We start from the raw sequence: 72,089 nt of genomic DNA, 5'->3' as shown, positions 1-72,089 counted from the left end.
CCCTCAATGAGGATGAAATCAGTCTCCTGCTCACCTGATGGTCCTTCCTCCTATAGTGGCCTCTTGACTCAGTCCTAAACCTGTTGTGTTGATGATGGAAGCGAGGCCCCTTCCACCCCAGGTGGAGATAACACTCACTTTGCTGCTGCAAACTATCGTCTAGTGCCCTTCTGATATGTAATGAACACCGACACACTAGTGGTCTGTGTCTCATGGCCCTCATGCTGATAAGAAGGTCCACCTTTCTCATGCCAAGCCTCTGACAGTCCTTGTTGAGCTCTGAAAAACTCACGAGAGATGAAGTCCTCCCAAGTGATGCCCTGTAAGCCAAGCTGATGGATGACCACAATTTTGATGAGAGAAAAATGGTAAATACTGTTGAACTGTTGCTGAGGAGTCTTGTGCTACACAAGGGTGGTCATCTTCTCTATGTTTCCGCATATGAAGTAAGGGATGTTCATCATCCATACCCAGGTAAAATGCATCAGCAGCGTGATGTGATAAGCATACAAATAGGAGAACCGACCCTCACTGTTATAGACATTTTTGTGCCTTACAACATTGAGCATGAAATGTCCGTAATCTAAGGGATCCAAAGTCCCTAAACATGTTGTTCCTACCCCTAGGGGAACAAGGCTAACAAACCACAACAATTCACAGAAGTTCTCCACCAGAAACTGCTCAAGAACAAGTCAATTCAGGATCATGTCAATGGCTCCACTGGCTGTTTGCGATGAATGTCAAATCCAACACTGGCTACCTGCGCTGAATGTCAAAACCAACACTGGCTACCTACACTGAGCGAGAGTGGACATGTGGCAAGCTCATTTCTCAAGGTGTCAAAACCCAGGAAGCTTCCAAAATGACACTTGCCTCAGGGAATTCGACTGGTGATGAGTAAGAGGTTCCAAATCTCCAAGTGGAAGCAAGAGCCTCCAAGTGGAATCAAGAACTGACAGAGGGAGAGGACACTAGTCAGATCTCAAGCTGAATCATCCTCTCTCCAAACATCTATATATGGATCTCTCCTCCATGAGATCTAGAGGCTGGAATTTTGTTATTGCAAAGAATTTTTGTTGGTTTGAGACTGGAATCATTGGGTGCTTAATGCTTTGAAGGGAGGTGAAGATAGGAATTCCATTTTGCCGGGAAGGAGATGCTGGATTGGAGCCCTCTGGGTTGTATCTCTTCCTGAACCTTGTTATTCATCAATAAAGCTATCTTGGTTTTCTCCTATATACTGATGTATCTTTGATGTATGATTGCATTAGTACGTTTAGTTTACTTCTAATCCTGAACTAGTTATGTTTATGAATCTATGTCTTTGTGTAGTGTTCTTCTCTTGTAATCTTGCAGAGACCTGTTGAAGTTGGGCGAGCGAGAAGACAAGTAGCTGTGAACTCCCAAAGAGAAGAGAAACCGGATCGAGGGACAAATGGAAGACACCGGTTAGTCCATCTATCTCTCTTCATTCTTAATTCATAAAGGAAGAATACTAGAATAGCTGTCACTGTTTGTTGCTAAGGCACTGTCACACCTTAGGTGGATAGGATCGTCCTACATAGGCATTTTTACCCACAACAAATTGGCGACTCCACTGAGAAGATTTGTTTTAGTCATTTTATTTGTGTCTCTATCATTTTTTGTTTCATAGAATCAACAGCAACAATCGAACTGCTTCTGCTATTCTCAATTGCAAAGTAGACAGTTGCTGCCTTGATCCAATCACTGGATTTGTCTATGATCTGAACAATGGACTCAAAAATGATTTGATGATCCTTTGTGATAGATCTTAGTACCCCCTCAAAGCATCCCTTTGATTTTACCTTGCTTGTTGCTTTTATTTGGCCTGAAACCGTTGATTAATTAGCAATCTGTGACCCAGAACCTAGTGAGAAACTCTCATTTCTCGTTCAGCGCGAACCCTGTGAAGGGATTCTGCATTTCAACGCAGGTCCCGTGAAGGCCACCTGCACTGAATGTCAAAACCCCAGTGTTGAGGTTGCGCTGATCCAGTTTTGCCTTGTGCAGCTAGGGTTCTCTGCTCTCTGTTGCCCTGTTTTGATCTATGATTTTTGCAGCCTATAACCATCATAGGTACCAGTCTGATAACTCCTTTTCTCTGCTTAAATTCCGCCTCCTTTTGTACAAAAAGACTGTGAGTGTTTTTATGTGTTTGTGGCATCATTTACAGTTTTCCTTTGCATGAGTGAAATAATCATCCTGTAGCCCTTGATTCAGATCTGTTGATTGTGATCTTAGGAGAGAGTTCATTGGCTGTTTACAATTGATTATACATTTGCTTTTGCTTATTGGTTTGAGTTTGTCTCTTTTAAGTGTCGAAACAAGTGTTCATTTCGAAAGTCGCAAAGTGTTGTAATCTCTTCTACCCTTTCTGATTTCGAAAAAGTAAACTTGTTTGTACTTGTCATTTAAAAGCAAATTCAAAGTTGTACAAAAAGCTTTCTTTGTAGGCATCAATACTAAGAAAGCGGAAAACAAACACTTGCATTGTGCATTTGCAATTTGATAGTTTGCATGCTTGATTTAGGAAAAGTGCATTAGAGTGTGCTGAGTGCTCTTTGAGAAAAGATGGTGTCTTTCTTTTCCCTTAGTAGCTAGGATTTTCAAAGTTGAAAAGATATAAAGCTTGCTTATCATCTTAGACTACATTTAGGAATTGTATCATACATCTCGTGGTGATCCAGAAAGGCAAACTTCTAAAAAGATCAACTTAAAATAAACTGAATGAACTTAAAAACGCTTTGCAACATAACGCACAACATAGAGGTCTAGGCTAGAGACGTGTTCCGGCGTCGTAAAGCCTGGTGACTGTCGATCTCGTTGAAGGTGGGTGATTCCTCCTGAGGGACGATAGCGCCAGTACGGATTGTGCTCCCATGTACCGTCGCGTATATATTGGGAGACCCCTATAGGAATATAACCTTTATCCTTAGGAAGCCGTGTCGGCCGCCCTACTGATCGCAATTCACTGAACACAGCATTCAGGAAGATCGACCGCCCGTACCTTAAAAAGTATTCTGCGGTTTTGCGAAAAGTTTGGCACACCCTCTGCCTAGAACTCTAGAGCAGTTCCTTTTGGCCTTTTTCAGACTCTATAACAGAAAAAGTCCATCCGAGCATTTGTCACTTCAGGCTCGTTAAAACATCGAAGGAGACTAGAGTCATCTTTAGCTTTTTCTCGACTCTTTAAAAGTGAAAAAGCAAGTTGTGTCTAAAGCATCGTTAAAAATTTATTTTAAACGGAACAATCACCCTTTATTCCCCCCGTTTATCTTTAGGTTGAAAAGATGGAGTCCACCAACCAAGGAATTACCCTTGGAGGAAATCCTAGTCCCTTCTCCTCTTGGGGAGATGTTGGTGCGCCTCACATGGCCACTTTGTCACTTCCAGGATTGAAAATTGACCTGCCGGTCTGGCTCTTTTCAACCAATGTCGTTCAGAACACCACGATTCCTTAACAGTCGAGTCAACAGTTAGACCAGACAAGAGTTGCCCACCAGCCTTCGACATCGTATAATTCTTCCTCTCCTCCTTCCTCTTCGCTTGAAGGAACTGGTAGAACAAAAAACCGAGTTCCTAAGGAGAAGAAGGAGAAGAAGAAGAAAGAGAAGAAGAAGAAGGAGCCAAAGGCGACTGGGGGCAAACAAGTGTCGTCTGACAAAAATCCACACACAACACTGACCAGGCCTAAATCACCATGTGTCATATGCAAGGGAAACCACTTCCACAGAGATTGTCCTTGCATCCCTTGGATACTAAGGGACTGGTCTCCCCGTTTGCACAATTCGGTGGCGTCGACCTCTGATAACCATGTTGACTGCTCACCGTCAACTAGTGGAAGTGAAGCCATAGGACAGAGAGGGAAAGCTAGATTTCCCTGCAAACTGTGTGAAGGTGATCATGCCATCCACCGTTGTCCCTTCTTAGACGAGGCAAAAAGAGTTTTGGAAGATTGCCCGATTTTACGAGCGCAACTTCCTCCTGGATATCAAAAAATCCTGCCAAGTCCTTCACTAGTTGAGAACCCGGCTGGCCCGCTCAGGTGGTCAGCCGAAGCACCTATCATTGAAGATGAACCGTCTGAATCCATACCTGAAGAAAGTCAAAAGGTTGAGGCGGCAGTTGACCCGGTTTTGCCTTCAGAGGCTCTATCTTCGAATGATACTATCACAGAGGAGAATAAAGACGACACCGTCCAAATTCTCTTCATCAGCACTGACTCCGATGAACAAGGGGGCAATGCCCCCATTCCTTTATCACAGGAAGGAAGTTCATCAGAGCGATATCCGGCCGTCTATTCGGTCCCACCACCAAGCAACCTAGTTGTCTCGTTCCACTGGAACCAACTGGGCAAACCCCGGTTGCCAGCAAGCATACCATTCAGAATTATCGTCCAAATATACAGAATGGTAATGGCTGGCACTATCATTGATGAGGGGGCATCTGTGAGTATCCTTTCCTCTATTGCTTGGAAAGCGCTTAGTTCGCCAGCACTTTTGCCTGAAATGAGAAATCTATCAGGCTTTGATAAAGGAACCAGTCGACCTTTAGGGATCCTCCCCAATGTGCCCGTAACATTGAAAGGGAAGACCATTCAAATGAACGTGATGGTCATTCAAGGACCCTTGGATTATAACCTACTCCTTGGACGAGACTATATATATTGCATGGGAGCCGTCGCCTCCTCACTCTTTAGAGTAATGTGTTTTCCGCATGAAGGAAGAATGGTCAAGCTCGTGGACCAACTTTGATCCCCCGGATCACGCATCGCAAATAGTCATGTACCATCCCTAAATGGTCTATTCACGCAAGAAGTGTCTCAACCCACGGTCCGTCCTCCTGATGAGTGCGAGTAATCCGGGAGGATATGACTGGAACCCAGGGGGCATACGTCCTGCTCTGCTTCGGCATGGAAACTTTGGGTATAGAGTAGGTTTCCGCGGGAGAATATGACTAGTCCGTACCCCGTCCGTAGAGGAAGAGGGGTTGTTCTGGAATAAGATTCTTTTGTCAAAGTTACGTGAGTTGGCGGGCTACATCGCTCACCTTTGGTAGACATCGCCGAAGAAGTGTTTTATTCGTAGCCGCGAACGAGACAATCTTTGGGTAACCTGAAAGAGGTAAGCCTCTCTCGTTAAAACAAATGTTTTGACGGAAATGAAGTAGAGGTAACCTTGAAATCATACTTTATGCCTGGGGGCATGCAAACCTTTTGGAGTGCAAGCAAGGGGTGACTATTTATTTTTTAAATTTTTAGGACCTCTAACCCTTACGTAAGATCTAAGCTCCTTAAAAAATAGCATCTTCAATGAGACACTCTTATCATATGACTGGTATAAACGAGCAGTTTTAGCACACAGTTCATGCTCGTTAAAAAATAAGCGCAAGATCCGAGCAGTTTTAGCGCATAGTTCATGCTCGTTAAAAAATAAACACAAGATTGAGCAGTGTTTTTCCGCGTTCAAGCTCGTTAAAAAATGAACTATCTTCCGGTAAATAACCACTGTGAATGTAACCTTATCAGCCATTAAAGCCTTGGTTGTGTTTGCACCGTCACCTCCACTTTTCATTTGGACGATCGTTCACCTCCATATGATTGTTTACCCATTTTGAGGAACAACTGTGAAGAGTGATTTCACCTAGCCATCCTTGTGACACTGCCGTGATTGGAAAATTCCAACCTGTACCTGGAATCAGCTGCTAACCCTGTTTATCAATCGTTCCTCAAAAGACGATTCTTCTTTAAGCTCTTTTCAACTGACTCGTAAAATATGAAAAGATTGCTGAGTCCTTGGCCTTCCAGCTCTTTAAAGGGACAGGAAGTGCTATCCCTCCTCTAGATTTTAATCTTTTTGGACCTGAGGGATTATTGCACAAAAAGATCGAGCGCTTGTTTTATTCGGCTCGTTAAAACTATCGAAAACTCATCCCTTTTGTATTGTTTTATACTTTTTCATGCTTAAGGGATTAGATGACGAAAAAGGAATTTTGGAGTTAACTTTATGTACCTTTTCAGACTCTCTAAAAATGAAAAAGATCGAGTTATCCTTGTCGTTAGACTCGTTAAAATCACTAAATAGCGACAAACTTGTCTTTAGACGAGAACGAGTTTCACTATCGCTAGGCTCGTTAAAACATAGCGATGGGCTTGCCCGAAGGGCAGGTTATAGAACAAGCATATGTTATCCTCCTCAAGCTTGACAAAAATAAAGAGGTACTGGTCAGCAATGACTGGGGAAAAATTGGGAGAAACTCAAGAAAACTTTGATGGTAGCAAGTTGCTCTTGAACATGACACTTTTCCTCCGTACCACAATCGGGTTGGGTTGTTTCATTCACCGGTCACATCACCATGGTCTCGCCATACCATCCATAATTGGGGTAATGCTACTGATCCATCGCATCAGTGTCGCCATATGTTCAAGAGAAGTCGTTCAGAAAGAGTCAACCGTGTCCCATCCACTGCCATACATTATCCTTCATCCTTTCATGACCGCCACCCTGAATCACATGTCACAGATCGTTTTCACCTCCATCAAAATCATTAGCTCCATTCCGTGTCATTGATGTGGGATTCATTAAGGCCCTCCTTTGACGGATCGCTTCTTGTCGACATCAGCTCATTATCCAAGAAGTTGATCTAGGAACAACCCCTTCAGTACTTTGAAGCTTGCATGCCTCAATGGCAAGTTTCTCACTTCCGGCGACAGGTATACATCAATGACCTTCGACCAAAAGATTTTGCGTGGTGTTCGACGCCAAGTCCTTTATTCACACCACGTGAATTGTATTGCAGTACCTTGAGGGTCATTATCATTATCGGTGATTCCTCTCGCGCTTGTTAACGGTTTACCTCATTGACCGGTAATCAAGCGATGTCTTTCCATGTTCGACTTCAGAACAATTCTCACATGGATCGACTTGTACTTAGAGTGAAGATCGAACGAGTTTGAAGACCCCGGATCTAGTTTCATCCATCCGGGCTGCGATATATATTCAGGAAAGATAAAGACATTTGACATGTACATCATTGCAGCAGATGATCATCCTACTCAAAGGATGATAACTTCATCAAAATTATCAGTCTACGATCAGACGATTATCTATTCTATGTACAGAAAATGAATTTATAAAGCTGAGCATGGGAATGCCCGTCTCAGCTAGATCATGAAAGCAGTATGAAAAATAATGTATTGTATTGTATCTTATTACAGGTCTCCTCCCAACATTGGATGAACTTCGGACCCTCCTGGATAAAGCATTTCACCCGATAAACGGCCTCATACTTTAGGGGGCAACTGTTATAGACATTTTTGTGCCTTACAGCATTGAGCATGAAATGTCCATAATCTAAGGGATCCAAAGTCCCTAAACATGTTGTTCCTACCCCTAGAGGAACAAGGCTAACAAACCACAACAATTCACAGAAGTTCTCCACCAGAAACTGCTCAAAAACAAGTCAATTCAGGATCATGTCAATGGCTCCACTGGCTGTCTGCGCTGAATGTCAAAGCCAACACTGGCTACCTGTGTTGAATGTCAAAGCCAACACTGGCTACCTGCGCTGAGCGAGAGTGGACATGTGGCAAGCTCATTTCTCAAGGTGTCAAAACCCAGGAAGCTTACAAAATGACACTTGCCCCAGGGAATTCGACTGGTGATGAGTAAGAGGTTCCAAATCTCCAAGTGGAAGCAAGAACCTCCAAGTGGAATCAAGAACTGACAGAGGGAGAGGACACTAGTCAGATCTCAAGCTGACTCATCCTCTCTCCAAACATCTATATATGGATCTCTCCTCCATGAGATCTAGAGGCTGGAATTTTGTTATTGCAAAGAATTGTTGTTGGTTTGAGACTGGAATCATTGGGTGCTTAATGCTTTGAAGGGAGGTGAATATAGGAATTCCATTTTGTCGGGAAGGAGATGCTGGATTGGAGCCCTCTGGGTTGTATCTCTTCCTGAACCTTGTTATTCATTAATAAAGCTATCTTGGTTTTCTCCTATATACTGATGTATCTTTAATGTATGATTGCATTAGTATGTTTAGTTTACTTCTAATCCTGAACTAGTTATGTTTATGAATCTATGTCTTTGTGTAGTGTTCTTCTCTTGTAATCTTGCAGAGACCTATTCAAGCTGGGCGAGCGAGAAGACAAGTAGCTGTGAACTCCCAAAGCGAAGAGAAACCGGATCGAGGGACAAACGAAAGACACCGGTTAGTCCATCTATCTCTCTTCATTCTTAATTCATCAAGGAAGAATACTAGAATAGCTGTCTCTGTTTGTTGCTAAGGCACTGTCACACCTTAGGTGGATAGGATCGTCCTGCATAGGCATTTTTCCCCACAACACTCACAACTGAAATACTTCATGATCAGTTTCATTAAAGGATCATATTCATCCTTGAGGTACCGAAAAGGAAACACTCTCTTGAGTTATCTCAAAAAGTCGGGTTTGATGTATGGTTCATAATGCTTCCAGTTAATTTTTTGCCTCTTGTTCCATGGCTCTCCAATGCTAGGTATGCCGGTTGCTAGTGAAATGGATTCTGGTGTTAATGTGAAAGTGACACCAGTTAGAGTGGCTTGATCGCCATGTAAATGCAACACAAATAAGTGGGCCAACTCATGATGAAACTGAATGCTAGCAACCTTCTCACAAAATTCATAACATGACTAATTTTGGAAACAAGAGATGGCAAGTGGGCAGGCCTGTAATTCAGCAAGAGTGGTTGGTTCTTCTCTGATATGTTTGCCACCTCTATGAGGCCTCCTGGGTGCATGTCCCTCTGTTGGTGAGTCACTATGGGTTTCCTCTTCATAACCATATGAAGGATCAGATGCCATGTCCGCTGGTAAGTAAACTATCTTGGAGAAGTAGGTGCTGATATGTCAAACTGTCTTGAACTACCTTTGATGATGTGTTTGACCTCTGCCACCAAGGGAAAATAGTGAAATGAGGGACTGTAAGGGGAGGGAAAAATAGTGGGGGATTTAGGGACTATTGGGATAGATTTTAGTTAGGGAAATATGGGATGTTTTGGGAGTTTTTGTATAGGATTAGGGTTTGGGAATTTACATTTGGGATTTTGGGAAAGGGAACTTGGGATAGGGGATTAGTGAATTTAGGGGGTAGGGGAACTTAGGGAATAAGGGAATCAATGGAAAAATGGGGTAAGGGAGTGAACTTGGTGGCAAAACAGTCAATCAAAACCCTAGGCAACAACTTTCTTTGAGGAATTTCAAATGGTAGGGTTTGATTTCTTTAAACAATTACCATTCATCAACCACCATGACATAAGCACCAAACTTGGATAAAAAACAATGATGGAGGCCCTACCTACTTGTAACAAGACAAATCCGTGTGTTTTGGGCGATTGGAGCAAGTCCTAGCAGTTTTTGTGCTCTCTGGCTTTGTGCACTGTGCATCCAACCCAATGCGCTGCGCTCTATGTATGTGCCACGCCCGTGCAAAATAGAACTAGAGTCTAAGGCCCAGTGTGCCACGCCTCCTGGACAGTGCGCCGCGCCCTGCGACTTGGAGCGATTTTCACCTGAACTTCTTATTTGCTCACCAAAATCACTTTGCTTTGCTTCCTCTTTGCTTTTGGAGTGAAAATGAGCTTTAAACATTTGGAGACATGATTTATACATGGAGCTTTTAGATTTTAATTCTGCCGAACCCGCTTTCATAATGTTTTGAAAAGACTTTATTTTTGAACTCTATTTTTTGGACTTTTTCACTTCTTTTTAACTTTGTGATGAACTAAATGACCTGACATTTGCTTGTTTTGCAGGTGTTGGAACTATTGGGGCTAAGGAAAGAAACCAGGGTGTAGATGGAGTGATATACAATGAGGAAATCAAAATTTCATGATTTTTGTACAATAAAAGCTAAATACTCTGTTTAGGAAAAACACATTTTCGAACACTTGATGATGAATTTTATTGATGTTGGAACCTCCTCATGGCCTGCTGGTAATTATTGGACACTTTGCAACATTTTTTGACAAAAACCTAACAAAACCCTAGACCTAATTGACAATGAAACCCTAAAAACAACCTTTGCAATCTTCTAAGACAGAAAAAAGACTGTATATGCTTTTTTAACATGAGCCAGCAGGTAGATAACAGGAGGGAAACTGTAGGAAAGCCACTACCGTCAAATGATCCATGTGCCTAATGGAATGAAAATGAATGGGAGAGACACCCAATATGCAATGCAACAAGAGGATTTGATCTCTGACGGAGGGATGAAGATACTGACACTAACATATTGAAAAACTGTTGTTTTTTTCTATGTTTTTCTTGGACAGGAAAAAAATGATGCTTGGGGTGTGATGCAGGTTTGGAAATGATGGCAAGGAGGTTTGAAGACTGTAGGAGGGTTTATAGGTTCTTCATGAAGCTTCCCTATCCCTCAAATTTCCTTTTGTATCCATTTCTGGCTCTCTGTAATTCCTATAGGAGCCTCCTGTAGAAAACACAGAGCCTCCTGTAGAAAACACAGTTTTTGAAAAAGAAGCATAGTGGGGTGAAATAAATGCCAAAAATGATGGAGAAAAGTGTGGAGAAGATGAGATGGGTGCTAGTATGAATGTCAGGGTCCCCTTGGCACCTTCTTCTGCTCCCTGTAGTCCTCCTGCAAACCTGCAATGCAACAGAAAATTCTCCTTTTTCTCTTTTTTTTTTTGTTTTTTGTTTTTTTTGAAAACAAATAAGGCACCCCAGAGAGGTTTTCACCCTGATTTCCTACCCTGGGTTCCTCCAAGGGAGGTTTTCACCTAGGGATCTTAGTTTTCTCCCTTTTTTTTTCATCACTGGACCAACTCAAAAGAGGTTTTCAACCCAATGATGGGATTCAAGCACCTCAGGGAGGTTTTCACTTGAGTCATTATTTTTTTTGATTTCCTTTCTTCAGTGAGTGGATGAAGTGGAAGCTGAGACATGCTCCACTACCATCATTGTTTTATTCAAATCTTCAACAAACTCTCACTTGGAGAGGGGTTTCTTATAAACTTTCAACTGATGTCCATTGTCAAGCATGGGGATGGCTTCATCATCAATGGTTCTGATCAGAACTGAACCATTGTCATTGCATTTCTCCATAGTGTAGGGTCCCAGCCATCTTTTCCTCAGCTTGCCTTTGAAATGTTTGTATCTTGAATCATAGAGTAGTGCCCAATCTCCCTCTTGGAATTGCTTCTCCTTGATATTTTTATCATACCATATCTTTCTCTGAAGCTAGACTACCTCTATATGGAGAAGGGCTTGCAATCTGTATTCATCCAATCCATTGAGCTGAAGTAATCTCTCCTTTTGTGCATGGCTGAGGTCTAGGTCTAGCTAAGCTACCATCCTTAGTGTATTGAACTCAAATTATATTGACATCAAAGCCTTTTTCCCATAGACCAATTCATAGGGTGTGAACCCTGTGGTGGTCTTCCATGTTGTGTTGTAGGCCCAAGTGGCCTCAATTAATCTATCCACCCAGTATTTTCTGTTGTTGCTCACTACCTTGGTTTGGATCCCTTCCAATGCTCTATTAGTGACCTCCACTTGCCCATTGGCTTGTGGATGGTAAGTGGTGGACGTCTTGTGCTTGATTTTATGATGTGTGAGCAGGGATTCAATCAAATTGGAAGTGAACTGACTGCCTTGATCTGTGACCAACTCTCTTGGATACCCAAACTTGTAGAATATGTTTTCTCTCAAAAACTTAGCTACTTTTTCCTCTGTTGCTTATTTGATTGTTTTTTTCTCTGCCCACTTTGTCAGTTAATCAGTGCACACAATGATGTATTGTTTCTGCTTTGAAGGAGGGCTGATAGGCCCCACAAAGTCCATGCCCCACTTCTTAAATGGCTCAAAGGTAACTTGAGGTTGCATGGGCATCTCATCCTTTAGAGTAGGTTTTCTCATCCTCTGACACCGATCACACTGGCTAGTATATCTCCTCACATCCTTATGAAAAGTAGGCCAGTAGTAGCCTGCTTGCAGTATTTTGAAGGCAGTTCTTTTTGCTACAAAATGACCTCCACAAGGCCCGTCATGATAGGTCAAGAGGATGTCGAAGACTTCCTCCTCCATGACACATCTTCTCAAAATCTGATCTAGGCCAAGTTTGAAGATATTGCCCCCAATCCAGGTGAAAGTGGCACTTTTCTTTACTATCTTTCTCTTCTCTTTTGAGGACAGGTGTGGTGGGAACTGTGCTGAAACTAAGTAGTTTTCTATATCAGAAAACCATGGAGAGAGTACTGAGATAGCAAACAAATGTTCATTTGGCATTTGTTCATCCACCATTCCTTCTTCACATCTAGGTAAATTTACTCTAGACAAAAGGTCAGCAACAACATTTTCTTTCCCGGGTTATCAATAATGGTCAGATCAAACTGCTGCAATAAAAGCAGCCATCTAATAATGCGAGCATTTACATCTGGTTTGTTCATTAAATATCTAATTGCAGCATGATCAGTGTGCACAAAGGTTTGATAGCCTATGATATAATGTTTGAATTTGTTTAAGGAATGCACGATAGCTAGGAGTTCCTTCTCGATCACCGTATAGTTTAACTCTGCCTTTGACAAGTTTTTTCTTATAAAGTATATGGCATTTTCATCAATTTGTCCCAAGGATGCTCCTATTTCTTTGTTCAGGGCATCTGTGTGAATGTGGAAAGGTAGGGCCTAGTTTGGGCCTCTGAGAATCGGGGTAGTCACTAACTTACTCTTCAAAGTATCTGGGGCTTCTTAACAGTTTTCTGACCATATGAACTCAACATCTTTGCCTAAGAGGCCAAACAAAGGAGAGGCTAGCTTGTTGAAATCTTTAATGAATCTCATGTAATACCTAGCTAAGCTTAGGAAACTTCTGACATCTCTCACCTTTTGAGGAGGTGGGACCCTTTGGATGATGGCAATTTTGTTGGGGTCCACGTGCAGTCCTTGCTGAGATATTACATGACCTAACACTATCCCTTCAGTCATAAGAAAATCACATTTTCCTAGACTAAGGGATAGGTTCATCTCAAGACACTTGTCTAGAACTTTTCCTAGGTTAGATAAAGCTTCTTGAAAGTCAGAACCATAAGGAGTAAAATCATCCATGTATATTTCTACTGCATCATGAACTAATTCAGAAAATATACTCAATATCGCTCTTTGGAAAGTGGCTAGATCATTGCACAAACCAAAAGGAAGGACCCAATATGCAAAAGTACCCCAAGGACAAGTGAAAGTGGTCTTATCTTGGTTTTCCGAGCTGATTTGAATCTGATTGTACCTAGTAAACCCATCTAGGAAGGAGAAAAAAACTTTCCCTGCCAGACCGTCTAACACTTGATCTATGAAACGTAAAGGAAAATGGTCCTTTCTAATGGTTTTGTCCACTTCCCAATAGTCGACATAGATTATCCACTTACCTTTTTTCTTTGGCACTAGCAACAAAGGAGAGACCCATTCACTGTCAGAGATGGGATAGATGAATCCTGCATCAAACAATTTCTGTAGTTTTCCCTTAACAATATCTTTAAGTGTTGGATTCATCCTCCTTTGAGGCTGCCTGACTGGTTTGGAATATTCCTTGATGTATATATGATGAGTACATACTGAAGGGTGCACTCCCTTCATCTCCTTATAACTCCAGGCGAAGGCATCTAGATGTTTTCTCAGTAGGCTGCACAGTTCCTTCTCTTGGGAAGTGGATAGGGATGGATTGATTTTTAAGATTCTTTCTGGGCCGAACTCTATATTCTTAACATGGAGAGAAGTGGAGTCGGCCGCACAGAGATCAGTTGAGGGGTAGTTTTGGGTTTCTCTTACTATGTCCTCTAATGGTGATACACTGGGAGATGGATTCTAAATCAAATTTTCAATCATATCATCCTCATCTTGTTGTTCCCCCCCATGGCGATTTCTAATGCACAAAGCGGTGCATAATAAACTTCATCCTCATATTCCTCCTCCAACCAGAGAGGTAGATCATGTTCTAGCAAGGTTTGGGTAGGAGGATATAGGATTAACTGCTTGGACATGTGCCCATTCTTTATGGTCATGTTCCCAACTCGACAGCTGATGTAGGCATCGACTGTAGCCAACCAGGGTCTTCCCAGAATGAGAGGATACTCAGTGAGCTTTACCTTTGGCTGGAGAACTAAGAAATTAGCAGGGTACTCCCAAGAATCAATGAAAACCATCACATCTTCCACGATCCCCTCAAGGGTCACGATGGAGCGGTCTGCTAGCTGTAGCACTGTCATGGTCTTCCTCAAGGAGCCTTAGAGGTTAAGTTTGAGCATTGTTTCCTTTGTCATCACATTAATGGAAACTTGGAAATCAATCAAGGTATGCGGGATCATGGTGCCATTGATGTGGACATCAACTACTAGGCTTCCAGGGTCCAGATATTTTGGACAGATTACCTACCCTAACATCGGGTCGGAAAATTGTCCTATGACATTGATGGTTGGGGCATCTCTCTTGCACCTTCCTCGATGCCTAAAGCACTTCTCCTTGATCAACCTATTGTAGATAGGCACATCTTTTATGGCTTGGAGAAGTGGTATCTTCACACATAAATGTTTCAATTCTCCTAGGAGTTCAGTTTCTTCTGGGGTAGGTTGGACTGTCATGGATAGTCTCTCAGGAAAGGGTGGATTTGCTTTAGGTTCACTTTCCTCTTTATCTTCCTCAATCTCCCTGGGCTAGCTATCTGGGAGAACTTTTCGAGATCGCAAGTTAATTTCCTGAATCTCCACAGCATAAGTTGGGCATGATGGTTCCCCACTATACACTTGCTGAGCCTGTCTGTTGTTCAGGTTTGGATTTGGCTGGGCCATCATTTAGGGTTTCTTTGGTGGAGCAGAAGGTAACGGTTGTGGTTGGGTAGGTGGGGGAGGCAAAAGAGCGGGAAGAGAGTTGTATTGGGGCCTCCACCCTTGATGAGATGCATTCCATTGAGGTTGTGGCTGATCATAGGATTGAAATGAATGGGTGGCTAGTTAGGCATGATATTGAGATGTGAAGGACCAACGAGGAGGTGTTGACCAAGAAGGATGAGTAGGAGGGCCCCAAGAAGGTATGGAAGTGAGTTTGTTGGGGTTGTAGTATGCCTGAGATGTCCCTTGCATTCCCTGCTAGTATGGTCTAGGTCCATGTGGCCTTCTTTGGTTTATGTAATAGAGCTATTTAGTGACTCCCTCGGCCCCTTGGTATATAGCTTTAAGTCCGGGCAAGGAAGGGCACTTATCTGTAGAATGGTTCTCTTCATAGACTGAAAAAACCTCTATAGAGTTCAATGGGCATTCATTCCTGGGATGCCTCCTCGTGCATCTAGGGGCAAAAATGGCCAAAGACCTCTCTACTTCCTCTTGTTTCTTTTTCATATGTAAGATATCCATTTGCATGGCAAGAGTTTATAGCATCTCACTCTTGAAGTCTTCCAGTATGTTTCCAATTTCTCCTTTAATGGATGAGTTGGAGGAATAGCTACTGGCTATGTGTTGACTCCCCCTACCTTTCTTTCTGGCTGCTCTAGAATGGTTTCTAAAAATAGTCTTTATGTCCTCATAGGATAGTTGGTAGATGTCTCCCCCGACCAGTAGATGGAGGGTGTCTAAAAGATCTTCTCGAATTCCCCTGAGTAAGACCAACTTCAGAGACTCAGGATCAAGTGTACACCTAGCCCTTTTGTAACTAAGCTAGAGCCTCTCTTCATAGTCTTCCAGGGACTCATCACTTCCTATGGTCATTCGGAAAATTTCTTCTTTAGTATCTTTCGACCTGCAATAGTCTTGATACTTGTTGTTAGAGTATTGTTGCATCTGAGCCCAAGTTGTGATGATATTTCTAGGTAATCCCATGAACCAATGCAGTGCTACATCCTTGAGAGTAGAAGGGAACAGTTTCAACTTTTTCTCGTCTTCTACATAGTCATGAGTTCGACAAATGACAACAAACTTGAACAAGAAGGTGTCAGGATCTTCTGTAGTTGGACCATGGAAATGAGGTAGGGTAGAAGGGCTTATATTCTTCATTTTGGTGTCTCCATTGGTCTCCCAAATGGGAAAGGTACCCTCTATTCTCTCTCGATTCCCTCTAACATTTCTGTTTTCAGCCACTGGCTCCAAAAGAATGTTTTCTTCTTCTTCTTCCCCTATAGGTTCTTCAAATATGTCTTGTTATTCACCTAAGGGTTCTTCTTGATGGCAGCCATCGAAGAAGAGAGAAGGATGGTTGTGTGAAGCAGTGGGGGTGCTGGGCAAAAAAATTTCTAAGTTATCTCTATTCCTACGAGGCATGAAAGGAAATCTTTTTTGGTTGGTTTTTGTTTCTTTTCCCCCACACTAACAGTACCTGCAGAAACTGAAATTATGATTGAACAAAGCAAATTGCAACTAACTGAAATGAAGTTGTTGAAATGAAATTTGCAGAATTGAAGAGGAAAGCAAGGAAATGCAGAACTGAAGGAAAAGAAAGGAATGACTAGTCTACTTTTGCTAAAATGAAATTTGCAAAATTGAAGAGGAAAGCAAGAAAATGCAGAAGTGAAGGAAAAGAAAGGAAGGACTAGTCTACTTTTGCTGAAATAAAGTATTAGCAGAATGTTTCAATAGAGAATAGAAGAAAGCAGTAATCACAGAATACTCTGATGCTTCCCCGGAAACGACGCCAAAAAGTGGTGAGCACCAGTATTGCAGCAATAATGCAACAACTCCTAGGCTGCCTACTTTACTTTTATCAACCCGGTAGTTCGTAACAAACTTGGAAGCGTCAGTGCTGTATGCACAAGTACTAGTTCTTACTGCAAGTTGTCACTTGGTTAGCCGACGCAAGGTCACTAGGAGCTCAAGCCAACTTCTATGAATTCTAGAAGAAGCTCTATTTGTGATGAAATGTAAAGCAAACCTAGTAAACCCTAATTAACCAACTAATTCTAATTTTGCAGAATGCACTATGAAAACCATGAAAATAATGCCATTACCTACTCAAGGAAGCAAAAAACATCTAACTATGCTATTTCTAGAAGTAAATAAGCAGAAAACATATTTTTGGATTTTTATGTATTTTTATGTGAATTTGACGTGCATGTAATTTATTGTGTGTGAGTGTGGCAGCGAATAGGTGGCGTTGAAGGGTGGTCTTGGGACTTGAGAAGATGTAGTATGGTGTGGATGGGTCCTAGGAGGTCTCAGGTGGCCTTCTGGAGGCTTTTCCCACACTCGGCCTTCAAAAGAAAGCCTATAGGAAAATCTACAGGAGGACATAAGAAATCTATAGGAGGGAAACAGGGAATCTATAGATCTATAGGAGGGAAACAGGGAATCTATAGGAGGCCTATAGGAGGAGGCCGAGAGCAGTTTTCACTGTTCTTAGGGTGTGAGAGTGGGTGGAAAAGGTGGATGAAGGTTGGAATGAGGTGTTAGGGTGCCTAAGGTCTACCATGAATCACCAGGAGAGAGAAAGATGAATGAGTTTTCTCAAGCAGAGAGGAAGAAGTTCTATGGAAAAATGCAGGAAACTAGGGTAGATTTGAGGTGAGATTTGGGAGACCTATAGGGCATAGATCAGATGGAGAGTATGATTGCTGACAAGTTTTCCTACTGCTGGAAGAGATATGCTGCATAAACACTGACAGTCAACCAAGGAAATTAAACAACAAGCAAAATGAATGCATTTAGGAAAAACAGAGTTTTGCATAAAAATGATCTAAACTATGATCTATGAAAGGAAATGATGAGAAATTCTATAGGAAAGGAAAGCATGAAAGAAGAATATTTCAAATCAAGGAGTGAGAATGATGAAGAAGAGCTAAAGCAAAGTAAAACTGGACTATTAACCTACTAAAAAGCTACAAACACTAGAAGTCCTATGACGGAGGAAAATCTGTGTTTTTGGGGCAGCAAGAGGGTCTTTGCCTCAAATCGTTATCCCAAAGGGAGGAAGAGAGACCAAGGCATTATTTCTAGCCTTTTGAATATTTTTTGATCACTGTTTAACCTACTATAGAAAGCACAAATGGAAGCAAACTACTAAACCATAAAAAACAACCTATTATTAACCATAAATCAAATACTTGTAACAACAAACTAATCTACAACAAAAACAAAGGATACAAATACAAGTAAAGAGGAGCTTGGCTGCTTGGATTGGGCCCTAACCCAAGAGCTTTAGCCCTCTGAGGTAACTCAGTGCTAGCTGAAAAAGGATTCCATCTTTATTTCAAAACAATAGCAAAATTACATGAAACTGTCAGAAAAATAAGCTCGAAGTTTGAGCAGAGTTTACATAAGCAAAAATCCAACAAAAATCCGACAAAAATATAATCCTAGTGAGGCCCTAGGCCCCTATACTTATACAAATGAAGCTACCAACATCTTCCTTAAAATCAGGGAGGCTTGGCTCCCAAAACTCGAGATAATCATCAGTCATCCTCCACTTGCTCGACTACCTTCTAGATTCGGCTGCTTGTAATCTGGGTTGAATGGAGGGGAATTTGAAGTGAGGAGTAATAAATGAGGGGTATTCCCTCCTATAATTTCTCTCCTTTGTCCACATCGAGTTATTGCTGCCATTTGTCCACTGGATCCTTGAATTTGACCTCAAAATCCATCAATTATCAGCATTAAATATATGTTAGACCACATGGCATAATAACTAACTCAACTCACTCTATAAGGATAAATATAATCAAAAAATCATACCGTAAGCTAAGAGAATGGTTGATTTTACTAGGTTAGGAGGTAAAATGAGCCCATATAATTACCCATTTATGATGCTCATCAAGTTCTTTGACACACATCACACGCCTTGCAATACGCTTTTGAGTGCTGATGAAGGGTTGGCCACCACAACCCTGTGTGTAGAATCTTCTACGCAGTTTCTCTCCCTACATAATGGCCTCCCATGACACCCCCATGAGCATCCGCAAGGATGCCACTTCTTTTGAGCTCAATTGGATACCGTCACAATATCTCATCAGTCCCCATCTTGTATAGATGCCCAGCAATAACAGAGAAATCTGTCGCGCGCACCACTAATTCCTTCTTTTGCTGGATAGTGTATCCTTCTGGAGTAGTTCCTGTTGTTAGGAAGTGTATTATATCCTCGAAATGACCATCTGCAATGCGCACTGCAAATAGTTGTGCATCAGGTAATCCTTCTTCCAAGTTGGTAGGTTCCTCCCCTATTTCAATGCACGACAGATGGTCTGGTCCTGCATTCAATCATCTAGGCTTCACAACCACTTCAAAATCATACTCCTAGAACAATAGGAGCCACCTATAGATTCTCCCCCCCAACACAGGCTTATTGACCAGGTACTTTAGCACAGAGTGATCCATATAGATCTTAAAATGGCCTCCTAGCAAGTAGTGCCTATACTTCTAGAGTGCGTACACCATAACTATCCCTTCGCACTCGGTGGTGGAATAGTTCTTCTCCACTTTGGATAATCTTTGACTTGCAAACTGTAGGTTTTAACCCCGTATATAAATTACCTGCGTATGAATTCTTAAACACAGAAAATAAAAAATGTGAGAGCATAACACATAAAACACATATACACAGAGATTTTCCCGGAGCCTAAAACCGGGACTACCAGCTTGATTTTTCAGTATAATCCTTTAATGTTATAATACATATTTATACATGCCAAAGCATCCAATACCATGGACCGAAAACCATTGTGTCCAAAACCATGGATCGAAAAAACATAGGTAGGTTCACCCAACCTAATATAGGGTCCAATTTATTTTTCCCGGGGCACTGCCCCAAACATCGTAGAGGGGGGCTACCCGCCCTCCTCAAAGCCCCCAGACAAGGGGGGCTGTCGGCCCCCTATGACCCCCCTGTTGTGCAATCACTACAGTGAAGGGGGGGCTCCGCCCCCCTCTAATCCCCCGGTTCACTACGTAGGTTAGTCGTGGAAAGAATATAACACAACCCAACATTCTCCCACTTCTTGTTTTATTTCCACTGGGGGCCACAGGAAAGCTTAGTCATTTTTCCAGCCCTGAAATGCCCATTGTTTCTCTACACCAGGAGATATTCTCAGAGTTCATAGGTTTTTTCAATGCATCTGTAGTATTCTTCAAAGTGTCCACCTTTACCAGCAACACCTTTTTGTCTTCTATCATATCCCTCACAAAGTGATACTGCACATCAATGTCCTTTGTCTTTGAATGATAAGCAGGGTTCTTTGCCAAGAAAATTGCACATTGGCTGTCATGGTCTATCCTTATAGCTCCCTGTACTAACCCCATACTTGAACACAATCTATACAACCAAAATACTTGCTTGCATGAGTGGCTGCCATGTATTCTGCCTCTAGAGTTGATAGTGCCACTACAGATTGTTTCTTACTCATCCAACTGACTGCACCTCCAAATAGGTTAAACACATACACACTTGTAGATCTTCTCTGATCTAGATCTCCAGCCCAGTCTGCATCAACAAAGCCACGAATATCCAACACTCTATCCAATCCTAGTCTTCCTTGGTAGCACAAACTATAATCACTAATGCCACGCAAATACCTGAAAACCCGCTTCACTGCTATCCAGTGCTCCTTCCCTGGTTTTGACATAAACCTGCTCAATACTCCCACTACATGTGCAATGTCTGGTCTAGTACATACCATTGCATACATCAGGCTACCGACTACACTTGCATATGGAACATGAGACATATCCTCTTCCTCTTCTTGTGTCTTGGGACACTGTTCAGCAGATAACTTTACACCTACAGGAATAGGAACCTACATCCGTTTACTATCTTGCATATTAAACCTTTGCAGTATTGTCTCGACATACTTCCTCTTGTTTAACCAGAGCTTCCTCTTTGCCCGATCTCTTTTAATTTCCATGCCCAAAATATGGTTTGCAACACCAAGATATTTCATGTCAAATTTGGAGGACAATTGGGTCTTCAAATCCTGGATAATTTCTTTGTCATTTCCAACCAGCAACATATCATCCACATAAAAGACCAGATAAATAACATGGTCACCAATTAATTTAAAATACACACAGTGATCTGCTTTGCTTCTGGTGAAGCCAAATCCTCGTATAAATGTATCAAATTTCTGATACCACATCCTTGGTGACTGTTTTAACCCATACAAAGACTTATTTAACTTGCATACCAATTCTTTCTTACCCTTCACTGCAAAGCCTTTAGGTTGCTTCATGTAGATCTCCTCTTCCAGATTTCCGTGAAGAAATTCTGTCTTCACATCCATCTGTTCTACCTCAAAATAAAAAGCAGCAACAATAGATAAAAGTAACCTAATAGAAGTTACCTTGGCAACGGGAGAAAAAATATCACCAAAATCAATTTCCGGCACCTGGGAATAACCTTTTGCTACCAAATGAGCTTTGTATTTCTCCACTTTTCCTTCTGCATTTTTCTTCTTTTTGAACACCCATTTGCTGCCAGTGGGTTCCCTTCCGGCCAACAACTTCACTAGATCCCAAGCCTCATTTTTTTGCAAATATGCCATTTCATCAACCATGGCCTCTTTCTAGATTTTTCCATCCTCTTAATCCACTGCTTACTTCATAGTTCTAGGATCATCATCAGTAATATACAAAGCAAAATTTGAGCAGAAAGTAGATGGACTATACTTTTCTGGCTACCTTCTTTATTGAACTGACCTTCTCACAGCCAGAGTTTGTGGCTCTTCATCTTTTGATTCCTCCTCTGCTGTAGAGTCTGATTCTTCCTCCTTTAGCTCAAACTCTATCTTCTTAGGTTCCTTTGGTTGGACTTCATGTTTAATAATATCTTTCACCTCTCTGAACACCACATCTTGGCTGTACACAACCTTCCTTGTTACTGAGTTCTAAAGCTTATAACCCTTTAAACCATCCTTATACCCAATAAAGATGCACTTTTCAGATTTACTATCCAACTTGGTTCTTTTCTCCTTTGGAACATGTACATATGCATCACATCGAAATACCCTTAGATGTGAAAGAGAGGGTTTCTTACCAGTGCATACCTCTTGTGGAGTCTTATCCTCCAACGTTGATGAAGGTGACCTATTAACCAGGTAACATGCAGTATCCACCGTCTCTGCCCAGAATTCCTGTCCTAACCCGGCACCACTGAGCATGCTTCTTGCCCTTTCCATTAATGTCTTGTTCATTCTTTCTGCAACTCCATTTTGCTGAGGTGTATATGGAGTAGTCTTCTGCCGTGATATACCACACTTCTTACAAAATTCTTCAAATTCCTTGCTGCAAAACTCTCCACCATTATCTGTCCTCAGCACCTTTATCTTCTTCTCTGTCTGGTTTTCCACCAGAGCCTTAAATTCTTTAAACCTGTCAAAGTCTTCAGATTTCTTCTTAAGGAAATATGTCCATGTATTCCTTGAGAAGTCATTTATAAATGATACATAGTACACATACTTACCCAGTGAAGGAACCTTCACAGGTATAAACACAGCACTGTGCACATGCTCTAATATATGTTTCGCCCTCTTACCACCAGAGGGGAAACTCACCCGATTCACAAAAATCAAAATCCAGAGAGCTATTACTCATACCTTCTACCATACCTTTACCATGAAGTATTTGAAGGCCCTTCTCTCCAATATGTCCAAGCCTTTGATGCCACAGCATGGTCTTCTCTCCAGAGACCACTAGATTTTCTGCTCCACATTCAAGAACCATAGAACTATTGCACCCATCAACAACAATGCTACCTTGCAGCTTGTACAGAGTTCCAGTCCGAACTCCCCACATCAATACTAGTGGTCCCTGAACCATCTTGCAGATATCCTTATTGAACACTAATTTTACACCTGCATCATCCAACTTGCTTACAAAAATCAGATTTCTAGCCAATGCAGGAATATGCAGAACACTTGGAAGTGTTCTAACCCTTCCACCTTGCAACTTCAACTTTACTTTTCTACGACCAATGATTCTAGCCTTCTTGTCATCCCCCAAGAAGACATCACCACCATTGTATTTCTCATACTCGCAGAACCACTCTCTATGGGGTGTGAAGTGAAAGGATGCACCTGAGTCAATCAACCATGCCTCATGATCTACATGTGTACTTGAAGAAGTCAAGTACACATCCCCACCTTCATCTGAGGTGGTTTTCACCTCTACAAAAGGAGCATCATCAGATCCCTTTCCTTTATCAAGAGCTTTAGATTTACAATCCCTTTTGAAGTGCCCTTCCTTTCCACATTTCCAGCACACCACCTTTACAGGTTTTCCTGAAGATTTAGATCTCCCACTCGATGAATTATTTTTGTTTCTATTCTGGGACCATCCTCGTACAGAAAAGGCATCACCATTCTGGCTCTCCATATTTTTTCATCTCATCTCCTCCATTAGCAAGGATGAGACTATTGCATCAAACTGAAAGGTAGTTGCATTGCTACCTATTGCAATAACTAGACTATCCCATGAATCTAGTAGAGAACACAATAAATTGATGCACTTATCTTCATCTGAAATTTTAATATCAACAGATGCTAACTAACTTACCACAGTATTAAATGTGTTTAGATGCTCTGTCACTGAGTCTCCATCTTTCATCCTCAAGTTATACAGCTTTTTCCATGGGAACAGTTTATTCACCAGAGACTTAGATTGGTACAAAGTCCCTAACTTGTCCCAGAAAGCCTTCGCCGTAGCTTCCTAATACATTCAACAATACGGAATCTGAGACACACAACCATATTGTGCTTTTTGCCTTCAGATCCAACTTCTTCCATTCTTCATCAGTCACTCCCGTTGGTTTAGTACCCAGATCTACCACGATCCATTGATCTTTATCCACCAACAGATCCTCCATCTTGAGTTTCCATAACTCAAAACTATGACCATTAAATTTCTCGATCTCTATCTTTCCACTGCTCACCATCTTCTTTCACCACTAGAATCAATCTCGCAGATCTCCCACTTAACAGGGTCTACCACAGGCTTGAGCGAAACCCCTCAGTAATAAAGGCGTCCCCTTGAAGCAAAAATATCTCTGATACCAAATGTAGGTTTTAACCTCGTACAGAAATTACCTGCATATGAATTCTTAAACATAGAAAATAATCAATGCAAGAGCATAACACATTAAACACATATACACAGAGATTTCCCCTGGATCCCAAAACTAGGACTACTGGCCTGATTTTTCATTATATTCCTTTCAATGCTACAATACATATTTATACAGCCGAAGCATCCAATACCATGGACCGAAAAACCATAGGTGGGTTCACCAACCTAATATATGGTCCAATTTTTTTTCCCGGGGCACTGCCCTGGACCCCGTATAGGGGGGCTACCCACCCCCCTCAAACCCCCTAGACAGGGGGGGTTTTCGGCCCCACTATGACCTCCCGGTTGCGCAATCAGCGCGACAAAATGGGGGCTCCCCCCCCAGGTTCACTACATGGCTTAGTCATGGAAATAATATAACACAACCCAACATGAACATGATAGGATGGTCCAAACCTTCTCTGCCAGCCTGTTTCATTACTACTCCCAACGCTATACATGACACGTTGACATGTACATGAAATTCTTTCTTCTAGTCCAAGAAGACTAGAACTGGCACGGTAACCATCTTTTCTTTCAATATATCCAAGCTCTTCTTACAGTCATCATTCCAACAGAGTGTGATGTCCTTCTTCAACAATTTCTCCATAGGCACGGTGATTTGGACGTAGCGTTTGATAAACTTTCTGTAATATCTCATATGTCCCAGAGTAGTGCACAACTGTTTTAAACTCCTTGGTGCTTCTAAGTTCAGTATCACCACAATCTTCGTGGGGTCTACCATTAGTCCCTTTTTGCAAACCACATGCCACAACAGGTTCCCAAAAGGAACATAAAACAGACACTTGTTGAGATTGAGTGCGATCTAGTATCTTCGGTAGGTATCCAACATTAGGTGCAAGCTTGCTACATGGCACTTAAGCAGTACAAACACAGTCCAATCATAAAAATATACTCCAGGAAAATATGAATAAATTCCTTGAACACAACAACAACTACACACAAGAATATCACAGGTGCATTCATCAATCCAAATGGCATTACAGTGTACTGAAAGCAACCCCACTCAGTTGTGAAGGTTGTCTTTCTCCTATCCTCCGGCTCAATTTTGATCTGGTGGTACATAGAGAACCCATCAGTGAAGGAAAATTCCTATTGACCCCCTACATTGTCCAACACTTCATCAGTGAACGAAGTCGGGAAAGGATCATGTACACAAGTGTCATTCAACTTCCTGAGATCCACGCATATCCTTATTTCATCCTTTTTCTTCTTGTCCTGTACCACCATTGGACTTACCCAGTTAGATTCTTCCATAGGCTCAATGATGCCTACCACGAGCATCTTGTCTAGCTCTAAGCGGACCTTCTCCTTATATTTCAGATTGAGACAGTAAGGCCTTTGCTTGACTGGATTCACAACGGTCCTTAACGTGATCTTCATCATTCCTAGGTCCCCGATTATTCCTTTAAGATCCGTAGACTTGGTAGGGAATAAATCCTGGTATTCATGGAGCAATTCAGAGACCTTATCCACCATCGCTTCGTCCCAGTAGTCTCCAATATTTGCGAATTTGGGTTCTGCCTCAGTACGAATGTTTGCTTGTTTCATTTTCAATGATGCGGTTATATCAAGGTTCTCAATATGCAGTCCTTGAAACTCGCGATGACCTTCGGTTTCTGGAATATTAATCTTCCGCGGATCCTCATCCTCTTCTTCAATAGTTACATTATAACATTCTAGCGCGCGACTCAGCGGAGTAGCCCATTCAGGCTGAATTAGGTCTAAGGGATCCTGCAGTACCCTAAATATTGTTGCTTTCATCTCTTGTAGCGCTTCATCAATAATGGCAAGCCCATCCTCAAAACTGAATGTCATCATGAATCCTTCATACAAGATATCCCATTCACCTATCCCATGGTGGAGCTCTGTTTCTACGTACCAATTCATCGGGACCACATTCAAGGTATGACAGAGCAAGTGCACCCACTCAGGTTGGGGCTTTTCTCCATAAGCCTGGGTTAATTTGGCCAAATGCCCACGCAGATCATCTTGCCCATCATACTTATCTGTCATTCACATCTTAGGCTTCTCGAAGTGAGTTCTCATGATTCTCCTACATTCACACCAATCATCAAAGATTCCCTTATGCATACCCCACCATCTTGCGGGCATAGTGCGAAGTGCCCAATCCAACGCCTGGAAGCACTGCTTTTCTGGCACCTCCTTTTCAAAAGCATCCAAAAAGATATATACCTCATTCAGACCATCATAAGTAGGCATATTTATTACCTCCGATGACACACAACGCAACGATCTGGTCATCATGTTGCAATTCAGCATAGTTACTTCATGTAACTGATTCTGACAGCATTCTATCTCTTCATCGGAATCTGAAGTGCAGGAACTCTCACGATCCCATGTAATCCGTCCATCCGTGATGGGATTCACGCAATCTTGGTCTCGTGATGTTATATTATAGATATAATCCAGGTCATCATCACTCTCATAATCGCGGAATGGTTCAGTATAGCATGATCCTTCAGCAGGATAGAGGGGTACTATTACGTGCAACGATTTATTCTCAAATATCATCTTTTGCTTCTTCAGATATATTACCCCGTTCATATCAGTAGCCCAGTCAATTCCCAGGAGTGCAGGATAGGGATTGTTGTCATCCACTATCTCTATTACTTCAAAATCAACCAATGTGCATGCTCCCTCAATATTCACGGTCACCCCCTACAGCCGCCCCATGGGGATGATCTTCTGCTATTTCGCCATCCTTAGCTGAACTGGAGACGATTGTAGTGCAGGTTGTTGGCTTGTTGGGGCCTGACCAAGGTTCAGAGGTGATTTAGGCAAACAAATCCCGAGACTACCGGCCCTTTTGGCAATAGTCTGTGGTGCGTGGACTGAGGTCTCACCCGAGGTAGTATGGGAGGGTGTTGGAACAAGGTTTCCACACCCTAGGGATGTCTTGATGAAGTTTCTGGAGGTTCACGGTTCAAACCTACGCACTCTACTGCTCCGCATAACTGTCTATCCTTCGCAACCTTTTCCATTGCCTTCGCGCAACTCTGTAAGGAGCGTGAATAAAGTACTACCCTAATCCTTATATTTACTGCACTATTATATTAGTACTGAACTTAAATTGTGTGGGCCCAATATTATTATTAATCATTTGTTGGCTTGTTGGGGCCTGACCCAGGTTCAGAAGTGTTTTAGCCAAACAAATCTTGCACTACCGGCCCTTTCGGCAACAATCGTGGAGTGCGGACTGAAGTCTCACTCGAGTTAGTAGGGGAGGGTGCTGGAACCAGGTTTCCGTACCCTAGGGATGTCTTGATGGGGACTGAACCGATCTGTGCACTCACTCTATTCTTCTCAGCTGTCAGGCCCTCGTGTAGCTCAATGAGGTGGCACTTCTTAGTTTCTTAGTATTATCATGGTTATTATAGATCAGATCTAATTCATAAGGTATTTTAGCAAGCATTTAATAGCTATAACTAGTGCGCACACTCATAAATCTTACAGATTGGTCTAAACTCATAAGCATAAACATATATATCTGTGATAAAACATACAATAATTTAGAAACACTTATCTTTATTTAACTTTTGTTCATTACAACTAGATCCACCCTGCGCACTCAGCTGTAGGGGTCTGCACACATAGCTGCGGACTCTACAAAGCCTCTCCACACATAGCTGTAGAGCCTACTCTACTACTATCACCCATGACTCAAACTTATAGACTCAGAGCGAATGCTGCATTCATAAACCCATAACATTCAAGATCCAAAACCAAAAACGAACTCTAACCTTAAAGTCCTACTCTAATTATACATTCTATTATCTTACATTATTCTTGGGTGGACAACCCTTTCACTTGACTCATTACAATTCATGCTTTGCACACTTCATGGAACCTTTACCATACTTTTACCCAAAATTGTGGGCTTTAAGCTCCAAAACCATTACACTGGGGATCCACTGCCCAACAGCCCCCCAACACAATCATCGTGATTCGTCCCAAGTCACTCGTCTGGTGTAACAATCTTCGTGCGGAGGTCATCTAGCAACTTCTACGCTTTTCTTACATTCACAACAAATTATTCCGCCATCTGTTGTACCTGTTGTACGCGAGCCACCAATGCATTAGTATTAGTTTCAATTGCTTATCTGGGTTCATATACTGCCTGCATGTGTGCTAAATTTCCCTTAATGTTGGTGGAGACCGCGAATGCCTTATCAAGCCAAGGCCGGATGCATTCTTTAAGCACTGCTTCCTTTTGTCGAGCGGCGTCAACTTTTGCCTTGAGAACCTGGGCTTCCCTCATCTTGGCCAATCGATGCGTAATAGCAACGGTCTACGCAGTCCCCCTGACATTATCATAGGCTTGTTGCAACTCCCGTGCTTCTACCTCCAACCATTGTAAATTTGGGTCTTCCTGTAGTGAAGTAACCATGATAAGTGACTGATCCAGCAAACCGGTGCACTCTGGCATGGCACGTGCTATTGCTTCCTGCCCAGATTGAATGGTGCCTTTCCGCTGCTCTTTGACCTCTAGTGGTGTAGAGGGCTGCGATTTTAGTTTCAGTTCTACAATTTGCAAGTTGAGGTCCAAATAGATCCTTGCTGCTTCTTCCTTTGCTTCGTGGAATCCACTGGAAACCTTGTGGATCCGTATTCCTACAGGTAAATCTGCCGCAAGCTCGAGCTCAGGGGCCCAACAACATGCTTCCTCCACAATTTCTCCAACTGTCAATTTTGTGCTACTGCTTCATCACATTAGAGGCTTAATTGCTTGATGTTAATTCGTCGCTTGCTGAGTATCTGTACCACACATCCTTCCCTAGCGCAGAGCTTCATCGTTGCGCCATCCTGTAGTTGGTATACAATTTCTCGTGGGAGGGCAGCCAAATTTAATCAAAGTCCTGTAAGCCGACCTACCATAAATCTATCTGCCACATTTTCTGCTGTCAATGCTCCTACCGGGAGTGTGATAGTATTAGCCATTTTAGCCTGCAGTAGCTTCTTAGTTGCTGACATACCCGTAGCTCCATGGGTAGTGACTACTCCTGGTCGTGGGGCCCGTGCTTCGAGTTCCTAAATTTGCACCCTGAGCACCCCCAACACAATCTACTGCTCCGTCATGGCCTCGTCGATCGCCTCCATGGTGACTTTGCAAACTATATCTCTGATGTTGCATAGGTCACCCTCAGTCAATGTGATAAGTTCCCTGTCCAACTTGGACTCCTTGGTCTTGTTTCGTGACCTTGACCATTCTATCGCGTGCGATCGTTTTAAGGCCGAAGAGGTGGTGGTTGGCGTCGTGCCTTCCATCACCATATCAACTTTCATCTCTGTGGTCACATTCGGGTCACTTTCATCCTCTGTTGTAGCAGCCCCTCTTATTGTTGCCTTGTTTGTGGAAGCCTGCGCTACCTCCCGGGATGCCCGTACTTCCTCAGTGAGTTGTTCGTTCCATTTCTACTGTGCTAAGTGTTGGCATTATGGTTCTGGTTTGGCTCCATGGTACAGGTGTTGTACTTGATGGAAACTCTTTCAAATGGCAAAACTCTGATCAGGCGCTCAAAATGATGGAAAATAAGAGGTTCGTAGGTGCATAGTTCAAAAGGTGCGGACCCGCAGGTACCCCGACCAAGAGGTGCGGACATACCCGCAGGTACCCCGTTCAAAAGGTGCGGTCCCCCATTTCACTCACTCCAATGTAGAGAAGCGCGCTCACGTGGGGTTTCTTATGTTTGGCCCGTGGTAATTAGCCCATCGATCATGATCCTATGGTTTTGGTCCGTGGTATTGATTCTAAATTATTGAGCCCCAGGTTTTTGGGTGCCTTGTATTGGTTCTCTATGGTTTTGCTTCATGGTTTTAGTAAGGGCTTGCCTATAAAAGGGAAAGGAGATCACTTAGCTAAACACTTGTGAATTGAGAATATCTTAAGATCTAAAATATTGGGTTATCGGTTTTAAAAGTTTGATCTAAATCAAAGTGAATTTGGAAGTGAATCTATTAAGTCGTGATCTCTTGGGCGCATGATCAGATCTATGGATCTGACTGTAAGTGGCAAATTGGAGGATTGTTAATTTGGTTCTAACCAGAGGTCCCCAGGCGATCCACTGTGCAAGTGCGGAGGTTCGCAGTCCAGCGAAAGGCGCAGGTGCGGAGGTACGCAGTGCAACAGAAGGAACAGTGCGAAGGTACGCATATTAGTAGAAGGTGCAGTGCATAGGCATAGTAGAGGTACACAGTACAACAAAAGGGACAGTGTGAAGGTACGCAGCGCAGTAGAAGGTGCCTTGCGGGGGTACGCAGCGCAGCAGAAGATGCTCTGCGAGGGTACGTGACGCAACAGAAGGTGCAGGTGCGGAGATACGCAAGCCATACAAGGGAAAACTGCGGATCTGCCTTAAAACATTTTTTGACTGTATTTTATCTGTTGCTAAAGAGTTATGGGTTCAGGTTTCTGTTATTATTGATTTGGTTATTGCATTCTGAGAATTTATTGGTTGGTTCATTGGTTGATTGAAAAAGTTGACTGGGTGATTTACATGTACTTGATGATCATTTGATGTTCATGGATCCAGTTTGAAAATCTATGAAAAGTGGTCCTTGAAAGAAAAGAAGTAGGGGGTTGTAGCTCCCTTCCAGGAGAGACTGGAAAACGAGAGAGAGAGTTGTAGCTCTCTGCAGGTTGCAGCCTGTGTACTGGTAAAGGACTGCACCAGTACCAAAATCATTGTAAAAGAAGTTTCTAATTGAAAGAAGATAGAGACATATTGCAGCAGGTGGTTTTCATCCACATTGGGTTTCCACCTTATATCTGGTGTTCTTTGGTGTGACTATCTGTTTTTCATTGTTCTTGTTCATTATTATGTGACATATAAGTTAATCATCAATATCTGAAGAATAAGTTAAAGTATAAATTTGGATGGTATATTGAAAAGAGTTTGATAATACTGATTCACCACCGCTCTCAGTATTATTTCCAACAATTGGTATCGGAGCAGGTCCTTAAGAAGAAGCTTGATCGCTTGAAGGAAGATCGTCCATCAAGAGCAACTACGAGAGGGAAGCATCAATCAGGCCACTGATTTTTGATGGGACAAACTTCGTTTATTGGAAGGTAAGAGTTATTGCCTATCTTCAATCACTTGGTACAGAAGTTTGGGATATCATAGATACAGGGTACACTTTTCCTTCAGCAACTCCTACAGATCCGGCTGAGAAGAAGAAATATGAAACAAATGCAAAGGCGGTCAATACTCTATTAGGATGCCTATCTCAATCAGAATTTGTCAAGGTTATGCAGTATAAATCCGCAAAAGAAATATGGGACAAGATTGTTCTGAGCTATGAAGGAGATGAACAGGTAAAACGAGCAAAACTCCAAACCCCCAGAATTCAGTATGAAAATCTCAAAATGTACAATGATGAAAGTGTGGCTAGCTATTTTCTTCTTGTAGATGAGATTGTTAATTGTATGAAAATTTTGGGTGAAGAAATAAAAGAGGTTGTTGTGGTTGAAAAAGTTCTAAGATCTTTGTCCCCTAAGTTTGAATCCAAAGTTTCTGCAATAGAAGAAAAGGAGAATCTACAAAACCTTAAAATGTCACAGCTGCATGGAATTCTAACTGCTTATGAAATGAGAAAAGGAGGTCCATCAGACAGGAGAGAAGTTGCCTTCAAAGCTTCAGGCAAAGGAGAGTACTATGAATCAGGTCACGTGTCAGAAGAAGAAGAAGAATCAAATTTTGTCAGAAATCTTCAATGGGGTACTGGAAGATTCAGAGGTAAGTTACCTTTCAAATTTTTTGCTTGTGGAAGAGTAGGTCACTATGCTGCCAAATTTCCTCATAAGGATAAGATTGACAGAGGGAAGGAACCTGTTAGATGGAACAAGAAATAGAATGCAAATAAGAAAATCTATTACACCCATGAAGACAGTGATGGTCTATCAAATGGTGATGAAGATGAACGAGGTAATCGCTATAAACTTTTAATGGCTTTTGAAGATGATGATTACATGGATGCTATAGATGTGGATAGATTTTATGAAGAGATTTCTAGACTCAAAACACGTTTAGAAGAAAAGAATATGATCATTGATACCTTGCAAATCCAACTTGATGAAAAGGAACAATCTCTTTAAAAGTTAGAATGTGAAATTGTTGGGCTTCGAAAAGAAATTGAGAAAAAAAAGGCTCTTAATCTTAAATTTGTTAAAGGATTTGAAACTATGGATGAGATCATCAATGTACAACGCTCTCCACTAATCAAGATAGGTCTGGGGTATAATGGAGAAGCATCTCAAGCATCCACCTCAAAGAGTTATCTCGATGCAGCAAGGAGATATGAACAAAAGCCAAATGGATATCACCAGGTAAAACAGGAACAAAGTCCATCAACAATAAACAAAGACTACCAGGTACATCAGGGTCAATCCACCTTAAGGGTGAACAAAAGCTATAATCAACCTCAGGTAATATCTTCTCAATTTGCCTCAAGAATGGATGACAATAGAAACTACAACCATATGGCTGTTAAATTTGATAATCGCAGAAGTTTCTTCAATGGCCAATGTTTCTCTTGCCATAACTTTGGTCACAAAGCAGCTCAATGTGTTGCCTATAAGACAATCATGACTAGAGAAGCTCAAAAACAAAGAAGTATGTCTGGGATTACAAAAAGGACCTATAAAAACTTTTCGGCCCTTGAAAATGAAATTGAATGCTCTATTTGTAATAACTTTGGTCATGAAGATTCTTAATGCAGGAGAAGGTTTCGACAAACAAAGGAACAAACCTCAAGCACCAGAACATGGAGAATAAAGGAACCTCGATTAGAAAGATGTGGGATACCCTTTTATGCAGAAGGACAGGAAAATCAATGGTACATCGACAGTGAATGTTAGAAGCATATGACAGGTGATAAAGAAAAACTTGAATCATATACTGCTTTAGAAAAGGGAAAAAAAGTTTCTTTTGGAAATGATACCCCTGCAGCCATAAAAGGGAAAGGCACTGCTCAGTTGAAAGAAAAGGTCAAAGCTGGAAATGTTTTGTATGTTGATGGCTTGAAGCATAATCTACTGAGTGTCAGTCAGATGTGCGATCAAGGAACCAAGGTAATATTTCGATCAAATGGATGTAGTGTTCGTGATCTTGATACAGGAGAAACAGTGATCAAAGGCAGAAGAACTGCAAATAATCTATACATATTTGAAGAAGGACAACAACAATGTTATTTGAGCAAGGATGATGAACACTGGTTATGGCACCGAAGGTTAGGGCATCTAAGCTTCTCACAAATAAGGAAAGCATGAAAATACCAGGCAGTTCGTGGTCTTCCAGATATCAAAATTCTAGACAACACCATATGCAAATCATGTCAGTTTGGTAAGTAAACCAGAACTAACTTCCCTGAGAAGGAAGGATCAGCTAGCAAGCCTCTTGAACTAGTCCATACAGATATATGTGGTCCTTCTAGGACAAGGTCACCTCGAGGAGAAGAATACTTTATATTATTCATTGACGACTTCTCCAGGATGGTTTGGTTGGGACTTATGAAACACAAGGACGAAGCATTCGAAAAATTCAAATCTTTCATAGCCTTGGTTGAAAATGAATCAGATCACAAAATTAAATGCCTCAGGTCTGACAGAGGTGGGGAGTTTACCTCAAATGAATTTTTCGATTTCTGTGAAGAACATGGAATAAAAAGGGAATTCTCTACAGCTAGGACTCCTCAGCAAAATGGAGTGGTGGAAAGGATGAACAGAACGGTTCAACAAATGGCTCGTGCGATGCTTGATGATTCTGGAACTCCTGCAACCTTCTGGGGTGAAGCTGCATTTGTTGTAGTTGTTATTCTCAACAAAACAAATGTTCGAGTGAACAACACTCAAACTCCTCATGAGCTCTGGTATGGTGAGACTCCTTCGGTAAAGCATTTCAAAATTTTTGGAAGAAAATGCTATATTAAGAATAATGATGAACAACTTGGAAAATTTGAACCTAGAGCAGATGAAGGAATTCTCCTTGGTTATTCTCCCCACAGCAAGGCATGTAAGTGTTACAATAAAAGACTTGGAAGAATTGTTGACAGCATTGATGTAGTGGTTGATGAAAAAGGATACATTCCTAGACAAGTAAATCATGAAAATATCGAAGAGGATGAAGACTACCCTCCAAATCAGACTAATGATGAAGAAGAAGAACCTCAAGAGGCACCAGAGGAACAGATAAGGATAGAAGAGAAGACTCCATCCAGATATGTTCAAAAGAATCATCTAGAAACTCAAATTTTGGGGCAGAAAGAGGCAGGTGTACAAACAAGAAGAACAATTGCAGAAGCTTCAAGCTATTTGGCATTACTCTCCTCCACTGAACCAAAAAATGTAAGAGAGGCATGCAAAGATGAATGTTGGGTCAAGGCTATGGATAAAGAACTTGAGCAGATCGAAAAGAACAACACTTGGGAGTTGGTTCCTAGACCAAAAGATAAAAATGTCATAGGGACAAAATGGATCTTCAAAAATAAGTTGAATGAAAATGGAGAAGTGATTAGAAACAAGGCTAGACTGGTCTGTAAGGGTTATGCTCAACAAGAAGGAATAGACTTTGAAGAAACTTTTGCTCCCATTGCTAGACTTGAGGCCATCCGAATGTTCCTTGCTCTCTCAAGCTTTTAGAAGTTCAAAGTATTTCAAATGGACGTGAAGTTAGCCTTTCTGAATGGAGACTTAGAAGAAGAAGTATACATCGAGCAGCCAGATGGGTTCATTCTTGGGAATGATCCCAACCTTGTATGCAGACTGAAAAAGGCTCTCTATGGTCTTAAACAGGCTCCAAGGGCTTGGTACTACCGTTTGGACAAATATCTTCATCAACAAGGATTTTCAAAAGGATCAGCGGATAGCAATCTTTATATAAAAATTGAAAATGACAAATTGCTAATACTCTTTGTGTATGTAGATGATATTATTTTTGGCAGCAATGAAGAAGCTATGAGTCAAAGCTTTGCCTTGGTGATGCAGAAAGAATTCGAAATGTCCTTGCTTGGAGAATTGACATACTTCCTTGGATTGCAAATCCAACAAAATGAAGACGGTATCTTCTTGTCTCAAACCAAGTACCTCAAGCAGATTCTGAAGAAGTATGGCATGGAAGATTCGAAACCAGTGTGTACCCCTATGGTTACAGGATGCAGTCTTAGTGAAAATGATGAATTAGTAGCAGTACATCGACCAACCTACAGATCTATGATTGGAAGTCTACTTTACTTAACAGGTACTTGACTAGACATTATGCATGCAGTAGGAATAGTTGGAAGATTTCAGGAAAATCCAAAGGAAACTCATCTTTAGGCAGTGAAGAGAATTTTCAAATATCTTCAAGGAACTCAAAACTATGGCTTATGGTATCCTAGAGATACAGATCTCACACTTCATGCTTATACAGATGCAGATTGGGCCGGAAGCACGGATGACAGGAAGAGCACAAGTGGTGGTGCATTCTTTATGGGTTCCAGATTAGTATCTTGGTTCAGCAAGAAACAAAGTTCGATTGCGTTATCTATAGCTGAAGCGGAATATGTGGCTGCTGCATCTTGTTGCACTCAACTTCTTTGGATGCAGACCTTGCAGGATTTTCAAATCACTTGTACACCACCTATCTCCATCTTATGTGACAATACAAGTGCAATCAGCATTTCAAAGAACCCAGTCATGCATTCAAAGACCAATCACATACCGATCAAGTATCATTTTCTCAGGGAACAAGTGCTTGAACAAAAGGTTAAGTTGGAGTATGTTCCTTCTAAGGAACAAGTTGCTGATATACTCACCAAACCTTTGCCCAGGGAGACCTTTGAATACCTCAGGCAAAAGCTGGGGGTTCTTGATGCCTCATCTTGTTGTTGAATCTCATCTGCTTCAGAGATTGTTGGTTGTACGCGAGTTTCATATGGGGTATATGCGTACATTAAATGGGTTATGGATTGGTCACAGATCAAATGGCACAGGTTCAGGGGGAGCATATATATATATATATATAATGCATTGTTGGCATTATGGTAGTACAGAAGGAGATCATGGATGCTGATCTGAATATGGCTACAATATGTCTCTATCTCCTTCATGGTCATTTATGGTGTTTGATGGATCATGGTTTTTTCTTGAAGAAATCTCTTTCCTTTTGTAGATCTGGTTTATAGTCAGGAGGAGCATGTTCTCAGGGGGAGCATAAACCTTTGCCCTTGATTTCAAAGGGGGAGAATGACATTGAGGATATTAAGGTTGCCATCAAGTCCAAAGGGGGAGACAGTTGGCATTATGATTCTGGTTTGGCTCCATGGTACAGGTGTTGTACTTGATGGAAACTCTTTCAAATGGCAAAACTCTGATCAGGCTCTCAAAATGATGGAAAATAAGAGGTTCGTAGGTGCATAGTTCAAAAGGTGCGGACCCGCAGGTACCCCGACGAAGAGGTGCGGACATACCCGCAGGTGCCCCGTTCAAAAGGTGCGGTCCCCCATTTCACTCACTCCAATGCAGAGAAGTGCGCTCACGTGGGGTTTCTTATGTTTGGCCCGTGGTAATTACCCCGTCGATCATGATCCTATGGTTTTGGTCCGTGGTATTGATTCTAAATTATTGAGCCCCAGGTTTTTGGGTCCCTTGTATTGGTTCTCTATGGTTTTGCTTCATGGTTTTAGTAAGGGCTTGCCTATAAAAGGGAAAGGATATCACTTAGCTAAACACTTGTGAATTGAGACTATGTTAAGATCTGAAATATTGGGTTATCAGTTTTAAAAGTTTGATCTAAATCAAAGTGAATTTGGAAGTGAATCTATTAAGTCGTGATCTCTCGGGCGCATGATCAGATCTGTGGATCTGACTGTCAGTGGAACATTGGAGGAATGTTAATTTGGTTCTAATCAGAGGTCCACAGGCGATCCATTGTGCAAGTGCGAAGGTTCACAATCCAGCGAAAGGCGCAGGTGCAGAGGTACACAGCGTAACGGAAGGCACAGTGCGGAGGTACGCATATCAGTAGAAGGTGCAGTGCGTAGGCACAGTAGAGGTACGCAGTACAACAAAAGGGACAATGCGAAGGTACGCAACGCAGTAGAAGTGCCTTGCGGGGGTACGCAGCACAACAGAAGACGCTCTGCGGGGGTACGCGTCATAACAGAAGGCGCAGGTGCGGAGATACGTAGGCCAGACAAGGGAAAACTGCGGATCTGTCTTAAAACATTTGTTGACTGTCTTTTATTTGTTGCTAAAGAGTTCTGGGTTCAGGTTTCTGTTATTATTGATCTGGTTACTGCATTCTGAGAATTTATTGGTTGGTTCATTGGTTGATTGAAAAAGTTGACTGGGTGATTTACATGTACTTGATGATCATTTGATGTTCATGGATCTAGTTTGAAAATTTATGAAAAGTGGTCCTTGAAAGAAAAGAAGTAGGGGGTTGTAGCTCCCTTCCAAGAGAGACTGGAAAACGAGAGAGAGAGTTGTAGCTCTCTACAGGTTGCAGCCTGCGTACTGGTAAAGGACTGCACCAGTACCAAAATCATTGTAAAAGAAGTTTCTAATTGAAAGAAGATAGAGACATATTGCAGCAGGTGGTTTTCACCCACATTGGGTTTCCACCTTATATCTGGTGTTCTTTGGTGTGACTATCTGTTTTTCATTGTTCTTGTTCATTATTATGTGGTACTGACATATAAGTTAATCATCAATATCTGAAGAATAAGTTAAAGTATAAATTTGGATGGTATATTGAAAAGAGTTTGATAATACTGATTCACCCCCCCTCTCAGTATTATTTCCAACACTAAGAACTTGGCTGCAACCTTCTATTTTTGGATTGCAGTCTCATCGCGCCCTACTGCATCTAGTCCACGCCACTTCAGTGGCTAGGTATCAAGCACTATGAAAACAACATCGTCGATGGCACTGAAGGGAAGAGTGGTCCACGTCTACTTTGGATCCTTGTGCACCCAGATATATACATGGTGCATATCCGCCTTAAAATCGGCCATGTTCTCCACATTGTCATATACCTCGGAAGATAGACAGGGTTGCTGGTTGATCCACTGTTGTATGCTCGCGTCCATCAATATCCAGAAAATCTTGACTTCTCGGATTCTTGTGGCATCCTTCGTCACCCATAGCGACGCGTATTTTGCTGCCTCTGGCCAATCTTGGTCCAAGGAAGGAAACTGACTATCCTTGGGTAATTCACCTGTAACCAATAGGATAGATAAGAGAAACCATGCATAGTGGAAGGTCTTACCCCGCTCCTAGGACTCCCTGCAATTGGTCAGGAATTTGTCACGGAGGAACTGCACCCAATTGAACCATTCCCCTTCTATGCATTGCTTAGCTAATGCGACGACTGTTGCTGGGACCTAACTGCCTCGACAATTTCTTATCACCTTTCCTGGTAGCAACTGGGTAGCAATGCGGACCCCTTTATCCTAAATACTAGTAATAACATACCCTGTCTACTTTTTCTCCAACTTGTAACACATATTTCAATACATTTGAAATTAAATAGTGGATCTAGAATTTCAAAATAACCAAAAAACACAATTCTAGTGAAGTTATTGTAAGAAACGTTTTCCAATTTTAATGAAATATGTGTTTTGTATTTCTTTTTCATGGCTTATGCAATCGTCAAGTCACCACTCATGCCAACTACTTCTGCGAGGTCCCTTCCTTCACAGGGAAGCCAAGAGATCCTATGAATGAGATCCACCATGATGGGGATGGTTTTACCAAGCCATAAGTACCCATCGTGCACCAGGCAAAATAGTTTCCTGATGACCAATATTGTAATGGGGGCTCGATGAAAATGTGGAATTGACAAGAGGTGGAGTAGCCTGACCTCATCCACCTTTCGCAGCCATTTCTTTGGCTGTAGTTTCGTAATGGCCCACTCCATGCTTTGTTCCATTAGTTCACTAGTTTCCAAATGGGGAATTTTTTTAGTATCCGCAAGGTCCCAGTCTTCAAATTTCATAGTGGGGATGCGACCAGTTGTCATTCCTTCAAATAGAACCCTTTTGGGGAGGGACAGGGTTATAAGTGTGCTTTTAACGACATCCAAATCTTTAGGCACCTTGACCCTTCCTTTTCATGGAGGGACATACTTAGGCCATTTCGCTGGAGCCCGTACTGGCTGGATATCCTCTTCCATATCCTTCTTTGGTTCCATCTCTTTGACAAAGGTCGGAGGATCCTCTTCCTCATCATTGTTCTCAATAGTGACCATTTTTCCCTTTTCTTCCATAAACAGCTTGCCAAATCGCGGACTTCGTGGAGACATTCGGACTAGTCCTGCTACCTGTGGATCCTTCTTGGTCTGCGGCGTCCGAGGTGATTTAGGGATCTCAGCTATACCCCTATCTACGGCGTAGGGTTCTACATAATGTTCTTGGATATGGCTATCATCGTAATTAGGGACTCCTACATATCCTTTGACAATGCTTGAAACCACAGACTTTCCTTCACAAGTGCCTCATTCATCCTGCTCCTGTCTCCTTGATAATGGAACGACTTAATGTGCAAAGTGCCAAGGGTTGTTTGGTGATAGGCCGTTTGTGCTTTACATGCCTCTTTGAATTTAAATTCAACCATTCCCTCCTTTCGTGGCTCATTAATGTGATTTTGGTGGTAGATCCATTCAGCCCTATGTCTTAATTGCCCACCGTCTACCCCTCGGTGTCTTAAGTGGGACATCTTTTCATGAACAGTATCTGCAATGGTCACCTTCCATATTCCCCACGTGGTGGCATAGTCCCTTGTACGTGTACATGTTCTATGTTTCATATTGATTTTGTTTGCCACGTTCGAGCCGTGAAACCCCCCTATAGACTTCTTTATAGTCCCGCACCCTATTCCAACTACGTGGAGCACTGAGATTGGGCCTCCTATGGATAGTCATGTGGTCACACCCCTAGTGCGGGACTTCAATTTTCCTGCTAGCCTGGGCTACGGGCACCTTTCGAGTACCTTTTATCCAGTAGCCCATCACGCTCTTCTGTATATGGTACACTCCCCCATTGGTGCGGTCGTAGCCATGATAGTAGGGTCACAGCCCGTTCTAGTATCGTGGTAGAATGGGCCAGGTCTGGTCCCCTTATTCTTAGATTCACGCGGCCCACTTGTGCAACTCTGATTTTCATTTTGTTGATTTATTCATCCAACATCGCGCTTTTCCTCCTTAGTCATGCCCATTCTTCATTGAGGTTGTGAAGTCTACAACTGCCATGCCGAATGGCTTCCTGCAATTGCCGAATTCCTTTGCCCAGGTCCTCATGTTCAGTCCGAACTGTGGGGGCTGCGGTTTGGGAAGACTCTGCTATCCTCCTGATTTTATCTTGGCCTATCAATGATAGGATCACATTCGCACTCCTTTTTTTGCTTAGGGTCCTATATTCCCATCGAGCCCTTGGTACACACCGATCCTTGTTGGTTTGTTTTATCTTGCGAACTCTATTCATTCTGCCACCTGTTTTTCTAATTGCTTTGTCACGAACAGCTGGCATGATGCATCATTTTCCCTGCTGTCACAGCAGATTCTGAGTTTTGGTTCTTAGCCGGTTAGGCATTTGCACAACATACATCTTCATCCTATGCTGGTGGTGGATGCTCAACCTGATTCGTCCTCTGAACCATACATGCATCCACTTTCTACCTTCACGCGAGGTCCTTTTAGTCATCTGATGTGTATTCCACCCCTGTGCAGTTGTCACACGTCGTGCCCCTGTTTTCACACCTTGCCACTCTCGTTTCAGTATCATCTATTCATAGTGGTCTATGAGTTCCTCCTCATTCATTGCACCCTCATTGGTTGTTGGTTCCCTTGCTTCAGTGGTCACGTGTCGCAGTGATCTACTCGTCATATTATAATTCAGTGTTGTTACTTCATGCAATCGGTTCTGCCATCATTTTATCTCTTCATCTGAGTCCGACTTGCAGGAACTCTCGCGTTCCCATGAGATTATCCCATCCACTGTTGGATTCACCCGATCCTGGTCTTGCACTGTTATCTGGCAGATGCAATTATTTCATCGTAACTGTCCTCATCATGCACAGGTTCAGTGTAATGCACTCCTTCGGCTGAGTCTAGCAGGACTATTACACGGAGTGACTTTTTCTCGAATATCATCTTCCGTATTTTTAAGTTGATGACCCCATTCATGTTCGTGGCCCAGTCTATTCCTAGCAGCTCCTGGTACGGGTTACTGTCATCAACAATTTCTATTACCTCAAAGTCTGTCTGTGTACTCACGCCTTCAATGTCCACTATCACCCCTTGCAACCTTCCCATTGGTAAGATCTTCTATTGGTTGGCCATCCATAATTGAATAGGAGACCACTGCAACATGGGCCTACCCATGCATTCCCACGTCTATTTTGGTAATACATTCACATTTGACGCCAAATCCAGGATGACCTGATCCATCTCATACTCACCAATTTTTGCTATCAATCTCATTTCTTGTCCAGTATGCAGAGCATGCTTTCCAAGCTTCCGGACCACGCACAACTCTCCTGACCCTGCGCACCTAGTGATCAGCTCTTATAGTCCCTTAACCGCCTTATTGTCTAGTAGCATCTTCACACATGTCTCTAAGAGGTAGTAAGCATAGAAGGATCCATTCCTGGCTCAATTTGATCAGTACTACCTAAAGTGGAGGCTTCCGTGAAGCTCTTTTTAGCTTCCTTAAATGTTTCCTTCACATGTTCCATCTCAGACTTAGGTTCCTTTGTAGGAACTTCGTGAACCTTCGACTCTTCTCTAAGCTGTTTCTTCTTATCTTCCCCTATAGTTGCACTAATTTTGAGTACCATGTTTATGCTTGGGTCCTCTTCACATGGTTCAGACCTCATCATTTGGATGTTTTGAGTTGGAGTGGGCTATAGTACCCCTTTCTCGTGTATTTGGGCGATTAGCATTGGGAAATCTGCCATTTCATGATCAAACTGCTCACAGTACAGACAAGATATTCTTGTTGGGTTGGTGCAATTGCAAGTGTAATGCCCCAGCCCTCCGTAATTATAACAGATTAGCTGTTCGCGCCCTCGTCCAGGTCACATTCCTCCTCTCCCTCATTCGCGTCCCTAGAATCCACCGCATGTCCCCGCAACTGGATCGAACCCTCACATTTCAGTCTACATTCGATAGGCTGGGGTTTTATCCATTATTAGCTCATAGCTTCAACACATTCACTCATCGTGTACTACAGATCTACAAAAGTTACAATACAGTTGCTGCGAAATCTAGGTATAGTTCTGCAACAGGTGAAAGTTGTCTGTTGCGTGCTTTCCTCCTACCTAACAAATCGCACACCATAGTGTGGGCGCCACACTTGGCCCTGCTTGTACCTCCAATCTCAATGGCATCGGTCCTCTTCCTGCCAGATAGTTCACGAATACAGGGCAGTGATCCTTGTCGTGACCTTGGCTTTTTCATTTGATAGACCACACTTCTTCATGCGCCTCTTTTCAGGGTGCCCTATCTTGCTTCAGGCTTTGCATCTCCAAGCATAGGTTTTGTAGTTGCACATGGATTTGTTGAACTCCCAACCTAGGATCTTGTATTGGAGTTTCATGCAACCTCAGCGCTATCCCTAATGCTTCAGCCTAGGTTGAGATCTTTTGCTGTGATAGTGCCATCCTCAGATGTGGTGCCAAAGACACCACAAACCATGCGCATTGTTGTGCATCCATCAGCATCATGTTAGCCTATCAGATCGTACTTTTCAGTCTCTGATCCAGCTCCCAAGGGGTTTCATCTAGCAGCATTACGATCTCCTTGAATTTGATGATTGATTGCGTCTCTCATTTTGGCTGGCATCCTGGATCTCCACTATTCCAGCATTTGGATGATCGCTAGAGTTCTTTATATACCACGTCAATGCACGATCCTATAGTGTGCTCACCAAAGTAGTCTTTTTAATGTTATCATTCGTAACACCTTGGGCTTCCCATACAACCTTTACCATGAAGTAGAACTGATACGGTTCATCATTTCCTACACCTCTGAATATGGGAAATTTGATCACACTCGCCATTCTAACCCTCGGTGGTGCCGGAGGAGGGGTAGGTGAAGATGGGATTGATGTAGGTGAAGTGGGTGATGGCATGGATGACTGTGGTAATATAGGAATGCACTGTTTTATCAACTAGACCGCGCTTCTCAGAGAGAACCCAGTGAGCTCCTCTTCACTTCCTCGCAACAGTGAAATCAGGGAACTGTTCTCTATTCCTCTGATCCCTTGGTAGCCTCTTCCACTCCGCATTACCCCAGACATCAATGGATTCACATAACCTATTTTTCACATAACAACATTTTAATCTAGGTATTCAACGATTTGATGTAATTACCACGCGGTCCCTTGAGAAAATGTCTTTCTGCTTCGCTGTAACTCATGGTTGTGTCTATCGCAAATTCAGTGATAAACCCTCCTATTATTTGATCTAGCCAATGATCTACCGCCTGTGCGATTTTATCTTCAGATGCCTCTAGCCTGTGCACCAACTCTGGAGTCCACACTATTGGGTGATCAATCTTAACACTTCCCAGACTACCAGCCAGCCTCGTGATCCACTCATATAGTTCTAACGATAAGGTCATGAAAATTATCTCATGGATCTCCATATATATGTAGCGATCCAGCCACCTATTCTCAGATAATTGTGGGTTTTTGTTTTCCTGTACCACGAAATCGTGCAGCTCCTGATCCAACCAATCTTCAATCTATTTCTTTGTAGGGTTCCAGCGTTCTGACATCAAACATTCCTTAGGTAGATCTGAGTCCCAGCAATGGAACCATTTGTTGGCTTGTTGGGGCCTAACCCAGGTTTGGAAGTGTTTTAGCCAAAAAAATCCTGCACTACCGGACCTTTCGGCAACAATCCACAGAGCGTGGACTAAAGTCTCACCCGAGGTAGTGGGGGGGGTGCTGGAACTAGGTTTCCGCACCCTAGTGATGTCTTGATGGGGACTGAACCGATCTACGCACTCGCTCTATTCTGCTTAGCTGTGAGGACTTCACGTAGCTCAACAATGAGGCACTTCTTAGTTTCTTAGTATTATCATGGTTATTATAAATTAGATCTAATTTTTAACGTCTTTAAGCAAGCATTTAATAGTTATAACTAGTGTGCGAACTCATAAATCTTACATATTGATCTAAACTCATAAGCATAAACATATAGATCTTGTTTATCTTCTGCCCATTACAACTAGATCCACCCTACGCACTCAGCTGTAGGGGTCCGCGCACACAACTGCGGACTCTACCAGGCCTCTGTGCACACATATGCAAAGCCTACTCTACTACTATCACCCACGACTCAAACTTACAGACTCAGAGTGAATGTTGCATTCATAAACCCATAACATTCAAGATCCAAAACCAAAAACTGACTCTAACCTTAGAGTCTTGCTCTATTTATACATTCCCATGGTCCGCGGACCATGGGCATGCCGACTCACTTTCTATTATCTTACATTATTCTCGAGCGGACAACCCTTTGACTTGACTCATTACAATTCGCGCTTTGCGCACTTCGCGGAACCTTTACCATACTTTTACCCAAAATTGTGGGCTTTAAGCCCCAAAACTATTACGTGGGGGATATGCTACCCAACATCATTCAAGATTCAAATAAGTGCGTGTAACCATAAACAGTATAAATGCATAAAGATAAATAGAAACACAGATGCACAATATTCCAAATCAAACTTATCTTTATTAGTATTCCTCTTCAAGTAAAATCCCAACTCCACCTTGTGCACTCAGCTGCAGGGGTCTACACACTCAGCTGCAGAGCCTCTACGTACTTCTACGACTCAAGACTCAGACTTACAGACTCAGAGTTCTTATTCTATCATACTTGCATGATTTACTTATTCTCTTCCAACTACTTTACCTCTTAGAGCCTCACTCTATTTATACAATCCCATGGTCTGCGAACCATGGGTAGGCCAAAATTACAATATATTATAATACAAAGATTAGGGCAGAAAACCCTATGACTTGATTATACATTTCACGCTCCGCGCCCATACTTCGTGGAGTCTTTACATTACATTGACCAAAACTCGGGCTTAAAGCCCCAAAAACATGTTGTGGGGGACCCGCTACCCAACAGGCCCCCAACACAAACAATGTGACTCGCCCTCGAGTCACTCTGCCGGTGTTGTGATCTTTGCACGGAGTCCATCTAGCAGGTCTCGTGCTGCCTAGAGATCCACGGCAAACTATTCTACTGTTTGATGTACTTTCTGCACACATATCTCTGATCCTTTATGAGTAGGGTCACATCCTTGTCTGAGCGCATAAAGTCCCTACATTTGTCCCATCTTTCCTTCAACGTTAGCTGTAATTGTGAAAGCTTCAACGATCCATGGCTGAATGCATGCTTTAAGTAGGGATTATTTTTGTCGTGCGTTGTCCACTTTCTCCTTCAGTGCTCTTTCATGTTGCATCTTGGCAAGTCATTGAGTAAGGTTGACTGTCTATGTGGTCCCTCAGACACTTTCATACTCCTGGTGCAACTTGCGCGCCTCTGTCTCTAGGAACTGTAGCTTTGGATCTTCTTGCAGATATGTAAACATGGATAGTGCTTGATCCAACATCCCGGTACAGTCCTGTACCACTTGGCCAATTTGCTCCAACTCCATTAGGATAGCGCGAGCGCGCTACCCTCTGATTTCTGGGGGCGTGGAGGGCTACACCTTCAACTGCAGTTTGATGATTTGTAGGTTCACCTCCAACTGAACCTTCGCCGTCTCCTCCTTGGCCTCGTGGACTCTGGCTGCCAATTGGTGGATCCACTTTGCTACTAGTAGCTTTGCCAGCATGGCCAACTCTAGGATGTTCCTACACGCATCCTCTACCGCCTGCTCCAGTCTGTGAGCCTGTGCAACCATCTCATCGCACTGCAGGATGATTTGTTCCATGTTGATTTTCTGCTCGCTCAAGACCTATATCACGCGGCCTTCCCTGGTGTAGAGCTCTACTATGACCCCATCCTGCTACTGGTACAGGGTTTCATGTGGCAGGGCTACCAAATTTAAACCTACACCCTTTATTTTTCTCATCGCAGACTAGTCAACCTCGCTTGCTGCTACTAGTGTGCCTTCGGGTAAGTTAAAAGTGTTGGTTATACGGGTGCGCAGTGTCTATTCGGCCTCTGCGGTTCTTGCTATGATGTACGGAGCCATTGTACCTGTTTGGGAGGGTTGTACCTGTAATCCCTGTAGTTGCACTCTGAGCACCCCCAACACAGTGTTCTGCTACATCATCATTTCCTGGAGTGTGTCCTTTGTGACATCGCAAACTATTTCAATGGACGTATTTATTGCCTTCACCTTCTTCTAGAGAGCTAGTCTCTCAGGGACGCTTGACTGCTTGAGTTGGGTTGATGCTGAACCGGGGTCCACGTGCTCTTCTATCCTATTCATTTCCTCGGTCTCCTACCTTGTGGACATCTCATTGCCCTCCTTGTGCTATTCTATTGGTGTTGTAGTTTGTTCTACTATCTATGCTGCTGCTACTGCTTCCTCAACATTTTTCTGCACCATTGCTGCCAATGCCGCTTCGTGCAATGCCCTAACCTATGCAACTTCCTTCTCATTGCGCCGCTTCTCAACCAACTGGGTGACACAACGCTTGGCCTCTTCCTTTTGCTTCTGTGTGGCTACCTTCTCTAACTCAGTCAAGTCCAGGGCATGCCACTCCGAAGGCTAAGATCCAACATGCGAAGATCACATCATCCGTTGTGATGAACGAAAGCTTCACCCATTTCTGTGTTGGATCTTTGTGCGCCCGGATATAGAGTTTATGCATATCTACCTTGAACTCTGCTGAGCTCTGTAAGATGTTATAAACCGTGGGAGATAGGCATGACCTTTGATTGATCCACATTCGGATGTTCACCTCCATGAGCACCCAAAACACCTTCGTCTCGTGAATCCTTTTCGTGTCTTTTGTAGCGTAAAGCGAGGCGTACCTCGCAGCTTCTGGCAGATCATGTTTAATATTGGGGAACTGGCTGTCCTCCGGCAGCTCCCCCACAAGCAACAAGATGGATAAGAGAAACCACGCATAGTGGAAGGTCTTACCCTTCTCTTGGGCCTCCTTGCAGTTCATCAGAAACTCCTCGCAGAGGAACTCCGCCTAGTTGAACTGGACCCCCTCTGCATACTGCTCTGACAATGTAATCATAGATGCTGGTACTTCGTCGGCATGACATTTCCTCATCAGCTTGTCGGCCAGCAGCTAGGTGGCTACGCGCACCCCTCTGTCTTTAATGCTTGTGATAGCGTACCCCCGCTTCTTCTTCTCTAGCTTGTACTTGGCCTTCATAGCCTCTGCGAGGGCCAAGTCACTGCTTTTCCCTACTATTGTCGTGGGGTCGTTTCCTTTGAAGCGCAGCTGAGAAATATCATGAATTAGGTTGGCCATGATGGGAATAGGCTCCTCTAGCTAGAGATACCCATCATGCACCAGGCACAACAGCTGCCTAATGACAAAAATGGTGATGGGCTCGCGGTGGAAGTGGGGTATCCATTGCAGATGGAGTAACCCATCCTTCTCCACACCGCACAACCATTTTCACAGCTCCAAAACTGTAACGGGCCCCTCTGAATTCTGCTTCATTAAGCTCTCTATGGCTAGGTGTGGGAACTTCTCACTATCCGCGAGATCCCAATCTTCGAACTTCATGATAGGTACTCGTCACAAAAGCAGACCTTCAAAAGTTATACCATTGGGGAGGAGCAAGGTCTAGAGTGCACTCTTCATGGCCTCTAGGTCTTTTGGCACCTTGGCTTTCCCTTTCCACGGAGGGACATATGCAGGTAATTTTGCTACAGAAGTCATTGCTGGGATTCCCTCCTCCTCTTCTTCCTGTTACTCTATTCCATGATGAGGTCCTACAGGTCCTCCTCTTCTTCCTCTGATTTGAAATTCACAGCCTTGCCCTTCTCCTCCATGGACAATCTTTCGAACCGTGGATTTCGTGGGGACATGCGGACTGGTGCCTGTGCCTGCTTATCCTTCTTTGGCCTCAGCGTCCGAGGAGATTTTGGAACCTCCGCCGTAATTCCTACCTCTGCGGGGTCATGTTGAACTAAATGGGGTTGTGCTTCTTCGCCAACAGTATCTTCGGCAAATCGCACTCCTAGTCTAATAGTAGTCATCTTGGCTAGACTAGAGATCTATTGTCGTGCACTCATAGGCTCTAAAATCACTCGACACTCAACACTCTTCAACTGCTCAAATCTCAAATGACCAAGTGTTGTTTCATGGCTAGCCCTTGCGATTTTATAGTGCTTCTAAAATTCAAATGTGACTGTTCCCCCCAAATCTGGGCCATCAATGCTCCTTTGGCAGCAGATTTGCCAAAATCTGGTCCATAACTGTTGTCTTAATTGCCCGCCGCCCGCTCCATTTTTCCTTAATTCGACCATCTTATCATGAACAGTGACACCAATAGTCACTTCACAACCTATCCGTGTGGCAGCGCACCCCTAGGTGTGCCGCCGCGAACCTTGTGACATCATGATTCTGCGCGCACCTTCATCTTCATGCATTTCCCTAACAGACTATTTTATAGTCTCGCACTCTCTTTCAACTGTCTGGAGCGGTGAGACTATTCTACCAATGGTCAGTCATCTGGTTGCACCACCTTCGCAGAGCTCCATTCCACCCCAAGGAATAGTCCGTGAAACAATCTTCATTGTTTCCACCGCGTGTTCTACTGGGTGTGGCACACTCTCCTGATTTTTGTGCAACGTGAGATGCAGTCCTAGCCATGGCATCAAACTGACTAATTCTCAGTGGTAACCCTCCCATTAATCATTACGAGTGTGTGTATCCGACTGTACTATTCTGGGTTTTTCATCAAGAATTTATTCCTTCAGTTTATTTTCCAATTTTGTGACTTCTGCATCCAGCAACATGCTCTTCGTTTGTAGCAGTACCTGGTCTCTTTCAAGTTTGCACAGTCTTTGTTCCCCTCGCTGAATAGCTTTCTGAAGTCTTACAAGCTCACTTTCACGTAGCTGTGTGGCTTCGTGCGCTATCCCTTTCGTAGGTACTATGTCACTCAGGGTCTTCTGTTCAGGTTCTTTCGAGAGTACGGCTAGTTCCTCCCCTCGCACCCTTGGAATTGAATTTGCAGTCAGAGTTTTTCACATTTTCCTATAGGCCCATTGGATCCCTTGAACGTGCAGCTCCCAGTCAGTACATCGTACCTAGTGTACTCTGTTCATTACTTCACATGCTCATTTGAACGCTTTTCCTTGGATAGTTGGTAGTGCACCCCGCCTCTTCTACCCTTGCATCTGGTTCTGGCTTCCTACCTTGAGACTTGTGTGTGTTGGGGCAAGCTGCATGTTGTATGTCGCACCCATCAGGAAAGGTGTGCGTGCAAGTTATCTTGTTCCTTACAACCGGTCCTCCTTAGCTGGGGTTTTCCAAATCGTACGCGCATCATTTTTCTACATTCACGCCAGCTCCCAAGACTTCCTTGATGTGTACCCCACCACCTTGTGGGTGTAGCGCATAGTGCCCATTTCAACGCATCGAATCGTTGCTGTTCAGGTACTGCATTTTCAAATTCACTTAGAAATTCCTCCACCATGGTCAACCCATCATACATCAGCAGGTTGTGCACTTCTGTTGTTACACAGCACAGTGACTTCATCAGTGTATTGCAGTTGAGTGTTGTCACTTCATGCAACCAATTTTTCCATCTCTCTATTTCTTCATCTAAATCCAAAGTGTAGGACCTTTCACGCTCCCATGTAATCCTACCATCAATAGTTGGATTCACCCAATCTTGCTCTCATGCAGATATTTTATAGATACAATCAAGTTCATCATCACTATCTTCATTGAGCACTATTATGTGTATCATGCTCCTTCAACAGAGTCTAGGAGTACAACAATGCGTAGTGCCTTCTGGTGGGCTCCAGTATTGTAGCAATAATGCTACAACTCCTGGGGCTTCCTATCTCTAATTTTATCAACTCGGTAGTTCGTACAAACTTGGAAGCGACGGTGCTGTATGCACAAGTACTAGCTCTTGTTGCAGCTATCACTTGGTCAGCTGGCACAAGTTCGCTAGGGCTCAAGCCAACTTCTATAGGTTCTCAGAAGAAGCTTTCTAAATGATGGACGAAGGCTATCTCAAAGGAAATTAATCTACTTTTGCAAAAATAAACTGAAAGCCAACCAAAACATGGAAACCCTAGTAAACCCTAATCTGACTAGCTTAATCTCTATGATGCAATGGTGGGAGTGCAAATGTCTAAGAATGATGCCATTACCTCTAGTGATATGAAATGCATGAACTTAAACTACTTCCATTGAAAAGAACATTGTTTTTGTATTTTTTCTTAAGTGGTTGGAGTGATTATGATTTTGTTTCTTATTAGGGTTTGGCTGTGCAGAGGTGGTGCGAAGGGAGAGAAAACTTGGGAAAGGTCAGGAGGGCTAGGAGAAGTTCCAGGGGATCCCTAACATCATTCCACAGGAGACCACAACATTCAGAAGCTTGGCAACCGAGTTTGCAGGCTTCTACAGGATGTCTGCAGGGGATCCTACACGAAGCTTGGGATTTCTACAGGAAGTCTGCTAACTTCTACAGGATGTGCTATGGTTGGAGTTTTGGGTGATGGAGGAGTGAAGGAGTGGTATGAGTGGATGGGTAAGGTGAAGGAGGAGTTTGTGGTGGCTCAGGGACAGAGATATGAGATGAGGAAAGAGTGGGTACAGTTGGTTGGTGAATAGAAGGGTGGAAGCAAGGAAAAGTTGAAAAGATGGAGCTACGTGAGAAGTAGAAGGGTTGGAAGGCTAATGAGTTGAACAGAGGTCGAGAAAGTGGCTTCAGGCATGGTTGAGAAGAAGAAGAAAACGATAAAGTGATGCCATGCAGTGTAAAAGAAACAAATCCTCTATATCTTGCACAAAACCAAGAATTCCATCAACCTATTCTAACTGTGTTATTAAACCAATGAACAACAATGTAAATTGTGGATAAAAATCGTGCATGGTGTTGGAACGAAACAGTAGTGCTCAAGAGCAGAGTACATGGATGGATCTACAATTGAAATGATTGTGTGGCAGCTTGCATGAAAGCATAAGACTGCGTTTTTTGGTGGTTGGTACAGCCCACACCCCCAATCTCTAAACAGAGATGGCAGCGAGTGCACTATCAACCTTTTTTGGATCTCCAATGAATTACAATCCTCCTACTCTAATCTAAACAACTAAAAGCACTTGAACTGTAAACTAATCCTACTCAATCACATAAAAGAAATCGAATTAGCATACTGTAAATTCTAAATGCATGTCAAAACAGAGGAAATAAAGTGCTGAAAGGAAACAAGTAACAATACAAGGAAGAGGAGGTCTATTGCTCTTAGGTTGGGCCCTAACCTGAGAGCTATAGCTCCCTTAAAAACTCAGAATTGGATCCAAAGCTGCCTGCCTTTATTAAATAATCAAGAGTCTAACATCATGCCAAAACTGGCTTACAAAGAGCAAAAACCGAGTTGTAGCTCGTGCTTAGAAAGTGCAACAGTAGTTCAAAAATTCAAAAAGCTCCTATCAAAGGCTACGACCTTCATATTTATACATAATGAAGATCAAGCTGGCTTCCTCCATTCGTGGAGCTTGGCTGTCCAACTGAAAGTTAAACTGCTGATCCTGTAGAATCCATTGGCTGCCTTTAAGCTCGGTGGGGAGAGCTGTTGGAGCTCGGAGTTAAGGTGAAAATCACGAGGAAGGTCATCAAGACTGTGGAAAACCTCCCTATGAACCCGCAATGTCACCTTTGCTGTCTCCTTGTCTCCATTTGCATGGTCTTTTGCTCTCTTTAATGCCAAAAACCTGAAATCATCATGTATTAGCCACATAGATATAATGCCTGCCCTTCTTCCTACAAATAACACGAATATACTAAGAAATGAATGCATAAGTGTTAAAAGATGAAGGGTTGAGCAAGGTGAGTAGGCCAAATGAGCCCAAATTGTTACCAAAAATTGGGGCTCATCATCACCCCCCAGCTAAAACATTTGCTCATCCTTGAGCAACTAGTCCAACTCTTCATCCTTCATTGCTTTGACTGCTACCCTTACATCCCAAGCCTCTGCAGTAGTGTCCTCCTTGCTGATATGAAACCCAGCTTTCCTGTTCACCTCTTCCCATTGTTCACTGTCATCCTCTTCTGTGCTGCCTTCAGTCAATCCTAGCAGTAGTGGTGGGCTGAGTTTAAGGCTGATCCAGCTGGCCTGGAGGTTTTGCATGGATTTCTTGTAATGGGCTACTCTTACCAGAGCTTCCCTCATCCGAGTTGGGGTATGGTACTCTCGGATTTTCAAGCTGTATGCCAATGTATTCCATCTGCGTGTGCATGCTTGGACAACATTTTCTCCTAACAGTCTTTCCATGTCTTCAAAATGAGCTATGGCTTGGGCTTGTTGGTCCATATATCTCAATGAAGCTGTAGGATCGGTATACAAATGTTGGTGTGTTGAGATGAGTGCCACTGGATCCTCTGGTTTTGCTCGAATGAGCAATGGCTCGTTTACTTCTCGGCTCATGACCGATTTTTCTTCTGCTTCTCTTTGATCCTCATGGTTCAACCATGAAGCGAACGCCATTAATTGCATATCACCCAAGGCAGGATTGGGATCCCAGGAAACTACATTAGGCAAGGCCAAATTGTGGAGGTAGAACTCTGCTAATTTATCCTTATCCTCTGACGAACTAGTACTGCACAATTCAGAAAATTGTTGTGGGTCTTGGATTTGAGAAATATATCTTTGTGCCAGGGTATTTATTTGGAACTGCAACCATTGGTCTTTCAAGTACAAACCATAGGATTTTGCAGGTTGTCTGCACCTTATTGCCTCCATGGCCCAACTGGCCATGCAGGCCAATTGAGCCTCTTTTTGTTGCAGTTGTTGTTTTAAGACTTGCACTTCAATTTTTGCTTGTTGTCCTGCTTCCTGTAGGTGTGTCATTTGCTCCTCAAGACCGATGGTTAGTTCCTTTCCGTCTTGTTGTTCCTCTGTGGTGTCCTTGGAGGATGTACCTGCCCCTGCCCTTAGCTCCTGTAGCTACAATCTCAGCTTCTGGTTTTCTTCCTGTAGAAGTACACGTTGGCAATTAGCCACGTGTTTGGCCATGGACAATTCACTTCTGACCTCCTTGAGCTGCTCTTGTAAAGGTCCTATGTCCGCCACACCTTTTGACTTTGCTATCTTCATCCATGTGTGTGTACGGACTCTTTCTTCCTCTAATGCAAAAAACAGAGGCACAGTAAATTTCTGCGGTATGATTTTGCCCGCCTCTAAAAAGGTGTAGTATGAACTCAGACTAGGCGAAGGGCTAGGTTCTGGTATATGTTCTTTTTCTACCTCTTCAGGTGGCTCTACCTCACCCTCCCTTGGTGGTGATGAGGGTCCTTCTCCTTCCCTCCTTTCTGTTTCCTGTAGCCGGGTCAGAGTTTCCTGTAGAACATTTTCAGCTTCCTGTAGCCGAGCTTTTTCGGTCAACAGGTCTAACCTTTCTTGCCACTTAGTCTTCTTTGGGCTCCCCTTCTCATAGGTGACTGTGATCCTTGAGGGGGACTTTTCCTTGGGTGAAGTAGGGGTATCTTCAATAACAATCCGGCTGCTGGACGGAGGCTGTGCTTTGCCTGTCTTTATTCGGACACTTCTTCGAGCTTTAAAGTATAGAGGGGTCTCCCTCTTTCTTTTCTCTTTGGGCTTAAGTGGCGTGCTGAGGGCGGCCAGCACAGTTGCTGCCTCCCTCTCACGAATATCAGCCTTCTTCTCCTTGGGTTTTACTTTGTCAGGGCTTCCTGTAGAAGACCCTATTTTAGCAATTTTCAGGCTTCCTGTAGAAGACCCTTTTCCAATAATTTTCGGGTTTCCTGTAGAAGTCCCTTTCTCAATAATTTTCGGGCTTCCTGTAGAAGACCCTTTCTCTGTTTTCGGGCTTCCTGTAGAAGCCTGTTTCTGCTTTCCTGTAGACACAGGTGTCGCCACCTTGGCTTGCTTTGCTGCATGGGTTTTGCTTTTTGGTTTGGTTGCAGGTGCTGATGAGGTACTTGGGCTGATGTGGACCATCTCAGCTTTGTCCGTTCTGCTCTGCAACCTCTTCTCTCTTGCTGACAAGATGGGTGTGTCACCTTTTTCTTTGTCATCCTTTTTCTCATGCTTCTTCTTTTGTTCTTTCTTCTGCACTGTGGTCGGGGTCTTCTGGCCTGTTTCTCTCTTTCCCGCGGCCACTGATTCTTTTTCCTCACTGCTGGAGGAACCACTTTCCTCGGTCAACATCCTTATGTCTCCATCTCTTGTCAAATTTCTGAATGCTTCCCATGAGAGGGGAACCTTATATGAGTGAAGTGCATCCTCCACAAGAAGTTTGATCAATCCATGGTGGGCCACCTGATCTGGTATGCCTTCTTTTAACTTTGTGGCACACTCAATTAAAGATTGTAGCAGGAAATAAGGGATGCTTAGTTTATTTTCTATAGGAAGATCAATCTGGTGCCTCAATTCAGTGAGCAACCTAAAGTGATACCCGTACACGATGCTAAAACGACCTTCATAGGTTATATACTTCATGATCTGCAAACTAACTTCATTCCATGGTGGCAACAAACTTGTTCTACGCACCCCATTTTTGTCCTCCGAGAATTCCTCCTCAGGTGGAAAGAATTCTTTCTTGGCCTGCTGGCTCAACTTCCTTTCTTCCTTATCCCACGGCAGACCCATTGGAAGTTCAGTAATTCGACTGATATATTGCGGGGTGAGCTTTAGGCTTAGGCCCCTGAAATTCACTGTGGCCAATGTTTTGGATTTCGACCTCAAAGCTTGTAAAAATTCTTCTGCCACTTCGTCGTCATAACCCTGCAGCTTGTCACAAAAGGATATCCATTGTGCTCGTGTGAAGAGCTCCACCACTTCCTGGTTTTCCCTTAACTTTGATGAATCAGTGGGTTCCCGTCTAATAAACCCACCCGGCATGATAAAAACTGTGGTTTTAACTAGAGGTGGCAAATGCGAAGGAAATTTAGCTTACTGAGACAGAGCGTAGAATTACGCTTCTGTCATGCACATAATCCATGAAATTTTATCCCTGAGGACCTTAACACATTTTAATTATACTGACATCCTGTAGAACGACAGTCTATGCACAACAGACAATACTTGCAACAACTTCCTATGACCAGATTGTAGACGACAATTCTGCCACCTTGAAAACCAATTGCATGGAGAGTTCAAGGTTACCTTTTTAATCTGCCACCTTTTTACGTGAGGAACCCGCCTTCCTGTATAAACAGCATTCCTGTAGGAGCAACTTTCCTGTAGGAGCAGCGCGTGATTTCTGGGAAAGACTGCAGTTGGTCTGCGCTCTCGGCGATGCTTCACAGGCGTTCTGATAGCCAAAGGCTCGGGGTTCCGAACTGCAGAGGGATCCGAATGTTTACTTGAGGTTCAAACGGTGGATGATAAATGCATGCGGGCAATCTAGCCGATTAGATTTGAATCGGTGGAATCTGTGGTGCGGGGGTGAGATGTCCCCGCCGGACCGTTGGCTGACGTTGCTCCATCATTTTTCTGCGAGTTCACTTACTGCCGATCATCCCCCAGCAGATCCGCCGCCGCCATTCTCGTTAGACTCGTTTTTCCAGATGGGATTTTTCTCACGTGCGTGCTGCTCATTCCTTTTGTCACGGCCGCCACCCAAACTTCCGACTGGACCATTAACCGGTCGACGTGGCCATTCAAGTGACCATACCACCGTTCAACCCGTTCACCTCACACTTTGCAAACACTTTCAAAGTAAAATTCATGCAATCTGAAGGAAGGAAGGGTCGAGACACTTACCTGCGCGGCTGCAACACGATTTTCCAGCTTTTGGACGATAATGAGTGGATCTATCTGCCGCTGATGGCTTTACCCAGGCCCGGAGGTTCATGTTTAAAGGCTGCCGCCGATGGATTGGACGCTTTGGTTGCATGCGCCCGCGTTTCATTGCATATGGCCAGCACTATGAATGGTATCCACTCTATCAGGCTTAACTATTACAGGACTCCCGCGGGATGTCTTGTAACAGTTCTTCCTCCTTGGGTGCATGCTGCACGACGAAGGATCTGGCCTCACGATCACGCTCCCGGAGCTTCTGGATGACTGGGATGAAGATGGTATGAGATCTCAGCATTTATTTACTCGAAAAATTGCTTTCTCCTTGATAACTCATCGATCTGCTTTGCTGGTGCAGGTAACTTCGTTGCATGTCGACAAGGATGGTGGAACAAGGTGACAACAGTGTGCAAGGGTGACAACAGTAGCTTGCATGCATCCAAACCGATCCTTAACCGTTAGATCTCCTCATAAAATGAATTTTGGCCCATCCTGAACTTCTACAGGAAGTTTCCTGTAGAAATACAGAACTTCCTATAGAAAGTTTGCGCTTCCTGTAGAAAATCTGCATCTTCTTGTAGAAAATTTGCATCTTCCTGTAGAAATTCTGCATCTTCCTGTAGAAGACTCAAGCCATGATGAAATTGTGCACATAACTTGGAGGAACTGAATATTCTTGGAGGAGGTACTGGTGAGGTCTCCTAGCAGTATGATAAGTCTCCTTGGCTCTGAGTTGAGAGGCTCGCTCTCCTCCATAGAACACCTGCAATCTGCATGCAATTTCACATTATAAACTTGTTGTCTTTGTCTTTCTTGCTTATTGTTTTTTTCTTTTTTCTCTTTTTTTTTGAAAGATAACAGGGGCGCCTCAATGAGGTTTTCACCCTTGCCATCTGCCCTGAGCGCCTCAGAGAGGTTTTCACTCAAGGATCTTTTCCAAATTTTTTTTTTTTTTTTTTTTGAAAGACAATAAGGGTGCCTCAATGAGGTTTTCACCCCTACCACCTGCCTTGGGCACCTCAGAAATGTTTTCACCCAAGGATCTTTATTATTTATTTATTTATTTATTTTTATTTTTTTAGATTCTTCAGGGTATGCCCAAAGCAGAGGCAGAACCCTTCTCTATGACCAACACTGACTTCTCCATACTTTTGATGAACTCTTGTCTTGAGAGAGGATTCCTGTATATCTTCAATCGATGCCCATTGACAAGCATGGGGATGGCTTCCTCATCAATGGTCCGAATAAGAACAGATCCATTTTCATGACATTTTTCCACTGCATATGGCCCTAGCCATCTGGTTCTCAGCTTCCCCTTGAAATCTTTGTATCTGGAGTCATACAACAAGGCCCAATCTCCTGGCTGGAATTGCTTGTCATGGAGGTGTTGGTCATGCCACACCTTTCTCTGAAGTTGAACCACTTCCGAGTGAAGGAGGGCCTGCATTCGGTGCTCATCCAGCCCATTCAGCTACAATAACCTCTCTTGTTGTGCATGGCTGAGATCTAGGTCCAGCTGAGCTGCCATCCTCAAAGTGTTGTATTCAAATTCAATGGACAACAAAGCTTTCTTCCCATAGACCAGCTCATAAGTTGTGAAGTCGGTGGTGGTCTTCCAAGTGGTGTTGTAAGCCATGTGGCTTCAACCAGGCGATCTGCCCAGTCCTTTCTGCTGCTGCTCACCACCTTAGTCAAGATCCCTTCTAATGCTCTATTGGTGACTTCCACCTGCCCATTTGCTTGAGGGTGATAGGGGGTGGAAGTCCTATGCTTGATCTTGTGATGAGCTACTAGATCTTCAACCAGGTTGGAGGTGAAATGGCTCCCTTGATCGGTGACTAGCTCTCTTGGATAGCCAAACTTATAGAAGATGTTTTCTCTTAGGAACTCGGCCACCTTTTCTTCTGTTGCTGCTTTGATTTCTTTGGTCTCTGCCCACTTTGTCAGGTAGTCAGTGCACACAATGATGTAAGACCTTTGCCTCGAAGGAGGGTTGATTGGGCCCACAAAGTCCATACCCCATTTCTCAAATGGCTCAAGAGTCACCTGAGGTTGGAGAGGCATCTCATCCCTTTGGGTCAGTTTCCCCATTCTTTGGCATTGGTCACACTGGTTGACATATCTTCTGACATCTTGATGAAGTGTGGGCCAATAGTAGCCTGCCTGCAGGATTTTAAAGGCAGTTCTCTTTGCTGCAAAATGTCCTCCACAAGGCCCATCATGACAGGTGAGGAGGATATCAAAGACTTCCTCCTCCCTTACACAACGCCTTAAGATCTGATCGGGGCCAAGCTTGAACAGATTGCCCCCGATCCAAGTAAATGAGGCACTTTTTCTGATGATTCTGCTCTTCTCTCTTGAATATAGGTGCGGAGGGAACTGTGATGAAACAAGGTAGTTTGCTATATCAGCAAACCATGGAGAGAGTACTGAAATAGAAAACAGATGTTCATCGGGCATCTGGTCATCCACTGTTCCATCCTCATCTGCAGACAAATCCAATCTAGATAAAAATTCAGCAACAACATTTTCTCTACCTGGTTTGTCAACAATGGTCAAATCAAACTGCTGCAACAAAAGTAACCATCTAATAATACGAGCATTCACATCTGGTTTATTCATTAAATATATAATTGCAGCGTGGTCTGTATGTACAAATGTTTGATAGGCAGTGATATAATGTCGAAACTTGTTCAATGCATGGACCACAACCAAGAATTCTTTCTCGGTTATAGTGTAATTCAGCTCGGCTTTGGACAAGTTTTTGCTAACAAAGTAAATGGCATATGGAAGTTTTTGCTCAACTTGTCCTAAAGCTGCACCTATGGCTTTGTTCGAGGCATCAGTGTGGATGTGGAAAGGTAGGGCCCAGTTTGGACCTCTCAGGATTGGGGCTGACAGCAACTTGTCCTTCAATTCATTCAAAGCCCTCTGATAATCGTCAATCCATTTAAACTCCACATCTTTTGCCAACAGGCCAAACAATGGCGAGGCTAGCTTGCTGAAGTCTTTAATGAATCTCCGGTAATATCCTGCTAATCCCAAGAAACTCCGAACATCCCTTACCTTTTGAGGAGGTGGAACCTTCTTGATGAGAGAAATTTTGTTAGGATCCACCTGTAACCCTTGGCAAGAAATGGTATGACCTAGCACGGTCCCTTCAGTCATTAGGAATTCACATTTTTCAGGACTAAGGGACAAGTTCATCTCAATGCATTTGGTTAGGACTTTTCCCAGATTGGACAATGCTTCCTGGAAGTTGGCCCCATAAGGAGTGAAGTCATCCATATAGATTTCCAATGCATCATGGACCAGCTCCGAGAAGATGCTCAAGACAGCTCTCTGGAATGTAGCAGGAGCATTGCATAGCCCAAAGGGAAGGACACGGTAGGCAAAGGTACCCCAAGGACAAGTGAAGGTGGTCTTATCTTGGTCTTCCGGGCTGATTTGGATCTGGTTGTACCCGCTAAACCCATCCAGGAAAGAGAAGAACTTCTTTCCTGCTAGTCCATCCAACACTTGATCTATGAAAGGTAGAGGGAAATGGTCTTTCTTGGTAGCTTTGTTCAGTTCTCGGTAGTCCACACAGATTCTCCACTTCCCATTTTTCTTGGGAACCAAGACCAGAGGGGACACCCACTCACTATCTGAGATGGGGTAAATGAATCCGGCATCCAACAGTTTTTGCAATTCTTCCTTGAAAATGTCCTCAAGGGCTGGATTCATTCTCCTTTGAGGTTGCCTAACCGGCTTACAATCCTCTTTGATGTATATGTGATGGGTATAGACAGAAGGATGAACTCCTTTCATCTCCTGATAGCTCCAAGCAAAAGAATCTAGGTGACTGGCCAACAGGCTACACAGCTCCTTTTCCTGGGAAGGAGATAGGGAGGAGCTGATCTTTAACGTTCTCTCAGGGCCGAACTCCACATTTTTGACTCTGGGAGTGACAGGGTTTGTTGTACAAAGATCCACTAAGGTGCTGGCTTGGGCATCCTCCACCAATTTTTCTAAGGATAGTGCACTGGAAGGTGGATTCTGGATCAAGGTCTCAATCAAGTCATCCTCGGTTGGGGGGTCTCTTCTAGTGGTATCTAGGGTGCACAAAGGTGCTGAGTACACCTCATCCTCTTCTCCTTCCTCCAACCACAATGGTAAGTCATGCTCTAAGGAGGGTTGGGCAGGAGGGTAGAGGACTAGCTGCTTGGACATAGGACCATTTTTGATGGTCATGTTTCATGCACGACAACTTATGTAAGCATCTGCAGTGGCTAACCAAGGCCTTCCCAAAATGAGAGGATATCCAGTAAGCTTTGCCTTGGGTTGCAGAACCAAGAAATCTGCAGGGTATTCCCAAGAGTCGATAGAGACCAAGACATCCTCCACAATCCCTTCGGGAGTCACAGTGGAGCGATCTGCTAGTTGCAGTACTGTCGAGGTCTTCCTCAAGGAACCCTGAAGATTGAGTTTGAGCATGGTATCCATGGTCATCACATTAATGGCAGCCCCCAGATCAATCAAGGTGTGTGGTATGATGGTGCCATTGATGTGGACATCTACTACAGGACTCCTAGGATCTAGATACTTTGGGCAGATGACTTGTCCTAACATAAGGTCAGACAGTTGTCCCAAGACATTGATGTTTGAAGCATCTCTCTTTCACCTGCCTGGGTGTTTGAAACACTTTTCCTTAACCGGTTTTTTGTATATTGGCACATCCTTGATGGCTTGGAGAAGTGGTATTTTCACACACAACTGCTTGAGCTCACCCAGAAGCTCATCCTCCTCTGGGTTGGGTTGTGTGGTGGCTGTTAGTCTCTTAGGAAAGGGTGGAATAGCCTTTGGTTCACGTTCCTGTTTATCTTCCTCATCCTCTGGGGGAGGAGGTTGGCGATCTGGTAGAGTCTTTCCAGATCGAAGATTGATCTCCTGGATCTCCACAGCATAGGTAGGGCATGAGGTTTCCCCAGTGTATACCTACTGGGCCTGTCTATTGTTGGGGTTCGGGTTCGGTTGAGCAGGCATTTGAGGTTGCCTTGGAGGAGCAGGAGGTAATGGCTGAGGTTGAACTGGTGGTGGAGGCAAAATGGCAGGAGGAGTGTTGTACTGGGGCCTCCACCCCGACTGAGGTGCATTCCACTGAGGCTGTGGCTGGGCATGTGAATGATATGAATGAGCAGTAGGTTGAGTAGGGTACTGAGGTAGATAAGACCATGGAGGAGGCATGGACCAGGAAGGATGAGCAGGTGCCCGATGAACATCTGTTTGCTATTTCAGTACCCTCTCCATGGTTTGCTGATATAGCAAACTACCTTGTTTCAGCACAATTCCCTCCGCACCTATCTTCAAGAGAGAAGAGCAGAATCATCAGAAAAAGTACCTCATTTACTTGGATCGGGGGCAATCTGTTCAAGCTTGGCCCCGATCAGATCTTAAGGCATTGTGTAAGGGAGGAGGAAGTCTTTGATATCCTCCTCACCTGTCATGATGGGCCTTGTGGAGGACATTTTGCAGCAAAGAGAACTGCCTTCAAAATCCTGCAGGCAGGCTACTATTGGCCCACACTTCATCAAGATGTCAGAAGATATGTCAGCCAGTGTGACCAATGCCAAAGAATGGGGAAACCGACCCAAAGGGATGAGATGCCTCTCCAACCTCAGGTGACTCTTGAGCCATTTGAGAAATGGGGTATGGACTTTGTGGTCCCAATCAACCCTCCTTCGAGGCAAAGGTCTTACAACATTGTGTGCACTGACTACCTGACAAAGTGGGCAGAGACCAAAGCAATCAAAGCAGCAACATAAGAAAAGGTGGCCGAGTTCCTAAGAGAAAACATCTTCTATAAGTTTGGCTATCCAAGAGAGCTGGTCACCGATCAAGGGAGCCAGTTCACCTCCAGCCTGGTTGAAGATCTACTAGCTCATCACAAGATCAAGCATAGGACTTCCACCCCCTATCACCCTCAAGCAAATGGGCAGGTGGAAGTCACCAATAGAGCATTAGAAGGGATCTTGACTAAGGTGGTGAGCAGCAGCAGAAAGGACTGGGCAGATCGCCTGGTTGAAGCCACATGGGCTTCCAACACCACTTGGAAGACCACCACCAGCTTCACACCTTATGAGCTGGTCTATGGGAAGAAAGCTTTGCTATCCATTGAATTTGAATACAACACTTTGAGGATGGCAGCTCAGCTGGACCTAGATCTCAGCCATGCACAACAAGAGAGGTTATTGCAGCTGAATGGGCTCCAGTATTGTAGTAATAATGCTACAACTCCTGGGGCTTCCTATCTCTAATTTTATCAACCCGGTAGTTCGTACAAACTTGGAAGCGACGATGTTGTATGCACAAGTACTAGCTCTTGTCGCAGCTGTCACTTGGTCAGCTGGCACAAGTCCGCTAGGGCTCAAGCCAACTTCTATAGGTTCTCAGAAGAAGCTTTCTAAATGATGGACGAAGGCTATCTCAAAGGAAATTAATCTACTTTTGCAAAAATAAACTGAAAGCCAACCAAAACATGGAAACCCTAGTAAACCCTAATCTGACTAGCTTAATCTCTATGATGCAATGGTGGGAGTGCAAATGTATAAGAATGATGCCATTACCTCTAGTGATATGAAATGCATGAACTTAAACTACTTCCATTGAAAAGAACATTGTTTTTGTATTTTTTCTTAAGTGGTTGGAGTGATTATGATTTTGTTTCTTATTAGGGTTTGGTTGTGCAGAGGTGGTGCGAAGGGAGAGAAAGCTTGGGAAAGGTCAGGAGGGTTAAGAGAGGTTCCAGGGGATCCCTAACATCATTCCACAGGAGTCCACAACGTTCAGATGCTCGGCAGCCGAGTTTGCAGGCTTCTACAGGATGTCTGCAGGGGATCCTACAAGAAGCTCGGGATTTCTACAGGAAGTCTGCTAACTTCTACAGGATGTGCTGTGGTTGGAGTTTTGGGTGATGGAGGAGTGAAGGAGTGGTATGAGTGGATGGGTAAGGTGAAGGAGGAGTTTGTGGTGGCTCAGGGACAGAGATATGAGATGAGGAAAGAGTGGGTACAGGTTGTTGGTGAATAGAAGGGTGGAAGCAAGGAAAAGTTGAAAAGATGGAGCTACGTGAGAAGTAGAAGGGTTGGAAGGCTAATGAGCTAAACAGAGGTCGAGCAATTGGCTTCAGGTGTGGTTGAGAAGAAGAAGAACACGATAAAGTGATTCCATGTAGTGTAAAAGAAACAAATCCTCTATATCTTGCACAAAACCAAGAATTCCATCAACCTATTCTAACTGTGTTATTAAACCAATGAACAACAATGTAAAGTGTGGATAAAAATCGTGCATGGTGTTGGAACGAAGCAGTAGTGCTCAAGAGAAGAGTGCATGGATGGATCTACAATTGAAATGACTGTGTGGCAGCTTGCATGAAAGCATAAGACTGCGTTTTTTGGTGGTTGGTACAGCCCACACCCCCAATCTCTAAACAGAGATGGCAGCGAGTGCACTATCAACCTTTTTTGGATCTCCAATGAATTAAAATCCTCCTACTCTAATCTAAACAACTAAAAGCACTTGAACTGTAAACTAATCCTACTCAATCACATAAAAGAAATCGAATCAGCAGACTGTAAATTCTAAATGCATGTCAAAACAAAGGAAATAAAGTGCTGAAAGGAAACAAGTAACAATACAAGGAAGAGGAGGTCTATTGCTCTTAGGTTGGGCCCTATCCTGAGAGCTATAGCTCCCTTAAAAACTTAGAATTGGATCCAAAGCTGCCTGCCTTTATTAAATAATCAAGAGTCTAACATCATGCCAAAACTGGCTTACAAAGAGCAAAAACCGAGCTGTAGCTCTCGTGCTTAGAAAGTGCAACAGTAGTTCAAAAATTCAAAAAGCTCCTATCAAAGGCTACAGCCTTCATATTTACACATAATGAAGATCAAGCTGGCTTCCTCCATTCGTGGAGCTTGGCTGTCCAACTGAAAGTTAAACTGCTGATCCTGTAGAATCCGTTGGCTGCCTTTAAGCTCGGTGGGGAGAGCTATTGGAGCTCGGAGTTAAGGTGAAAATCACGAGGAAGGTCATCAAGACTATGGACAACCTCCCTATGACCCCGCAATGTCACCTTTGTTGTCTCCTTGTCTCCATTTGCGTGGTCTTTTGCTCTCTTTAATGCCAAAAACCTGAAATCATCATGTATTAGCCACATAGATATAATGCCTGCCCTTCTTCCTACAAATAACACGAATATACTAAGAAATGAATGCATAAGTGTTAAAAGATGAAGGGTTGAGCAAGGTGAGTAGGCCAAATGAGCCCAAATTGTTACAAAAAATTGGGGCTCATCACCTTCTTTTCAAAAATCATCTTATGCTTCTTCAATTTTATGATTCCATTCATGTCCATGGCCCAATCTATACCTAGTAGTGTAGGATATGGATTGTTGTCATAAACAATCTCTATCACTTCAAAATCCACCAACACGCTCACTCCTTCAATATCCACTGTGACTCCTTGTAGTCTCCCCATTGGTGTGATCTTCTGTTGATTGGTCATGCGTAACTTAATAGGAGACCATTGCAATGCGAGTTTTCCCATGTGTTCCCACATTTGTTTTGGCAAGAAATTCATGTTTGATCCTAAGTCCATAATCACCTAATCCATATCATATTCTTCGATCTGTGCAGTCAACCTCATTTCCCTTCCTGTGCACAATGCATGTTTTCCAACTTTCCAGACCACACACGGTTCTCCAGTTCCCATGCACCTAGTGATCAGCTCCTATAGTCCTTTTAATGCCTTGCTGTCGCGCAGAAATTTCATGCATGTATCCAGAAAGGTGGTGAGCATCAAAGGATCCATACCTGATTCTTGTTGATCCTTTTTACTTGAAGTGGAGGCCTCTGCGAAGCTTTTCTTAGCTTCCATAAATTCTTTTTTCACGTGCTCTAGATCAAATTCAGGTTCCTTTGCAGGATCATTACGAACCCACATGCTCTCTTTAGGCTGTTTTCCCTTGTCGTCTCCTGTCATGAGACTGCTTCTATGCATCATGTTTACAGTTGGTTCCTCTTCGCGCGGTTCAGATCTCATAATTTGTACATTTTGGTTCGGGGGTGGCTGGAGTACCCCCTTGTTGCGGAGCTTGGTTATCAAAGTAGGGAAATCTTTTGTCTCATGATCAAACTGGTTACAGTATAAACATGATATTCTCATAGGATTCGTACAATCGTGAGTGTAGTTCTTAGGCCCTCCACAATTGTAACGAATCAACTGTCCACAGTCCCTTCCGGGTCCCATTCCTCCTCGCCCTCTTCCACGCCCCTAAAATCCAGTGCGCGCCGTTGCTGTATTCGGGTCAAGGGCCTGCATTTCAATCTGCATTCTATAAGCTGGGGTTTGGTCCATCATTAATTCATAACTTATGCAAGTGCAGTCATCATGTCCTACTGACCTGCAAAAATTACAGAACAACTGTTGGGACATCTGCATATATTTCTACAACAGGTGACAATTGTCCATATTGTGCTTTCCTCCTATCTGACAGATCGCACACCATAGTGCAAGTGCTGCACTAGGTCCTGCTTGCACTTTTGGTCTTAATGGGATAGGCCCTCTTGCCACTACATAGTTCGCGAAAACTGGGCAGTTATCCTTATTGTGGCCCTGACTTTTACACTTTACGCACCAGACTTCCTCGTGCACCTCGGCTCGTGGTGTCCTCTATTGCTTCATGCTCTTCATTTCTAAACATAAATTCTATAGTTGTGCATGGATCTGTTGGACTCCTAAAGTAGGATCTTGTATCAGAGTCTCATGCAATCTCATCACCATTTCCAATGCTTCAGCGTGTGTGGTCAAATTCTGTTGTGACAATGCTATCCTTATATGTGGTGAGAGCAACGCTATGAACCACATGTGGTGCTGCACATCTGTCAATGCCATATTGGCTTCGTGAATCATATGTTTCAATCGTTGATCTAGATCCCAAGGGGTCTCACCCGAGAGCATTGCGATCTCTTTAAACCCAGTAATTGACTGCGTTTCCGATTTTTACCTACTGAACTCCCTGTTCAACGCTATCTGAATCTCTACAATTCCTACGTTCGAATGATCATTGGATTACTTAATGTACCCTGTCAACACGTGGTCCTGCAATGCTCTAACCAGTGTTGTCTTTTTTATATTGTCATCAACAACACCCTGTGCTTCCAATACTGCTCTTACAATGAACTAGAATTGGTCCAGGTCTTCATTTCCTACCCCTTTGAATATCAGCAGCTTGATTTCCTTCACCGTATTGAACTGTGATGGTGGCAGAGGTGGGGTGGGTGGAGATGGAGGTGAAAATGGTGAGACCGGTGGTAGTGTGGCTGGAGGTGGTAATCACGGGATCCATTGATTATCAAGCTAACTGCGCTCCTCGGGGAAACTTTTGCGAGCTCTCCCTCATCTTCTCTTCAAGGTGAAATCAAAGGGATACTCTCTATCCCTGCACTACCGTCATTTCTATAGGTTCTTCCACTTCGTATAGTTGTAAACATTAATTTATTCGCATAACCCACTTTGCGCACAATAACATTTTAATCCAAGTGTTCAAAGACCTTATGTACTTACCTCACAGTCCCTTGAGGAAGTGTCACTCTGCCTCACTGTAGCTGACAGTTGTGTCGACTGTGAACTTAGTGATGAATCCACCTATAATTTGGTCAAGCCAGTGGTCTACAACACGCAATCTTGTCTTCCGAGGCTTCTAATCTGCGCACTAGTTCTGGAGTCCACACGATTGGTTTATCAAGCCTGCACCTCCCTTGACTATCTGCTAACTTCGTGATCCACTCATACAGCTCAGATGGAAAGGAAGCAAAGAAAATCTCATGGATCTCTGTATACAGATAGTGCTCCAACCATTATTCTTTAGATATTCGTGCGTTCCTATTTTCCTGTGTTGCAAACTTGTGAGTTCTTTCGTCCAACCACTCTTCAATTTCCTTCTTTTTTGGATTCCAATGTTTCGACATTAGACATCCCTTATGAAAATCCCAGTCCTGACAACAGAACCTTTTGTTGCCTTGTTGGGGCTTGATCCAGGTTCAGGGGTGATTTAGCCAAACAAATCCCGAGACTACCGGCCCTTTCTACAATAGTCCGTGGTGCGCGGACTGAGGTATCACCTGAGGTACTATGGGAGGGTGTTGGAACCAGGTTTCCGCACCCTAGGGATGTCTTGATGAAGTTTCTAGAGGTTTACAGTCCAAACCTGTGTGCTTGTGCTGCTCCACGTAGCTGTCTATCCTTCGCGACCTATGCCATTGCCTTCTATAGCTCTGTAAGGAGTGTGAATAAAGTACTACCCTAATCATTATACTTACAACGCTATTATATTAGTACTAAACTTAAACTATATGGGTCCAATATTCTCATTAATCATTCAACATTCATATAAGTGTGCGTAACCATAAACAATATCAATGAATAAAGATAAACAGAAACATAGATGCACAATATTCCAAATCAAACTTATCTTTATTAGTATTCCTCTTCATGTACAATCCCAACTTCGCCCTGCGCACTCAGCTCCGGACTCTACTAGGCCTCTGCGCACTTAGCTACAGAGGCTCTACCTACTCCTATGACTCAAGACTCGAACTTACAGACTTAGAGCTCTTATTCCATCATACTTGCATGATTGACTTATACACTTCCAACTACTTTACCTCTTAGAGCCTCTCTCTATATATACAATCCCATGGTCCCCGGACCATGAGTAGGCTGACATTACAATACAAATATTAGGGTGGACAACCCTATTACTTGATTATACATTTCGCGCTCTGCGCCCATACTTCGTCGAGTCTTTACATTACATTGACCAAAACTCAGGCTTTAAGCCCCAAAAACATGTTGTGGGGGACCCGCTGCCCAACACAGGTCTCCCCATTTGCTCCCAAGTCTACTTTGGTAGGATGTTCGCGTATGACCCCAGGTCCAAAATAACCTGATCCATTTCATACTCTCCTATCTGCGCGGTTAGTCTCATCTCCCGTCCCTTCCTTGTTTTATGCTTGCCAATATTTCGTACTACACGCGGCTCACCCGATGCAATTCTAGCACATCTATTGATGAGCTCTTGTAACCCTTTCACAGCCTTACTATTACGCAGTAACTTCATACAGGTCTCCAGGAAAGTTGTGAGCATAGAGGGGTCCATCTCCTACTTAACCTTATCCCTGCTTTCTGAGGTGAAGGCCTTAGTGAAGATCTTCTTAGCTTCAATGAAGGTTTTTCATGCGTGCTCCAAATCAAACTCAGCCTCCTTCAGGAGAGCTTTGCGAACCCGTGTATTGTCTTCTAGCCGTTTCCCCTTGTCATCTCCTATTTTCATTCCACTTTTGAGTACTATATTTACGTTTGGATCTTCCTTGCATGGTTCAGACCTCATCATATGCAAGTTCTGAGTCGATGGAGGTGGTAGTGTTGCTTTGTCACATATTCTAGCTATCAGAATAGAACAATATTCCATTTCATGATCAAACAACGAGCAATACTTACATGGCAGACGTGTTAGATTAGTGAAATCGTGGGCACAGTGTCTTGGTCCTGCATAATTTTAGAAAATCAACTATCCTCGACCTCTGCTAGGTCCTCCTCTACCTCAGCCTCATCCACACCCTTGAAATCCTATCCATGCCATCCCTGCACTCTAGTCAAGGGGCCGTGTTTCGGCCTGAACCCTATAGGTGGGAATTCTATCCATCATAAATTCATAGCTCCTGCAAGTACACTTATCATGTCCTACCGACCTACAAAATTTGTAGAAAAGCTGTTGCGGTGCCTGTACAAACTTCTGTAGCAAGTGACAGTTATCCGTGGCATGTTTTTCGGCTACCTGATAGATAGTGCACCATAATGCAAGCCTCGCACTAGGTCCTTCTCAAGCTTTTGGCCTTAAAGGCATCAGTCCTCCTCCTGCAATATTGTTTGCAAATACTGGGCAATTGAATTTGTCATGACCCCGACTCTTGCATTTCAAGCACCATACCTCCTCGTGCACCTCTGGTCGAACTGTCCTGTCTTGCTTCAGACTTTACATCTCAAGGCACAGATTCTTTAGCTGCACATGGATCTGATGAACTCCTAAATTTGGATTACATCGAGGTTTCATGTAGCCTCATGGAAATCTCCAAGGCCTCTGCCTGAGTTGTTATCTTCTATTGCAACAACGTAGTCCTTAAGTGTGGTAGTAGCGAAGCTACAAACTGTTCGTGATGTTGTCCATCTGTCAGATTCATGCTGGCCTGATGGATTGTACACTTCAACCTCTGATCTAGCTCCCAAGGTGTCTCACTTGGTTGCATCATGATTTCTTTGAATCCCACAATCGACTACGTCTCAGATTTAGGCCTACTAAATTCTCTATTCAGAGTTGTCTGGATATATGCCACTCCAACATTCGGGTTATCATTAGAGTAATTAATATACTAGGTTAGTGCGCGATCTTGCAAAGCACTAACCAGCGTCGCCTTCTTTATATGATCATCTATAACACCTTGAGCTTCCCATACAGAACTCACAACGAACCAGAATTGATTTTGGTACTCGTTTCCCAAGCCTTTGAACAAAGGCAGCTTCACTATATTTTCCATACATAACTATGGCGGAGGTGGAGGTGGTACAGGTGAAGTTTGAGGTGATGGTGGTGAAGTTGGAGGTAGTGTGGGCAGAGGTGGTATTCGTGGGAATCCTTTTCTTACTAACTGAATGGTACTTCATGGAGAAACCTTTGCTATCCCTTCTTTGTCACCTCGCGGAGGCGAAATCAAGGTGTTGGGTTGTGTTATATTCTTTCCACGACTAGCCCATGTAGTTAACCGGGGGTTAGAGGGGCAGCGGAACCCCCCCCTTTGTTGTGCCAATTGTGTAGTAGGGGGGTCACAGGGGGTTTGAGGGGTGCAGGTAAACCCACTCTATGGGGTCTGTCGTAGCACCCCATAAAATTTTGTTTTTAGACCCTATATTAGGTTGGGCGGACCTACATATGGTTTTTTGCATGGTTTTTGCACATGTTTTTGGACGCGATGGTTTTCGGTCCATGGTATTGGATGCTTCGGCATGTATAAATATGCTTTGTAACATTGAAAGGAACATAATACAAAATCAAGCTGGTAGTCCCGGTTTTGCGATCCAGGGGAAATCTCTGTGTATATGTGTTTTATGTGTTATGCTCTCACAATGTTTATTTTTTTATGTTCTTAGAATTCATATGCAGGTAATTTCTATACAGGGTTAAAAACTACACAAGGGACTATACTCTAGAACCTTTTTTCCTTTGTTCTTGTAAGTTTTTCTGCTTCGCGTAGTCCCAAACTTCAAGGTAGCTCCATAAACCATTTTTCGCACAATAGCATTTTAATCTAGGGATTCAAAGATTTTACGTACTTACCTCTCGGTCCTTTGAAAAAGCCCCGCTCTACGTCGTTGTAGCTAACTGAAGTGTCAACCGCGAATTCAGTCACAAATCCTCCTATGATGCAATCGAGCCAATGATTGATAATGCGAGTGATCTTATCATCCAATGCTTCTAACCTTCGCACTAACTCTGGGGTCCATAGAATAGGACCATCAAGTTTCCACCTTCCTTGGCCATCTTCTAGCTTCACGATCCACTCGTATAGCTCAATAGGGAAAGAGCAGAAAAGGATCTTGTGGATCTTTGTATACAGATATCTGCCCAAACACTATTCCTTTATTAGTCACGGGTTTCTATTCTCCTATTCCACAAATTCATGTATATTTCTATCCAACTAGTCTCCAATCTCCTTCTTAGTTGGATTCCAATGATACGACATCACACATCTCTTATGCATATTTCGGTCCTGGCAATGAAACCATTTGCTGGCTTGAGGGGGCCTGACCCAGGTTTAGCATTAATTAGCCAAACAAATCCCTACACTACTCGCCCTTTCAGCCTTAGCCCGTGGAGCTTGGACCGAATTCTCACCCGAAGTAGTATGGGGGGATGCTGGAACCAAGTTTCCACACCCTCAGATGATTGTGATGTTGTTTGATTCCTTCTATCCCTGCCTTTTCATAGGTCACTTCACTCTAGCGCTTGTAAGACTAGCCTTCTATTCCAGCCTTCAATACCTCCGCAAAAGGGTACAATCGACCTTCACATAGCCCTAACATGCTACTTAGGTACTTTTGCACTGCTAGAGAAGTGTGCTGTACAAATTCCCCAATTAATCTAAGTGATTCACTTATCTTATCAAACAATTATAGTTAACATCGTGTAACCAGATATTTGTAAATGTGTCCAATTAATTAATGTAATTGTGATCTTTCACGCATCATATAAGCACAATAAAGGAACTTCATACATAAAATATCCAGATGTATCAACAAAACAAAGACAAGGAAATTGCAGAATATCTCTCTTTATTACTATCTTCCAAGTGTTACAGACTCTGTCACCCTACACACACAGCTGCAGGGATCCACACACTCAGCTGCAGAATTCTACCCTAGGCCTCTACGCACTTAGCTGCAGAGCCTCTACCTACACTACGACCCAAGACTTAGACTTCTTCTTCAGAGCTATCACTCTCTTACATGATCTACCATTCTCTCTCTCCTTAAACTACTTAGAGCTTAGCTCTTTTTATATAATCCCATGGTCTACGGACCATGGGTAGGTCTCTTACAGCTAACTTTACTTTACAGAACTAAGGGCGGACTACCCTTTTTGACACATAATACCTTCATGCTCTGTGACCACAAAATGCGGAGTTTTTACAATTATATTACAAAAATTGATTTAAACATGGGATTTTAGCCCCAAAACTTCCCTTGGGGGATCCCGCTCGCAACAAGGCCAAACAAGTAAGGATGCCACCTGATTTATCCACCCACACCATGAGGAATTTTCCTGTCTCCTAGTCTGTCAAGCTTTACTACAATCCAAACCTAGATCACTAGGCCCTAAACCAAGACCCACTCTCCAGGCTTTACCACATATACCAAACTCGGGATTACTAGGCCCAATGGAGACCAAA

Source organism: Pinus tabuliformis, chromosome 2_1, assembly GCF_031772625.1.
Source record: "Pinus tabuliformis cultivar Carrire ecotype Pingquan chromosome 2_1, CPIR1, whole genome shotgun sequence".
Lineage (NCBI taxonomy): Eukaryota > Viridiplantae > Streptophyta > Pinopsida > Pinales > Pinaceae > Pinus > Pinus tabuliformis.
Note: the sequence above shows the minus strand (reverse complement) of the source record.